This window comes from Lacerta agilis, chromosome 5, assembly GCF_009819535.1.
Source record: "Lacerta agilis isolate rLacAgi1 chromosome 5, rLacAgi1.pri, whole genome shotgun sequence".
NCBI classification, from domain to species: Eukaryota; Metazoa; Chordata; class Lepidosauria; order Squamata; family Lacertidae; genus Lacerta; species Lacerta agilis.
In genome coordinates, this window is record NC_046316.1 from 544,338 (window position 1) to 605,285 (window position 60,948).

Below are 60,948 nucleotides of genomic sequence, written 5' to 3' on the forward strand. Positions count from 1 at the left end.
TATTGAGTGTAGCACCTTAACAGCATCATCTTTTAGGATTTTTAATAGTTCAGCTGGAATATCATCACTTCCACTGGCCTTGTTGTTAGCGAGGCTTTCTAAGGCCCATTTGACTTCACTCTCCAGGATGTCTGGCTCAAGGTCAGCAACCACATTACCTGGGGTGTATGAGACCTCCATATCTTTCTGGTATAATTCCTCTGTGTATTCTTGCCACCTCTTCTTGATGTCTTCTGCTTCTGTTAGGTCCTTTCCACTTTTGTCCTTAATTGTGGTAATCTTTGTATGAAATGTTCCTTTCATATCTCCAATTTTCTTGAACAAATCTCTGGTTTTTCCCATTCTGTTATTTTCCTCTATTTCTTTGCATTGCTCGTTTAGAAAGGCCCTCTTGTCTCTCCTTGCTATTCTTTGGAAATCTGCATTCAATTTCCTGTATCTTTCATGATCTCCCTCGCATTTTGCTTGCCTTCTCTGCCCTGCTATTTGTAAGGCCTCATTGGACAGCCACTTTGCTTTCTTGCATTTCTTTTTCATTGGGATGGTTTTCGTTGCTGTCTCCTGTATAATGTTACGAGCCTCCATCCACAGTTCTTCAGGTACTCTATCCACCAAATCTAAATCCTTGAACCTGTTTTTCACTTCCACTGTGTATTCGTAAGGGATTTGATTTAGATTGAATCTTACTGGCCCAGTGGTTTTTCCTACTTTCTTCAGTTTAAGCTGGAATTTTGCTATAAGAAGCTGATGATCTGAGCCACAGTCAGCTCCAGGTCTTGTTTTTGCTGATTGTATAGAGCTTCTCCATCTTTGGCTGCAGAGAATATAATCAATCTGATTTCGATGTTGCCCATCTGGTGATGTCCATGTGTAGAGTCGTCTCTTGTGTTGTTGGAAAAGAGTGTTTGTGATGACCAGCTTGTTCTCTTGACAGAACTCTATTAGCCTTTGCCCTGCTTCATTTTGAACTCCAAGGCCAAACTTGCCAGTTGTTCCTTTTATCTCTTGACTCCCTACTTTAGCATTCCAATCACCTATAATGAGAAGAACATCCTTCTTTGGTGTCATTTCTATAAGGTGTTGTAAGTCTTCATAGAATTGATCAATTTCAGTTTCTTCAGCACTGGTAGTTGGTGCATAAACTTGGATTACTGTGATGTTAAAAGGTCTGCCTTGGATTCGTATCGAGATCATTCTATCATTTTTGAAATTGCATCCCAGTACAGCTTTCGCCACTCTTTTGTTGACTATGAGGGCCACTCCATTTCTTTTTCGGGATTCCTGCCCACAGTAGTAGATATGATAGTCATCCGAACTGAATTCGCCCATTCCTGTCCATTTTAGTTCACTGATGCCCAGTATGTCAATGTTTATTCTTGCCATCTCATTTTTTACCACATCCAGCTTTCCAAGGTTCATGGTTCTTACATTCCAGGTTCCTATGCAATACTTTTCTTTACAGCATTGGACTTTCCTTTCGCTTCCAGGCATATCCGCAACTGAGCGTCCTTTCGGCTTTGACCCAGCCGCTTCATCAGCTCTGGATCTACTTGTACTTGTCCTCCGCTCTTCCCCAGTAGCATGTTGGACACCTTCCGACCTGAGGGGCTCATCTTCCAGCGTCATATCTTTTATATGCCTGTTGTCTTTGTCCATGGAGTTTTCTTGGCAGGGATACTGGAGTGGCTTGCCAGTTCCTACTCCAGGTGGATCACGTTTGGTCCAAACTCTCCACTATGACCTGTCCATCTTGACCTGTCCGTAGCTTCCCTGAGTAATTCAAGCCCCTTTGCCACAACAAGGCAGTGATCCATGAAGGGGATTGCCATCCATAGTTGAAACAAATTAGAAAAGCACAGTTGGAAAAGATCTCTGACTGACAGCAGGCAGCACAGACCCAGAACTCAGGTGGTAGAGACCAATGGCTTGACTTCATGTGCTGATAGTATTTGAGCAGGCAATTGGGAAAAGGTCATCACACAGTGACTTGAACCTGGTTTCTGCACACCATTGCAGGAATGGGGTCGGGTCAAGTAATGTGTGATCTGGGACTGGAAGACTGGAAGAGATATAATCACAGAAGCCAAGCTAGAAATGGCTCTCATTAACATGATAGCGAATATCATGGAGTGGTGGGGGCTCCAGGACTGGCAGGGTGAGGGGTCCTTGGGACCTGGGTCAGGAGACTTCAGCATCCTCATGGAACAAGGAGATGGGCCAGAGGGGCTGGGGGAGAAGGGGCCCATGGGAGAGCAGGAAGGCCTCAAGAAAAGCAAGGAACACAGGGAAGAAGAGATCACAGAGTCCTCCAGCACAGAGGACCCTGGAGGAACATGACTCCCTGCCCCTGCTGTCTCCAAGAGCCAGGAGGAGGATTAGGAGGGTAGAACAGCTGGGGCAGCCTGTACAAAGGAGCACCTGATGGAGAGCACATGACAAGAGCACATGACTCACCACCATCGGAAGACAGTTAAGAGCCAGGGCAGCACCTGAAACCAATGGAGCTGAGACCCAGCTGGTGAGTCTCTGCCCAGCAACTAAAGACTATATAAGAAGAGAGCTATCATTCCCGACACCTAGGAACCACCAGGGGTGGAGTACTGTAGTGTAGCTAGCCAGTGCAGAGCAGCCACCAGTCCTGGTGTTGAGACTGCATGCACACGAAAGCTCATACTAAGAACAAACTTAGTTGGTCTCTAAGGTGCTACTGGAAGGATTTTTTTATTTTTTATTTTGTTTTGACTATGGCAGACCAACACAGCTACCTACCTGTAACTTGATTTAGATCTTCACTCATCCCCTCTTCCCCAGTGTGGGAAGTGGGGTGCAATTTTGTGGGTTGCCTTGGATGTCAAAATGTCTTTGGCCAGCCCTGGTGAAATATACTCGGAGTCAAATGTGGATTTCATGCTCTTTATTCAACTCATAGGAATGGAAGTTTCCTATGAGTTCCTAAACGTCTGCTTTATATACATTATTTACACAATGCCCCCCACGTGATTGGCTAATTCCAGGATTCTCCTGTAGGCCAATCAGGTTGCGGATTCACTTCCACCTGGAGCTGGATTGGGTGGCTCCTGCGGACCAATCAGACTGCTGCATTCTGGATCCTATTGTTCTAGGACCAATCAGACTGCTGCGTTTTGGATCCTATTCAACTCGGTACATAACACCTGGAAACAAGCACTCAGTCCAGAAACAGAATGGGAAGAAACATGGTGCAGAACACAAGCACACAGAGAAAGGAACTAGAACAGGTTTAAAATGCAGGTACAAGATTTAGGAGGACAAACATCACAGGCATTCTGCCTCAAGCAAACTACCCAGGAAAGACTGGGAGGTCAGTAAGCCAAGATGTTGCTGCCTGTTGCATGGACAAGGGACTTTAGGGTTCCCTGAATTAAATCAGCAGTAGCCAATATTTTATCTGAAGGTGGAGTCATGAAAAGTGGCAACAGTGGCAGAAATGGCAATTGCTTGCCAAATACAACATCCCTCACTCAAAAGGCGGGATGTAGCTACACTACTCACTTAGACTGATTTCTGTTCCCCAGGGCTCTGGGAACTGTAATTCTGGCAGTGGTGAATTCTTGGTCTCCTCACTAAACTAGAAGCCACAAGCAGGAAGGTAAGCACTTAAACTTGCCACTGTTTCTCCCCCAAGGAATGGGTCCCTTCTAAAGGAATGTTTCCCTCTTCCTCAAGGTGACTTTCCTTCTCCTTGACAGCAGGGCATCCTTGGCATGCTACGCAGGTATAATGTCTCCAAAAGACTCGTCCATCACAGCCTCTCTTTACCTTTTCCAGGTCTGCCACTTTGGCCTCAAGGGAATGAACTCATTCCCAGAGATATTTGTACATATGTCACTAGAAGGAAAACATACAGTTCTCAGTGGCTGAATGGCTAAGGAAAGTTGGATAATTTTTTATTCTAACTTATACAATTAAAAGAAGATTATTTGAAGAAAAGTTTTGTGCAGAATTGTTCTCTTTTTATTTTATATTGGAACTAAATAATCCAAACCATGTCACGTATTTATTTATTTATTTATTTATTTATTTATTTATTTATTTTTGACTCAAATTGCTTCCTATATAAAATATGCAAAAGAGAGAGGGAGACTTTTGTTAAAGAGCTCCAGCAAGCACCCCCCAGCCTCTGTAGTTATAGCATCCCCCTGCCACACCATAGGCATTTCCAGAGGCAGAATGCTTGGCTTGCCCTCCAGCCCACATGCCCTCCAGGTGCTTATGTGGTGGCTGCCAGCAAGTGAGAATGGTGTCTTAGTCCTCTCTCTTTTCAGATCTATACTATTGACAGAGAAAATCCTTTGGCAAAGCCTTGAATGGAAAGAGCTTAACTCGTCAGATGTAAGCCACTCTGCCTAAACCAACAAGCTGTCAAATAGCGAACTTTTACTTATTAGCTTCACAAAGCAGAGCAAAACAGAATGACAACTGATAGCTTTTTGCCTACCAGACCAACTCACAACATTGGAGGAGGGCCAGCAGGCCAAATTTTGCTCTCACGTGGAACTGCTACACGAGAGCAGCTAGAAACTGATCCTCACCTTCCACATCCATCTCCTGTGATTATGTGGAATGGGGAAAATGTGCTTTCTTAGTCAAGCCAGTCTCTCCTTTCAGTCCTAATGCTCTGAAAGTGCTGCTTCTATTCAGTGGAGGTCGGTCCATGGTTGGTCCATTAGGAGGAAATGGGCACTGCCCACCAGTCTCAGTCTGCCCTCCGACACACCCACCCACCCACCCTGCTTTCTTACTTGCCTCCAGTCCAGGAGGTGTCAATACTGAACTCAGTAGGGAGACGGAGGCACAAAACTGGAGTTTGTTGGCTCTGCCTGTTATTGACTCTGGGTCCACCTGCTGTTGGCCTCTGGAGCTTCCTTCACTGCCTCCCAATGTGCACCAGCCACTACCAATTCTAATGCCACCAGCAAAAACAGAGAAGGCCCCCATCATTCCAGACAGATGGGTATGCCAAACACTACAGCCAAGTTTTATGAGACTCTCTATTAATCCTATACTGCTAAGAGCAGAGAGGTCACATTTCTGATTGTCCACCATGCAGCTGCATCTCATTAAATAAATAACATATATTTTATTTTATTTTATTCCCCTGCCTGTTTTCATCCAACATAGTGCCTACTCCACTAAAACCCAAGGCTTTCTCTTCTCTTCCTCATATTTCCTGCATGTAATTGGATATTTTGATTATTGTTGTTGTTGTTGTTCAGTCGTTCAGTTGTGTCCGACTCTTCGTGACTCTTCGTAATTTTGATTATTAGATATCTTGATTAAGACAGTATCTGAGCTGAGAGGCTAGGATGTCTTTGGTGATGTTTGTCTAGAAGTCTTGGTTTAAGCATTGTGCTGTTTTTCTACAGGTTCAATCGCATGCTTTGTGTGAACTTAGCCTCCCAAAACATAAGGCTTTATTGGCTTCTTATTCCCATTTCACAGATCATAGAATCAGAATCATAGAGTTGGAAGAGACCACAAGGGCCATCCAGTCCAACCCCCTGCCAAGCAGGAAACACCATCAAAGCATTCCTGACAGATGGCTGTCAAGCCTCTGCTTCAAGACCTCCAAAGAAGGAGACTCCACCACACTCCTTGGTAGCAAATTCCACTGCCAAACAGCTCTTACTGTCAGGAAGTTCTTCCTAATGTTTAGGTGGAATCTTCTTTCTTGTAGTTTGAATCCATTGCCCTGTGTCCGCTTCTCTGGAGCAGCAGAAAACAACCTTTCACCCTCCTCTATATCAGTGTTTTTCAACCACTGTTTCGCGGCACACTAGTGTGCCGCGAGATGTTGCCTGGTGTGTCGTGGGAAAAATTTGTTTATTTGATTCCTATTCAAGAGAATTACTTTATATATAGTAAATATAGGCACAGAGTTAATTTTTTTAACATTTTCTAATGGTGGTGTGCCTCGTGATTTTTTTCATGAAACAAGTGTGCCTTTGCCCAAAAAAGGTTGAAAAACACTGCTCTATATGACATCCTTTTATATATTTGAACATGGCTATCATATCACCCCTTAACCTTCTCTTCTCCAGGCTAAACATACCCAGCTCCCTGAAGAAGTATCTGAATAAGTGTGCATGCACACGAAAGCTCATACCCAGAACAAACTCAGTTGGTCTCTAAGGTGCTACTGGAAAGAATTTTCTATTTTGTTCCAGCTCCCTAAGCCATTCCTCATAAGGCATCGTTTCCAGGCCTTTGACCATTTTGGTTGCCCTCTTCTGGACACGTTCCAGCTTGTCAGTATCCTTCTTGAACTGTGGTGCCCAGAACTGGACACAGTATTCCAGGTGAGGTCTGACCAGAGCGGAATTGTTGTTGTTGTTCAGTCGTTCAGTCGTGTCCGACTCTTCGTGACCCCATGGACCAGAGCACGCCAGGCACGCCTATCCTTCACTGCCTCCCGCAGTTTGGCATGTTAGTAGCTTCGAGAACACTGTCCAACCATCTCATCCTCTGTTGTCCCCTTGACCTTGTGCCCTCCATCTTTCCCAACATCAGGGTCTTTTCCAGGGAGTCTTCTCTTCTCATGAGGTGGCCAAAGTACTGGAGCCTCAACTTCAGGATCTGTCCTTCTAGTGAGCACTCAGGGCTGATCTCTTTGAGAATGGATAGGTTTCATCTTCTTGCAGTCCATGGGACTCTGAAGAGTCTCCTCCAGCCCCATAATTCAAAAGCATCAATTCTTCGGCGATCAGCCTTCTTTATGGTCCAGCTCTCACTTCCGTACATTACTACTGGGAAAACCATAGCTTTAACTATTCGGACCTTTGTCGGCAAGGTGATGTCTTTGCTTTTTAAGATGCTGTCTAGGTTTGTCATTGCTTTTCTCCCAAGAAGCAGGCGTCTTCTAATTTCGTGGCTGCTGTCACCATCTGCAGTGATCATGGAACCCAAGAAAGTGAAATCTCTCCCTATTACTTCCCTTGATCTAGATGCTATACTCCTATTGATGCAGCCCAGAATTGCATTGGCTTTTTTAGCTGATGCATCACACTGTTGACTCATGTCAAGTTTATGGTCTACCAAGACTCCTAGATCCTTTTCACATGTACTGCTCTCAAGCCAGGTGTCACCCATCCTGTATTTGTGCCTTTCATTTTTTTATTTTTTATTTTTGCCCAAGTGTAGTACTTTGCATTTCTCCCTGTTAAAATTCATCTTGTTTGCTCTGGCCCAGTTGTCTAATCTGTTAAGGTAATTTTGAAGTGTGATCCTGTCCTCTAGGGTATTAGCCACCCCTACCAATTTGGTGTCATCTGCAAACTTGATCAGGATGCCCTCAAGCCCATCATCCAAGTCATTGATAAAGATGTTGAATAAGACTGGGCGCAAGACAGAACCCTGTGGCACCCCACTAGTCACTTCTCTTCAGGATGAAGAGGAGCCATTGATGAGCACCCTTTGGGTTCGGTCAGTCAGCCAGTTACAAATCCACTGAATGGTAGCATTGTCTAGCCCGCATTTTACCAGCTTCTTTACAAGAATATCATGGGGCACCTTGTCAAAGGCCTTGCTGAAATCAAGATAGGCTACATCCACAGCATTCCCTTCATCCACCAGGCTTGTAATTATGTCAAAAATGAGATCAGATTGGTCTGACATGACTTATTTTTCAGAAACCCATGCTGACTTTTAGTGATCACAGTGTTCCTTTCTAAGTGCTCACAGACCGTTTGCTTAATGATCTGCTCTAGAATCTTTCCTGGTATTGATGTCAGGCTGACTGGCCGTAATTGTTTGGGTCCTCTCTTTCCCCCTTTTTGGAAATAGGGACAACATTTGCCCTCCTCCAGTCTGCTGGAGAAGGCCCTCTGCCTGGTTCCCTGTAACTTGGCTTCTCATAGCGAGGGAACCGGCAGAAGGCCCTCAGCACTGGACCTCAATGCAGGAATCTCAGCTAAAGCATCCATGACAGATGCTTAGATATATGTTGGAAGTTGCCCAAAAAATGAAAGGCACAAATACAGGATGGGAGACACCTGGCTTGAGAGCAGTACATAATAATAATAATAATAATAATAATAATAATAATAATAATAATAATAATAATAATAATAATAATTTTATTTATACCCCGCCCTTCCCAGCCAGAAAACCGGGCTCAGGGCGGCTAACATCAATTAAAATCACAGCAAGAAACATAAAAACGATCAATTTAAAATAACAGATTAAAATACAAATTTAAAAATTCAATTAAAACTGCAGGTCTCAATTTCAAAATATCCCACCAATAAAAGATGAAGCATAAATATTAAACAGAAACCAACCCAAAGGCCAGGTGGAACAGCTCCGTCTTGCAGGCCCTGCGGAAAGATGCCAAATCCCGCAGGGCCCTGGTCTCTTGTGATAGGCTGTTCCACCAAGTCGGGGCCAATATTGAGAAGGCCCTGGCCCTAGTTGAGGCCAACCTAACGTCTTTGTTGCTCGGGACCTCCAAAAGATTATTATTTGAGGACCTTAAGGTCCTACATGGGACATACCAGGAGAGGCGGTCCCTTAAATACGAGGGTCCTAAACCGCATAGGGCTTTAAAGGTCAAAACCAGCACCTTAAACCTGATCCTGTACTCCACCAGGAGCCAGTGCAGCTGGTAAAGCACTGGATGAATGTGGTCCCGCAGCAAAGACCCGGTAAGGAGCCTCGCCGCGGCATTCTGCACCCGCTGGAGTTTCTGGGTCAGTTTTAGGGGCAGCCCCGCGTAGAGCAAGTTACAATAATCAAGTCTGGAGGTGACTGTCGCATGGATCACTGTGGCCAGATCAGGGCGAGAGAGGTAGGGGGCCAACTGTTTAATACGGCGGAGATGGAAAAATGCCACCTTTGCTGTGGTTGCAACCTGTGCCTCCATAGAAAGAGAGGCATCAAAGGTTACACCCAGACTCTTGACAGAAGGCGCTGGCACTAGTTGGGCCCCCGCAAGAGATGGGAGTTGGCCTCCCAACCCCATGTCGTCCCGACCCAGCCAGAGGACCTCTGTCTTCGAAGGGTTTAACTTCAACCGGCTCCCATGCATCCATGCAGCCACAGCCTCCAAGCACCTGGCCAGTGTGTCTGGGACCGAGTCAGGGCGGCCGTCCATCAACAGATAAAGCTGGGTGTCATCAGCATATTGATGACAGCCCAGCCCGAAACTCCGGACAATCTGGGCAAGAGGGCGCATAAAGATATTAAAAAGCATCGGGGAAAGGATTGTGCCCTGCGGAACTCCACACACCAAGGAGTGTCGCGGCGACAACTCCCTCCCTAGCACCACTCTCTGTCCCCGACCTGAGATAAAGGAGCGCAGCCATTGTCGGACTGTGCCCTGAATCCCCACGTCGGCAAGGCGGTGGTCTAAAAGATCGTGGTCGACCATATCGAAGGCTGCTGACAAATCTAAAAGAATCAGCAGGCCCGAACCGCCTCGATCCAATGTGAAAAGGATCTAGGAGTCTTGGTAGACCACAAACTTGACATGGGTCAACAGTGTGATGCAGCAGCTAAAAAAGCCAATGCAAATCTGGGCTGCATCAATAGGAGTATAGCATCTAGATCAAGGGAAGTAATTGTACCACTATATTCCGCTCTGGTCAGACCTCACCTGGAATACAGTGTCCAGTTCTGGGCACCACAGTTCAAGAAGGATACTGACAAGCTGGAACGTGTCCAGAAGAGGGCAACCAAAATGGTCAAAGGACTGGAAACGATGCCTTATGAGGAACGGCTTAGGGAGCTGGGTATGTTTAGCCTGGAGAAGAGAAGGTTAAGGGGTGATATGATAGTCATGTTCAAATATATAAAAGGATGTCATATAGAGGAGGGTGAAAGGTTGTTTTCTGCTGCTCCAGAGAAGCGGATACGGGGCAATGGATTCAAACTACAAGAAAGAAGATTCCACCTAAACATTAGGAAGAACTTCCTGACAGTGAGAGCTGTTTGGCAGTGGAATTTGCTACCAAGGAGTGTGGTGGAGCCTCCTTCTTTGGAGGTCTTTAAGCGGAGGCTTGACAGACATCTGTCAGGAATGCTTGGATGGTGTTTCCTGCTTGGCAGGGGGTTGGACTGGATGGCCCTTGTGGTCTCTTCCAACTCTATGATTCTATGTAAATACATTTATCTAAGCTAGCCTGCCTTCTGAGATTGTACTGTAACTCAGGATGAAAACTGTGAGTAAATTTTTAAAGAGCACTGTGTTGTGTCTTTACTTTTAAGAGGGAAGAAGGGGAATATACCAGGAATATATATGTTATTCTAAGGCTTTAGCAAGCCTGTGCAACCGTTTCTGCTGTGCTTTAGAAAGGGAATGCAACTCTGCTAAGTTTGGAGCTTGTTAACACAAGCTGGAATAGGATATCTTAATCAATATATCCTCTTCCACATTCCTAAGCATTCCCACAGAAATCACCTCTACCACTTCTTTTAATACTCTTGGATGTAGTTCACCTGGCCCTGGAGACTTGAATGCATCCAAACTAGCCAAGTATTCCTGTACTACCTCCTTACTTATTCTGGGCTGTGTTTCCCCTGCTGAATCATCTGCTCCATATTCTTCAGGTCGGGCATTGTTTCCTTTTTTGGAGAAGACTGAGGCAAAGAAGACATTGAGGAGTTGTGCCCTTTCTCTGTCCCCTGTTCGCATTTCACCATCTTCTCCTCTAAGTGACCCCATGGTTTCCTTGTTCTTCCTTTTGCTACGGACATACCCATAAAAGCCCTTTTTGTTGCTTTTAACCACTCTCGCAAGCCTGAGTTCATTCTGTGCTTTAGCAATGCCATGTCACATAAAACCCTGACTGACTGAGTAGCTTCATAGTAGCAACAAGTGAGCATGAAGGGCATTTGCCTGCGCATGTGTCGGCTAAAAGCCCTGACATCCTTGTGCTTTCCAGCTCCACTGCAGACTTTCCCACATGGGGTAAGGCAGGATTTGGCAACCACTGGGGAATTCTAAGCACATTCAGCTGAAGAATCTCCCATCTAATTTTTCCTCTCGAGTCAGGAGGCTCTGAAGTGGAGCCAGTGCATGTGGAGATGTTGGGGTCTGGACTTGTATGTATGTCCCCACTCCCTCCCCATTTTTATTCTTCTTTTGCTTGTGCTGCCCTTTTTTGTGTGACATCCAACACTTGCTTCAGTAGAAATCCAGTTCTCCCACTCTCAAATCCATTTCGCATTATAGTACTCATTTGAAATGAGGGCCAACCAATGCATACTGATTTTAAAAAAGGGGGACTCCCACTTAAATGGCAACCTACATTTGGGGAAGGACAGCAACTCAATGATAGAGCACCTACTCTGTGTGCAAAATGTTCCAGGTTCTGTCCCCGATGCATCTCTGGGTAGGGCTGGGAGGGGCACCCTGTCTGAAACACTGGAGAATGTTGACAGTACTGCGCTGCCAGGACCAATGGGTTTTAGATTAGACTGCACAAGACCTGGGAGTGGTGGGAATTGTACAAAACCCAACAGACTGTCTTTTCAAACTGCAGGTTGATGTTTGTTCCAATTCAGTGGTAAACAGCAGGTTTCCCCAGGAAAACTGGGGGGCAAATGGAAAATCGTTCAGACCCATGCCTATAAAGTACAGACAAGTAGAAAACCTCTTGGACCAGTGCTTCCTGGGCACAGGACAAGCAGCAGTGTGGACGAGCCCTCATTAGCCTCACCTTCCCAGGACTTAAGAGGGATAGCACATTCACCATCACCTCTCAGAAGCAGTGTCCTCTTCAAAGCTGTTGGTGCTAAGAGGTGAGGTAAGGCAGGAGGACCTAGGCAGGCCTTAATAACTCCTGGAGTGGATAACAACCTCCACTTGCAGTTCCATAGTGTGGTTTGGTAGAAGGCAGATTTCTGTGTGTGGTATCATCAGCTCTAAATGTTGCATGCACCTTTGTAATGGCTTTCCCACAAGAAACACAGGAGTAGCAGTTGGGAAATGGCCAGGCTGTGCATTTCCCAACTGCTCACCATTGACAGATTATCATGCCATGCACACATTTTGACATTTTAGCTTGGGTGTCATTTTTGTGCTAAAGCTTAGCAAGTACAGTGAGATTCAGCTCTGAGTGTGTTAGAATGAGAGACCTCAACTGGCTGACCTGGCTTGTCTTTTGTCCTTCTATATAACCTGCCCAATAATATAAAAGAAAAGCAATCCAGTAAACAAGCAATTTAAGATCTCAGCTGAGACCAGTCAAGTTTGTGTGTTCTTGTTTCCAAACAATGCTCATGTAATATTTATTTCAAGGCACTTTTCTGAAGGCCATGAAAGTACAACTTAAAAATTAGCTATATATTTCTACACAATTTTCATTTCAGTGATGCCAAGATTATTTTCATTTTAAAATTTATACCTGCATTTCTTCCAAAACAGCACCTCAGAGCAGGTAATAATAATAAAAAACATTAAAATATGCTAGCAATTATTTAACTAAGTCTCTAAGTAGTACAGGAAAAAGTTTAGTGTCTTGATAGGGATATCAAATTCAAGCAAATCAGAGGTCTAGCTTCCCCCCTCCACCCACCCAGCAGATGTTCAGTGAACTCTCCCAAACATTTCCATCAAACATTTCCCAAATTTGATGAAGACAGTGGAAGTCCCAGGGCTTCATTATTTAGAAAAAGAAATGCCAGTCAGTATCCATCCCTCATTAGATTGGAACAAAATCGAAAATTCTTTCTAGTAGCACCTTAGAGACCAACTGAGTGTTGGTCTCTCAGTTGGTCTCTAAGGTGCTACTAGAAAGAATTTTCGATTTTGTTTTGACTATGGCAGACCAACACGGCTACCCACCTGTAACTGAATCATTAGATTGGATCCAACTAAGTCATACTCAGAGTAGACACATTCTACCTAATGTGATTCATTTCAATGGGTCTACTCAGGATATGACTTAGTTAGATACAACCCTTAGTTCCACATCTTGTCTCTTCTTCACTGGCATCCCTGCTTTCTCCAGTTCACAGGTTCCCCCTTGCAGATCTGAAGAAGTTGTTGTTTGAATTAGTGCAATGTGCTCAGTGTGGAGCTGCCCTTGAAGATGCTTCAAAAACTTCCACTGGTCCAAAATACGATGGCCAGATTATTGACTGGAGTTACTTTTAGAATTTACATAACCCCCACTGATATAATCGGGACCCAATGGTGAAGGATGTGCCTTTTCGGTAATGGCACCCACCCTGTGGAACACCCTCCCATCAGATGTCAAGGAGATGACCTTTAGAAGACATCTGAAGGCAGCCCTGTACAGGAAAGCCTTTTAATGTGTAATGTTTTATTATCATAGACTCATAGAATTTTAGAGTTGGAAGGGACCTCGGGGTCATCTCGTTCAACCCCTGCAATAATAATAATAATAATAATAATAATAATAATAATAATAATAATAATAATAATAATTTATTTATACCCCGCCCATCTGGCTGGGTTTCCCCAGCCACTCTGGGCGGCTTCCAACAGAATGTTAAAATACAATAATCCATTAAACATTAAAAGCTTCCCTAAACAGGGCTGCCTTCAGATGTCTCCTAAAAGTCTGCTGGTTGGTTTTCTCTTTGACATCTGGTGGGAGGGTGTTCCACAGGGCGGGTGCCACTCCCGAGAAGGCCCTCTGCCTGGTTCCCTGTAACTTGGCTTCTCATAGCGAGGGAACCGGCAGAAGGCCCTCAGCACTGGACCTCAATGCAGGAATCTCAGCTAAAGCATCCATGACAGATGCTTAGATATATGTTGGAAGTTGCCCAGAGTGGCTGGGGCAAGCCAGTCAGATAGGTGGGTTACAAATATTTACTACTACTACTACTTATTATTATTAGCCTCCTCCCCCCATGCCATGGCTTGTGCTTCAAAACCTCATGAGTGGGCTGGCTCTGCTTACAATGGTTTGATATCCTGTCCCTCCTTAAAAAAAAACATAAGTGGTTTGTGTTTACATTGATCCAATTTGGGTAATTCAAGACTCCTTATCAGGTGCTGCCAAAACACCGCATGTCTGCTTCCATACTTGTTACATGCTATTTCTAAAAGTCATGGTATCCAGTGGCATAGTCCAAAGAGAACAAGTTTTTCTATTTTAATTGATGTGGATTAGAACTAAAATGGCTTTTAATGTTTTTTTAATGCATGAACATACAATGTTGGCATTTTGTATTAATTAAGACATTCTGTCAGCTGGGTGGAGTAATGTCATTGGTCAGTTTAAGAGTACAAGCACAATCCACAGCCTGATTGGGTCCCGCCGAAAAGTTTGAATATTATTGGTTCCCGCTTAAATGTATCTTTCCTCTCTGTACCAGTGTGCCTTTAAATAGAGCTTCCCCTGCCCCCTATTCCCCAGTCTTGTCCTGCCCTGTTGGTTACCTTACAATAAAGAGCTGTTCACGAAGAAGTGTCGCTGGAGTTATTGTTCCACGAACCCAAGACACAACATATTGGCGATGAAGGTGGGATTCAGGCCGTCTGAGGGTTTTCGACCCTAGCGACCTGATTGTGGCGACAAGACTCCCTGTGACTGACAGGACAGATCAGTCCCACTAAAGATGGCAGCATCACGGTTCATGGAACCATTCCATCCCGGAGCAACGGAGGCGTGGGATGCTTACCTCGAGCATTTCGAATTCAGTGTGGCTGCAAAAGGGGTCACTGATGAGGATAAAAGGAAGGCGTTGTTCCTGAGTTGCTGCGGGGCAGAGACCTTTGAGTTGGCTCGGGCAATTCTGGCCCCCACAACACTGCGGGAGGCATCGTTCGCGAGTATCACGGAACACCTCTCAAAGCACCTTAATCCTACAGCGTCTAAGATGACATGGCGCATTGAATTCCATAAAAGACAACAACGACCTGGAGAGACGGTGGCAGTTTTTCTCACCGAATTAAGGAAGCTGGCAAGACACTGCAAGTTTGCCAACTTGGAAGAAGCCCTGCTGGATCGGTTTGTGTGCAGTCTTCGCAGCAGCAAGGGCCGCAGGCGGATTGCAGCAAAACAAGACATGGCGGATTGCAAGACATGGCGGATTGCAGCAAAACAAGACATGGATCTTGTGGGATCCATCTTGTGGGAATGTTGAGGGATGTAAAAGGACAGGGGCAGTCAAACCCAACTTCCTTATATGGAACTCTACAGTTGGGGGTGAACTCTACAGTTGGGAGCTTCCAACTGTAGTGTATATGCCGAGTCTCCATGTCGCTGGTCAGTTGTCGTGTCTATCTCTAGGACAGTTTAAAAGCAGCATTATTAAAATGCACCGTTGGCACTAGGCCAAAAGTAAAAAGAGGGACTTTCTCTCAAAAGGAGAAAGTCACCATATGTATGTTATTTAGTAACTTTTAAGCCTGCCTCTAGGATCCTTGTGTGACTAGATGATTACTTGTAAGTAAACGTTTTACACTTTACCAAAGACTGTGAAGTGTCTTATTGAAAGAGGGATAAAAAGGGGAAGACACCAGGACAATATTTTTAAGACTCTAGCGAGTCTATGCAAACTTTCTGCTGCGCATATGAAGTAAAAAGGGAATGTTAGCTCTGCTGATATTATCAAGCTTGTAAACGCAAGTTGGGATAGGATATCTAAAACAATATATCCTCTCCCACATCCCTCAACATTCCCACAAAGGGTTAGCGGGCCCAGAATTGCATATTTTTGTGTATTTTTAAAGGATTGCATCGGATTGCAATTTTGAGTTGAGTGGATTTTCCTGGTGAGCACAAGGCCTAAAGCATCCATTGTGCTGAAAAGGGGAATTAACTACCCCTCCCCTCCCTCAGTGTTTACAGTAATCCAAGGCAGTGAAGATTTGTTTAGAGATTTTTGCATTTTGAGATTTTTGAACATTTTTCAAAAATTTTGGATTTTAAGATGGCTAGTGCAAATTTTGATAGTGATACAAAACTAGGGATGATTGTGCTGAGTGAGAATAATTTTATGCACTGGAAGCAGCGCTTAATAGCATATCTAGATGCAAAGCATGTTTTGGAGGCTGTTGAAGATCCCATGCCTACTGGCACAAGTAGAGAGGATTTAGCCAAGATAGCAGCTTGGAAGCGCAAGAACAGTGAAGCTAGGCATATAATTCTATGTGCACTTCGCAATGAGCATCTATCATTAATAAATAGTAAAGATGATGCATCTCAGATCCTAAAAGACATTGAACGCATGTATGGAGAATCTTCCAGGAACTCCTACAGAAGCTTGATGTATAAATTAACCAGATTGAGAATGAATTATAAAGGAGAATTCACAGCGCACATCAGCAAATTTACTGAGATTATTCAAAAGATTGACCTCACTCCTAAGCCTTTTGATGAAGAAACAAAGGTATCATTTTTGCTAGCATCCCTAGGACCGTGTTTTGATCCATTTGTCAGTCTAATGGACCATAGAGAAGGTCTAACTTTCAAAGACTTGACCAGTCATTTAAGAGAAGAGTGTAGAGAGAGAGCAGAGTCTCCAGTAAGAAATGCCAGAAGCAAGGACAGTAATTATGCGTCCAGGCAATTTACAAAGTCCAGAGAAATGCCCAAGAAAATAATTTGCTACAATTGCAACAAGGAAGGCCATATTTCTAGGAACTGTAAAGCTCCTCCTAAAGCAAAGAATTCCCAAACCTCTCAGCCAAAATGGCAAAAGAAGGGGAAATTTGAACGCACTATGCTACTTCAAGAAAGGAATTTAGCTGTTCATAACCGTGAAAATAAACGTAATATGTGGATTTTAGATTCAGGAGCCAGTTCACATTATTCATTTAAAAGAGAAAATTTTAATGAGATAAATGAAGATGAAGAATCTGAAATAGAGATAGCAGATGGCAGAGTTATTAAAGCAAAAGGTGCAGGTTCCATGGACTTGAAATTCAATATAAACAATGAACCTGTTAAGACCAAAGTGCTTAAAGTTTTGTACGTTCCAGAACTAAGTTGCAATTTACTCAGTGTGTCCAGTTTGGACAAGAAAGGTTTCCAAATCACATTTGGAAATGGAGAGTGTAATGTGACTAAAGATGGTGAACTGTATATTCAAGCAAAATTAATTAATGGTGTTTATGAGATTGATATTTCAGAGACCCAGTCTGCAAACGTCGCGCATTCTAGCCAGAAAGATGAAGCTGATATGCAACTATGGCATAGGAGACTAGGACACAGAGACACCACCACCATTATGAACCTACAAAAAGGTGATCTTGTAAGAGGTTTACAGGTAAAAGAAAGCAAAGAGGCTCTGACAAAATGCATAAGCTGCATTACTGAGAAGGCTGTGAAACCTTCTTTTCCACGTTGTGCAGAACAAAGAAGCACTAAAGTGCTTGATATCATATATTCGGATCTATGTGGTCCAATTAATGTTCCATCACTTGGCAACAACAAGTATATTCTAATTTTTATTGATGATTTTTCAAGATATTGTGTTGCATATTTCATCAGAGAGAAAAGTGAAACAGTGGAAATGTTCAAAGAATACATTGCCATGGTCAGAAACAAGTTCCAACGCGCTCCAGCTGTGTTGATGACTGACAATGGAGGTGAGTACTGCTCACGTGAAATGCAGACTCTCATGGCCAAGGAAGGAATTGTACACGTAACTACAATCGCTTTCACGCCACAGCAGAACTCCATTGCAGAGAGAAAATTTAGATCCATTATGGAAATGACAAGGTGCATGCTAAAGGAAGCATCCTTGCCACAGAAGCTGTGGGGAAATGCAGCTGACACAGCAGTTTATTTGCAGAATAGATTGCCAACAAAAGGAGCAGAGCGCACACCATTTGAACTTTGGCATGGCAAAGTGCCTAATTTGTCACACATTCGTGTGTTTGGAAGTCTGTGCTACTATCACGTGCCCAAAGAACACAGACAGAAGCTAGACTCCAGAGCACAAGCAGGTGTCTTTGTTGGATATGCATCTGGAGGGAAAGGCTACAGAGTATTGGACTTAAAAAGTGGCAAAACCAGTGCGCACCATGCAATTTATTTTGATGAGCATGCGATGGTTAACACAAAGAATACAGTTATTGACTGTTCCAAGGAGTCAGAATGGACTCAAGAACTTATTGACTTTCCTTCTGAAACCCCAAGAAGTGCTAATCTGCGTTCTAATGTCATAGCACCCCCTACAGGGAATGCACCAGAACATGCAGAGGATCAAATTCCTACTGGCTTCAGAGATGAAGAGGATGACTTAGACATGCCACCATTGGAGGAGGATGAGGATGTTGATGCGGTTCCAGAACCAGAGATCAGACGCTCATCCAGAACCAACAGGGGTGTTCCAGCACCACGGCTGTCCTATTTTGCAGGGTCGGCATCTCCACAGGAACCTTCCACATGGGAAGAGATACAGAAAATGCCACCTAAGGAAGCTAATCTCTGGAGGAAAGCCACGCAGGACGAAATGGATGCATTGCATCAAAACAAGACTTGGACCCTCACGGAACTACCTCCGGGTAAGAAAGCCATTGGCTGTAAATGGGTTTTCAAGATTAAGAAGGGGTCAGAAGGGGAAGTTCAACGCTACAAAGCTAGACTTGTGGCACAAGGATTTTCACAGAAATATGGTGAAGATTATGATGAAACGTTTGCACCAACTGTAAGATACAGTAGTGTGAGAATGCTTTTAAGCATTGCAGCATCCAAGCAGCTGAATGTAAAGCACATCGATATTGCCACTGCGTTTTTGCATGGACAGATTTCCGAGGAAATTTATATGAGACAACCCAAAGGTTTTGTGAAACCACATGAGGAACATTTAGTGTGCAAGTTGCAGAAGGGACTGTATGGTTTGAGACAGGCTGCTAGAGCCTGGAACCAGAAATTGCACAAAATGTTAACGCAACTTGGCTACAAGCAAGGAAACGCTGACAAATGCTTGTACAGTAAGTCAGGTAATGGACAATTCTCATATATTTTGGCTTTTGTTGATGACTTGATTATCGCGACATCAAATAACAGAGAATATGTGCAGATTGTGAAACACCTCAGCAAAGAGGTGGGAGTCAAAGAACTAGGAGATGTCAAGTACTACCTAGGAATCCAGGTGGAAAGAGAGGAAGACGGATCGTTCCTTCTCAGCCAGCGACAGAAAATAAATGAACTGATTGAATGCATGCAGATGCAAGACGCAAACCCAGTTGCAACGCCCATGGCCACAGACTTTCTGAAGAATCAGCAGGATTCGAAGCTGTTGCCAGATAACAGTGAATATAGGTCGGTAATTGGTAAACTTTTGTATTTAGTTACCACATGTAGACCTGACATAGCCAATGCAGTGGGGATTCTTAGCAGGAAAGTGAGTTCTCCCACTGAGCATGATTGGGCTGGTGTGAAGAGGGTGGTGCGTTATCTGAAGGGTACAGTGAACTGTAAATTAAGGCTACCAGCTGTCAGAAATCCTAAGTTAATTGGGTACACTGATGCTGATTGGGCTGGGGATAATGCTGACTATAAATCAACAAGTGGTTATGTTTTTATGTTTGGGGATGGACCTGTTGTATGGGGCAGTTATAAACAGAACTGTGTAGCATTATCTTCCACAGAAGCTGAATATATTTCTGCATCGGAAGCGTGCCGAGAGATTGCCTGGCTCGATGAACTCATCAAGGACTTTGGTTTGGTGAGAAAGCAAGCTGTCAGTTTGCTGGAGGACAATCAGAGTTGCATAAAACTGACACAAAGTGAAAAGTTCCTTGCCAGGACAAAACATATAGGTGTGAGGTACCATTATATACGTCAGGCAGTTCAGGATGGACTTGTGGAACTGTCGTACTGCTGCACCAATGAGATGGCTGCGGACATCCTGACAAAACCCTTGCCTAGAGAGAGTTTCCAGAATCTACGAGTCAAGCTGGGACTCTGGGTGGTTGAATAAAGTTGAATTTGCCTGAGAAGGGGTATGTGGGATGTAAAAGGACAGGGGCAGTCAAACCCAACTTCCTTATATGGAACTCTACAGTTGGGGGTGAACTCTACAGTTGGGAGCTTCCAACTGTAGTGTATATGCCGAGTCTCCATGTCGCTGGTCAGTTGTCGTGTCTATCTCTAGGACAGTTTAAAAGCAGCATTATTAAAATGCACCGTTGGCACTAGGCCAAAAGTAAAAAGAGGGACTTTCTCTCAAAAGGAGAAAGTCACCATATGTATGTTATTTAGTAACTTTTAAGCCTGCCTCTAGGATCCTTGTGTGACTAGATGATTACTTGTAAGTAAACGTTTTACACTTTACCAAAGACTGTGAAGTGTCTTATTGAAAGAGGGATAAAAAGGGGAAGACACCAGGACAATATTTTTAAGACTCTAGCGAGTCTATGCAATCTTTCTGCTGCGCATATGAAGTAAAAAGGGAATGTTAGCTCTGCTGATATTATCAAGCTTGTAAACGCAAGTTGGGATAGGATATCTAAAACAATATATCCTCTCCCACATCCCTCAACATTCCCACAGATCTCACTACGGCGCTCCAAGAGGCAATTGCAACAGAAAGTGCTGAGAGAGAGGAGCAAAACCCGGGCCAGCGAGCCGAAAAGAGAGCTGGAGAGACAACCCATACTGTGGATGACCAGGAAGTCAGCCCCAACCAAAGCCCGGTGCGGAGAATAGAGATGTTGCAACAGGAGAGCACAGCAAATAAAGACCGTCGGGGGGTATGCCCTGGCTGTGGCGGATCACATGAGAGAAGAAATTGCCGGTTCCGAGAAGCAACGTGTCATGTTTGTGGAAAAACAGGACACATAGCAAGGGTCTGCAGGTCGAGTGGCACGTCGGGGTCCACGAAACCAAGGGGTCAGAGGACGTCCACAGCGACTCACCAACTCGACGACTGCAATTACCTCACACAAATCGAGGGCAAAACTGTGCCATTTCCAGCCCAAGGAAAACCAGCTGTGCGGGTCCTAATTGAAGGAAAGCCGTGTAACATGGAGGTGGATTCCGGATCCGGATTCTCCATAGTTTCGGATGACACGGCCAGATCGTTATTCCCTAGAGGTAAGCTTCCTCTGTTGGAGCCTTTCCCGGCTACCCTACAATCCTATTCCGCCGGCCGCATAGACATTATGGGTATGTGCGCAGTTAACGTACAGTTCCGTGAGAGGAAGGCCGTGTTAAAGCTAGTGATCGCAAAAGGGAAGTGCACTAGCCTGCTGGGCACAGACTGGTTCCCGGCCTTAGGTTTGGGAATCTCAGGGCTCCACACGGTCCAGATAGCTCCCGAGACATTTGCCACCCTGTACAAGGAATTTGGGGAACTATTCAATGGAGAGTTAGGATGTTATAAAGGGGCTCCAATTGACCTAGAACTGGATCCGGGGGTTGCACCAATCCGCCTCAAACCCAGGCGGGTGCCATTTGCACTACAGCCTAAAATAGAGGCTGAATTGGAGAAGTTAATACAACAAGGGGTGCTTTCACCAGTGGATTCTGCAAGATGGGAAACACCCATTGTCACGCCCCTGAAGGCCAATGGAGAAATACGAATTTGTGCGGATTACAAATGTACGATTAATAAGGCCATCAGGGGCAACTCTTATCCGATTCCAGTAGTGTCCCAACTATTAGCGAAGCTGGCTGGGGGCAAGCTGTTTGCAAAGATTAACTTGGTACAGGCATACCAGCAGCTTCCGGTGACTCCGTCGTCCGCAGAAATCCAGACAATTGTGACTCACAAGGGCGCCTTTAAGGTGAATAGGCTACAATTTGCGGTTTGCGTGGCGCCTGGCATATTTCAAAGTCTAATGGAGCGCCTGTTAAGAGGCCTGCCAGGAGTTCTTCCGTATTTTGATGATGTGTTAATTGCGGGAAAGGATGCTCAAGAGCTACTGGGATGCATCCAGACAGTTCTATGCAAATTCAGGGATGCAGGGTTAAAACTAAAAAAGGAGAAATGCAGTTTCGGTGTGGCAGCTGTGAACTTCTTAGGATACAGAATTGATGCTGCTGGTATCCACCCCATGGAGGACAAGATTAAGGCTATCGCCGCAGCACCGACACCTAGTAACAAGGCTGAGCTGCAGTCCTTCTTGGGCCTCATCAATTTCTATCACGCCTTCATGCCACACAAGGCATTGATAGCTGAACCATTGCATCGGCTGCTACAAAAGAAGTGCGCGTGGCGTTGGGGACAACTGCAACAGAGAGCTTTTGATATGCTGCGGGGAATGCTGTCGAAGGGCAGTACACTTGCCCACTACGATGCTGCTAAACTGTTAGAGATTTCAGAGTTGCCTACGTGCAGAAATGCAGCTGTCTATCTCCAAGCAATTAAGCAATTAACTAGTTGGCAGAAAGCCCAGATCTGCTGTCTCTCAGACCCTTAGCAACGACCTGTGATTGGTCAATGAGTTCCTGATAAGGTGAGCTCTGTGTAAGAGTTGTGTGGTTAGCGTGGGGTTAGTGTTGGTGTGAGAAAGTGGTCAGTATAGAGAGAGAGAGACAGAGAGGAAAAGATTTTATGTTTTGTTTCTTTTATTTTGTAAAGTCTGTAAATAGTAACTTATGGATACTAGTTGCTTCAATAAATACTGTATATAGTTATCCAGTGAGTTGCTGAGTTCCTGCGTTGTGCTGTCCAGTCAATTACACAACAGCCAGAAGCTTCCAGAAATGTCTGCGTCTAACTCTGCGGTGTCCAGGAATACGTTATACTCCTGACACTAAATCTTAAGATAAACCATTGGTGCTGGCGTGGGGGCTGTCCTGAGTCACAGGGAGGCGGACGGGTCGGAGCGTCCAATCTCTTGAGCCCCACAGAGCGGAACTACGCCCAGATTGATAAGGAGGCACTGGCTATAGTCACAGGAATCAAGAAGTTCCATGTGACTATAGCCAGTGTACGGCCACCCTTTCATAATTCAAACGGACCACAAGCCTTTGTTGGGTCTTTTCAACCCACATAAACAAACGCCTCAAATTTTGTCCCCACGCATGCTCCGATGGTCCATCTTTTTGAATGGCTTCCAATACGAACTGTGTCATGTGAAGGGTAAGCTGTTGTGCCATGTGGATGCACTAAGTCGGGGGTAGGGAACCTGCGGCTCTGGAGCCGCATGCGGCTCTTTCGCGGCCCTGCCGCGGCTCCGGGGTGGCTGCCTGGGGCGCGGAGGTGGCGCGGAGTGGTGGGGGCACTGCGCCTGAGAACTCCTCGGCCGGAGGGAAGACGCGCCAGCCCTGCCCGCGATGGAGGGGCGGTTTGCAGGGGGCAGAGAGAGAGGGAGGGAGGGGGCAGCCGGGGGGAGGCGCGGGGGCGGGGCCTGGTGCGACGGCGGCAGCGCAGTTGGCGGAGCGGAGCGGGGCCGTCCCCGCCGTGGCCCGCCACTGTGAGCGCGCAACAGGCGCTCCTCCTTCGGCTCCGGGGCGGCTGCCTGGGGCGCGGAGGTGGCGTGGAGTGGTGGGGGCACTGCGCTGCGCTCCTGGCCCGCCTGGGCTGCGCCCGCCGCGCCGTCCTCCTGACCCGCCGCGCCTGCCCGCTTCCCTCCTTGGAGTGTCGGGCCCGGCGGGCAGCTGGGGTGTCCTTGTGGGGCTTGGCTCCATTGCGCCTTCCCCGCCCCCGGAGAGGCGGGCGGGCGGGGGACCTTCCCGGCGTTGGTCGCCGGATGGTGCTGCTGCCGCCTCCGCCTGGCTTTGCTGCTCCGCCTCGCCGTCCGACGCCTCTTTGGCAGCGGGATCCGGGGGGCGCCCGGGGGCCCGGCCGGGACTCAGAGCCTTCCTGCGCTGCCGTGCAACAGGAAGGCCGGGCGGCGGCGGCGAAAACGTCCGGGCTGCTTCTGAAACCTCCGCCAACCGGTGCTTCTCCAGCGCTCGCTGCGGGCTGTGTACATGCTCAACGATGGCCCCAAGGGCGGCTCGGGGGCCCGGAGCCCCGAGGCCGGCGCGCTGCAGAGCCTGGCGCGATTCCCCCCCAAAAAAACCTGTTTTTTGCTTTTTGGCTTCTTGCCTTGCTCTCCCACCCCCCTCTCTTTTTTTTCCTCCCCTCCTTTTTTAATCCAAGGGGAGAAATCCCATTTTTAAAACAAACAAACAAACGAAAAATAAACAAACACCCCCCACAGCTGCTGCAGCCACTCTATTTGAATTTTTATTATTACCCTTTTCTCCCTCTATCCCCCCTTTTTCTTTTCTCTTCCCCTTTTGTTTTTGTTTTCAAAAAAAGGAAAAAGAAGAAAAAGATTTTCCCCCTTTATTTTTATTTTTTAAACTACTACATATTTTTAATAGATATTCTCCCCACCCCACCCCACCCCCAATTTATATTTTTCCACCCCACTTTTCCATTCCCACCCCCTTTTTCTTTCTTTATTAATTCGCTTGCCAACCTATCTTAGAGGGGGAAGCCCTCTCTCCCACCCACCCCACCCCCAATTTATATTTTCCACCCCACTTTTCCATTCCCACCCCCCTTTTTCTTTCTTTCTTAGTTCGCTTGCCAACCTATCTTAGAGGGGGAAGCCCTCTCTCCCACCCACCACACCCCCCCAAAACAACTTTGAGCTGAACCCCAAAAAACGGGGGTAGATCACTGCTGAAAGTAGATCACAGTTTCTTGGGAGTTGGCCACCCCTGGTATAAGACATGTAACTAGAATAAAAAAATTTTAAAAAACAAGCAAATAATTGTAATAACTACTGTAATAAAGCACTGCTATAATTATATATAATTTCCCTAAAATTTTGGTTTCATTCGCCTTTCCGTGCTGAAATGTCACAACCTGAAGGACCATGGCTTGCCCCCCCCCCCCAGTTTTGATCCTGGGTACGCCCCTGAGTCAATGCAAAAAAGTAAGAACTTATTCTTGTTGTTTTTACTAATTATACTTTGCATTGGCTCCTATACGTTATTTATTATTATTGCATTAAGGTAAGAAACAATATATGCAGCGTTATATTTGTCTTAAATGTCGCAATGGTTTTGCGGCTCCCAGGTTTTTTTTTTTTCCTTTGGAAACGGGTCCAAGTGGCTCTTTGTGTCTTAAAGGTTGCAGACCCCTGCACTAAGTCGTCTACCACTACCTGGAGCAGCTGACGACGACCCAGCCCTGGCCGAGCACATCATGATGATGGAGACGCTTCCCGGACCACCGGTGACAGGGTGATTATTCCAGGCTCCCTACAGAATGAGGTGTTAGACACACTACACATGGGTCATCCTGGCATGGTTCGGATGAAATCCTTAGCCAGGTGCTATGTGTGGTGGCCAGGCATGGACAAGGGCATTGAACAATGGGTGCGCACCTGTCAGGCGTGCCAGGAGGTGCACCCAGAAATGCCCAGGGCACCAGTGCATTGGTGGGAGCGGGCCAAGAACCCTTGGAGCTGGCTTCATGTAGATTTTGCAGGGTCGTATCAGGGAAAGGTGTTCTTGATAGTAGTAGACGCCTACTCAAAGTGGCTTGAGGTTTCGATTGTTCCTAACATGTCCTCAGCTGCTGTAATCAGGGCCCTTCGCATTTTGTTTGCGATGCATGGGTTACCCGAGACCATTGTGTCAGACAACGGGTCCCAAGATTTGTGTCCCAAGATTTCAGGGCATTCCTGGCCGATAATTTCATTAAAGGGGTAACGTCAGCTCCCTTTCACCCATCCTCGAACGGACAAGCTGAATGGATGGTACGCACGGCCAAGGGTTCAATAGCATGCCTTCTGGAAGGAGATTGGTCTGCTCGCATTGCAAGGATGTTGTTCCTGCAGCACACGACACCGTGTGTATCTACAGGCAAGTCCCCTGCAGAGTTATTAATGGGGAGGAGGTTAGCCACAATTCTAGACTTCGTTCACCCTGACAAGGTGCCTGGCCGCTATGCAAGAGAGCCACCGGCGGTCAAGGGCGATAGAACCCGATACCTGACATCAGAGGATATGGTTTGTGTCCGGAGCTACGCAAGGGGACCAGCATGGGTGCCGGGGGTGGTCACCCGACCCAGTGGGCCAGTGTCATATTTTGTGACGTTAGAGGATGGCAGAGTAATGCACCGCCACATTGACCAGCTAAGGCGCCGGGTTCCGAGCAGGGTGAGCACGAGTGGGGAGGAGTCGTGCACAACTCTGCCGGCGTTCAGTGAATCGCAGCAGTCAGGCCAGGAAGGCTCCGGGCTACAGGAGGTGGAGGGCTCAGAGAGTTGGGAAGCTGTGGTATTGAATTGCAGTGCGGACACTTTGTGAAGAGCAACAACCTGCTAATTATTTAGTTTAGTTTTATTTAATTTTGATTTTTATTAATTTGTTACATTTATATACCATATATTCCTCCAAAGTACTCAAGGTGGGATATGCAGTTCTCCTTCTTCTCATTTCATCCTCACAGCAACCCTGTGAAGTGTGCTAGGCTGAGAGACAGGGACTGGCCCAGGCTTCAAACCCTGGGGATTCAAACCCTGGCCTCCAGTGTGGTGTAGTGGTTAAGAGTGGTGGACTCGTAATCTGGGGAACCGGGTTCGGGTCTCCGCTCCTCCACATGCAGCTGCTGGGTGACCTTGGGCTAGTCACACTTCTCTGAAGTCTCTCAGCCCCACTCACCTCACAGAGTGTTTGTTGTGGGGGAGGAAGGAAGGGAAAGGAGAATGTTAGCCGCTTGGAGACTCCTTTGGGGAGTGATAAAGCGGGATATCAAATCCAAAATCTTCTCTCTTCTTCTTCTTCCAAGGTCTTCGTCCAAACATGGCACCACACTAGCTTTCTGATACATGGTTATATTTTGTTTTCATCTCATTTTTAGAAAATTTTGAATATTGTTATTATCTATGGATAAATAAATGGTTTTGTTAACTGATTCCTGAAAATGGCTTGATAGCTAAGAGGCTGCCAGTGCAGCGTTCTGGCTAGAGTGTTTCCCTCTGCAGAATAGAGAGCTGCCTACTCAGGAAAGGGCATATTCTAAAGACCAGTCAGGCTGATCTTATTCATAGCTGCCCCTCTGCACTCCCCTGAGCTATCCATGCTTCTAAAAGGCCACTGCCTGGTGCTGCAGCCATTAGGTCTCATTACAGCATGGGGCCGGTGGGCGTATACTGAGTCTGACTAGGTAACATCCTCTGGTCTGGGATAATGACTCCCCAGGTGTGCTGCTCAAGAGGTACTTCCTCCCTTTCTGTCATCTTGTGAGCCTGAGTGGGGGCAGGCCTCCCCCTGAGTTCACCCACTGAGCACAGAAAGATCTGAAACAGAGAAGGCTGGGCATATAAACCTCCAGGTGTTTAGTCTAGCACAGGAGATGGAACTCTGCCTGATGAGAGTTCTGATTCCTATGGAAGCCTGAGTGCATAAAGGTTTATGTGTCTAGGCTTCTCCAGCTCAAATGTCCACATTGGATCCCCCCCCCCAGTTGGGTGATCAATTTGGGTGATCAACACATGAAGCGGGTCAGATTTCCAAACACAGGCATGATATAGACAAATTCATCAGGGAGCTGGGGTCGAGTGCACACTAGCTGGAAAACTTGAATTTGTTGCTATATGTTATCTAAAACGGTCCACAGAGTCTGGGAAAAACAAAGAGATATTTTTCTTTGACCCTATCTCATACTGAAGTGTAGATTCAAGGTTCTCTTTCTCTCACACTGCCTAGCCCTCTCTTACAAGCTAGATCTCTCTCACTGAACCAGAAACATTTCTAGAAAATTAATGAGTAGTTGGAATGCACTAATAAATATTGCACATTGGGAGTGAAACACCATATGCAATGCAGCTTGCAATGCTAAAAGGCAAGAATAGAAAAAGGAACCTGCATTCTGTTCATTCCAGTACTCAGGAATAGGCAGGTCTCACCTAAAGGCAGCCCTCTGGCACAGAAGCAACCTGTAAGATGATTTAATATCTTTTGAGAGATCCATGTGTTCCTTTAATATCCTTTTGAGAGATCCATGTTTTGGTTGCTATTATTTAGTCAGGAATTTGTTTTGAGACTGAGAGCTTTCCACGCTCGATCACTACTTGGCAATCATTTTTTCATTTTCCATTTGGCATTTGAAAAACACGACAATTTACATGTGAAGCTCCAGCCTCCCTCCCACTTCCCCACAAAGCAGGCACTCACTGTATGGCCTGAATGACAACTGCTTGCACTGTCAATTTCAAGAGATAAATAGAGCTTGTTCGTTTATATTTCGCCCAACCTCCTTTCAGCCTATCAACATGAATAATGTGCATGACGACCAATGGGAAGTGACCCCAAGGCTAAGTCAGGAAAATATTTAAATTCATGTTTCCTTTGCAGTCCAAGCAATGGAGGACTGAAACCTGGATGTATGTTTGGATGTATGTCAGTTCAGTAATAGATGAACAGAATTGAAGGCTCAAGAACGAATTCAGACTTAATGTAGTAAGTGGGCATGGGGTGCCACTACAAGCTCATGATACTCTTTCCAGAGAATTTCTATGCATGATGAGTTTTGAGTTTCAGCACAGAATTTTGAGTCAGTTTCCACATTGCCTGGCATAACTCTCAGTCTGCAAGAGCACTTCTATACCATCGTTTAACCTTAGGCTGTTGAAATAGCAGATTGTGACTTATGGATACATTATTATTATTATTATTATTATTATTATTATTATTATTACTACTACTACTACTACTACTACTACTACTATAACCAGAACCTGAAACACAGAACCTTCCAGAGACTCTTTTCTCAAATGCTTCATGTTAGCGACTTGTAGGTTCATTACCTTTATCTATGTCAGTTGGCTTTGCTAACTTATAAACTAACCCTGATTATTAAATCAAAATATTGACAATGAAACAAACAAACAAAAAATGTTATCATTATCTCCACATTAGGGATGCAGGTGGCACTGTGGTCTAAACCACAAAGCCTAGGGCTTGCCAATCAGAAGATCAGCAGTTCGAAACCCCACGACGGGGTGAGCTCCCGTTGCTTGGTCCCTGCTCCTGCCAACCTTGCAGTTCAAAAGCACGTCAAAGTGCAAGTAGATAAATAGGTACCGCTCTGGCGGGAAAGTAAACGGGATTTCCATGCACTGCTCTGGTTCACCAGAAGCAGCTTAGTTATGCTGGCCACATGACCCAGAAGCTGTACACCGGCTCCCTCGGCCAGTAAAGTGAGATGAGCACCCCAACCCCAGAGTCGTCCGTGCCTGGACCCTGGTCAAGGGTCCCTTTAACTTTTATCTCCATATTATGGATGAGGCATTGAAGCTGACAGAGAATGGCTAGCCTAATTGTACAGAGGTCAAGGATAACATGAAACATACATACAATAGAACGAAGACAGACTTGTTTGGCATTCAGTAACCTTTCATGCCAGCAGGCATGGATAAATAATAGGGCTATGCATGCTCCTCTCCATTCAATCTAGGGCCCAATTTGGTGATTCAGATTCAGGCCCTAGATACGAATCAATATTTGATTGTTTGTGCTCACCAGCTTTGCAAAATATTATTTCCTCTTACAGCTTTAAGTACAAATATTTACTTTTCAGTGTCCTAGAAACCCTCATGTATAGCAACCTATTTTTGCACTTAAGTAGTTTGAGTCCTTTGTCAAAGTTGAGGCTTTATGGGCCAAACTGTGCTCACTACAGGTATGTGCCCTAGCTAGGTTATGCAGACTTCCTGGGGTCTGTAGACCACCAATTGGAAACCACTGTTCTAAAGGAATGCATTTAAGTCAGTTGTGGAATGCCTTCAGTCTAGAATTCACCAAATTCTCTGCAGTACCTCTTGCTAAGAAGGCAGAAAGGGATGGATTTCCAACTGCTCCTTGTGAGGGATCTCCCATAACCACATCAGCTATGAAACCTGCCTAAGTCATCTAGGACAAGAGTTAAGTTTAAAACCAATATTTTGCTATTTATTGCTTTGATGATAACTGTGTATATGCTAAATGATAAGTCAACCTGTGTACAGTATGGTGATCTGGGGGAAATTCTATTTGGCTTTCTTCAGCCCTGTCCTGCCAGATATAAGAACATAAGCCCTGCAGGATTTGACCAGGGACCTATCCTGTTCTTACAGTGGCCAACCAGATGCCTATGGCAATCCCAGAAACAGGGCCTGACAGCAACAGCAATGCTCTCCCCACCAGTGATTCCCAACAACTTACATTCAGAAGTAGATGACTTACAAGCGATGGCTAGACATCCCAGGTAAAACACAGCGATCATGACTGACAAATTACAAAAACAAAGTATGATAACCTGTGTGTGTGTGTGTGTGATCAGACATGGAAACCTTGCAGCGTTTTAATTTAGTAACTCATGTATATTTCTAAATAATTACTACAGATTAGATTAAGTACTATTAAGAGTACCCAACAGAAGGTAGCAGCTCCATTAACTTGCAGTGTCTTTTGGGTTGAACTTAGTCTCCATGGTAAAACTGGAATAATTAGACTGCCATGAAACTAAGCTTACCAGTGCCCCCTTGGTGCAAGGTTTAAGCAGAGTATTAGCAACTCTTCAAAAGCCTATGAGGATGCCATGGATCAATTTACAGTTAGGAGGTGGTTTGTTCCTAAGCATGAGATAATACAATTAATTTAAATTACTTCCAGCAATGAACCCTGATGTCTGCAATGCCACACACACATACCTAGGAGTAAGCCACATTTAACTCAACAGGATTTACATATGAGTAAAGTATAGGATTGAATTTAGCCCAATGAACTATTTCAGCTTTGTAAAATTATATTCTAGATGTACGTTGTACTGCAATATACCGGTACTTGAAACAAAATAAAAAATAAAAAAAATCCTTCCAGTAGCACCTTAACTGCAATATACCTGTAACTACCTGTAACTGCAATATACTTGCTTTATCTAGATTTATGTGGATAAATGCCATCTTCCAAAGGTCAGGACAGCCAAGCAAATCTTTCATGTGCATAAAGGTAAAGGTAAAGGGACCCCTGACTATTAGGTCCAGTCGTGGATGACTCTGGGGTTGCGGCGCTCATCTCGCTTTACTGGCCAAGGGAGCCGGCATACAGCTTCCAGATCATGTGGCCAGCATGACTAAGCCTCTTCTGGGGAACCAGAGACACGGATGGTGCTGTGGGTTAAACCACAGAGCCTAGGGCTTGCCGACCAGAAGGTCGGCGGTTCGAATCCCCGCGACGGGGTGAGCTCCTGTTCAGGGCCGTCTTAGGGAGATCGGCCGCCGTGGCGCGGCGATCCCTCTGGCGCCCCCGGCATGCCACCTCTCCGCCACCTCCCTCCCGCGCCTCTTGCTCGGTCCCAGTTCCTGCCCACCTAGCAGTTCTAAAGCACATCAAAGTGCAAGTAGATAAATAGGGACCACTCTGGCGGGAAGGTAAACAGCGTTTCTGTGTGCTGCTCTGGTTCGCCAGAAGCGGCTTAGTCATGAGCAATAAATAGATTGTTTATTTATTTATTTAAGAAGAGGGACCCCCCCCCAAAAAAAGACAATTTCACATCTATATTTATATTGTAAACCACCCTATGATCCTCAGATGAAGGACACTATAGAAACAACAACAACAAAAATAAAAATAAAAATGATGATGATGTTTGAAAGATCTAGGCAATTCTTTGCCAACATGTAATCCGTAGTAGCTGTTTGTGTTTATGTCTTAGGCTCTTGACATGGCAACGAATATTCTATCCCAGTGTAATATTTGGCTTTTAACTTCGGCAGTTAGAGACCCAACCTTCTAGATCAGCAAAAGCAACATGGGTTAAGACATGAACAAGGCTTGTCCATGCCAGAAGGAATACAAGTGCCCCCTTTCACAGCCTTAATGAAATCATTAATTATGTCAGCAACTCAAGCGATAGATCTCCAAACACTTCACACGGCTCAAGCAGCAGAGCAGTCCCAGAAACCTTGGAACTTCCAGAGAAGGGTCTTCTTACACGGATGTGTCCTAACCACAAATAAATGTACAGTTCCATAGCTTTCAGGTTCAACTAATTTTTGCTTTGCGTTCTCATAAAAGAAATCAACTGGTGTTTTAACCAAGAAAGTTGACTGCCTAAATGCATCCTGTAATGGTGCCATGATGCAATCGAGGCTAACTTCTTGGATCTGAAAATGTACCACACATCACATTAAGGCTAGTCCTTCAATAGTCTGCTTTCATTTTAGTTGAAATTTACTCTGAGCTCCTTTCCAATATTTAAATGTAATTCTTAGCACCTTCCAGCACCATTTTTCTTGACATAAACATTCACACATGTTTACCTTCTTGGAGCCTTTGCTAAAAAAAGAGAGATGGGCCTCTCTATGTATAGGCCAGTATCTGAACTTAAGGGAGGGTGGGGGGGTTCATGAATTCAAGGAAGGAACGTTTCCAGCTAGTGTGGAGGAAAACTGCCAACGATATTTTTCAATTATAATTTTAAAAAATGGAGAGAAGTTAAATATACAAAGCTCTACTAACCTGTGCTCATTCTTGCTCATAAATTTAGCTCAGAAATATGAGTTGTGTAACTTTGAGTGTCAGGTTAATCCCGATGTGCCTAACAGACTATTCTTTTTACATTGTACCATTTGCCACCCAGTGCAAGGCACAGCCAGAGTATCTCTCATTACACAAAAGGATAAAAATGGTGTGGCAACAAGGTGGACCAGATTTTTTTTATATAATTGTCATTATTATATTAAAGTATCTGGAAAACACATAAATTGCATGTTCAACCTTACATTTCAGCAGCTGCAGCAGTTTTGGGTGACACAACTGCTACAGAACATCAAGGACGACATCAGGCTTATTTTATGATACGTTATTTGGTTAGTAAGTCTGCACCCTGCACTACATTTCATATGACTACAGTTGTGTAAGAGGCCTCCAGGTCACAAGCTCTATCCTAGTCAATATATTAAGTTCTCCATGGACTTCCAAACAAAAGCTGGGGAATAGAATCAAATGCAAATAGAATCATAGAATCCTAGAGTTGGAAGAGACCCCAAGGGCCATCCAGTCCAACCCCCTGCCAAGCAGGAAACACCATCAAAGCATTCCTGACAGATGGCCGTCAAGCCTCCACTTAAAGACCTCCAAAGAAGGAGACTCCACCACACTCCTTGGCAGCAAATTCCACTGTCAAACAGCTCTTACTGTCAGGAAGTTCTTCCTAATGTTCAGGTGGAATCTTCTTTCTTGCTCCGTGTCCACTTCTCTGGAGCAGCAGAAAACAACCTGTAAGATATCTGTACATTGCTGTACATTTCCATTGCTCCGTGTCCACTTCTCTGGAGCAGCAGAAAACAACCTGTAAGATATCTGTACAATATCTGTGTACAGTTGCCTTATCTGGGTTCCAGTGCTGTGGATGAATAATGGAAAGTGATTGTTTTCCCAAGGAAAAGCAGAATATTAGTGTAAAAACTAAACGAATACCATAGCCTAATTCTTGATTAAGTAATGACTCAGCAGATTGGTTCATGCAAAACTGATCTCCCTTTTCAACTGGGAAACTCCATTAAGATAAGGGAATCAGGGCTAGGATTAAGGAGCTAGTAAGGTGAGCCAACCCTCAACTTCTCAATTTCATGCAACACCAAAATTAATGCAGAAGGTAAGCATGAATCACTTTTCTCCAGAGTTGCTAATAGAACTAGATCTCAAACACCCACACCCACACACACCCATTTTCATGCTGCCTCACTGGTACTTATAATCAATTCATTTTGGGTTGTGGGTTGGGGTGGTGGTGGTTACCCTTCCACAGAAGCTACATAAAGTGAATAATTCATATCTGAGTTTATTCTTTCATCCAGCTCCCAAGAGACCTTATATGAAGCAACATTTGCAGTCGCTGAGCACTGGGGATCCATATGGGTTTAGCTCAGACCCACATTCTTTGAGTACCACCCTTTGTTTGTATTTGGTCAGTGTAATCAGCTGGGAAGGGTGCAATGATACACTGGGAGTCTCTCAGCACTGAATGTGCTATATCTTGCCAGCACTGAGCAAACCCATAGTGATATCACTGATCTAGGATCACCCATCTGGCTCTAATAAAATTCTGTTACCTCCCCATGACTTTCCTCATTTCACTTCCTGCTCCTACCATGGAAAATATTGCCAATGGGAACCACAAGAAATTCTTCCTCTCTAGCCCTTCCTTCAAGTCCTAGGCTCATAAAAAGCAGTCTGCTTGGATTCTAGTTCACGCACCTATGTTTACAGACTGCAATTTTCAGGATGCAAAAACATATGCACCTAAGAGGCTTAAGAAGTTGGGCATCCAACCCTTGACGTAAATCCTGTATATCAGCTCCATCATTCCTTGGAAATACATTTTAGATCAGAGTTGCAACCTGATCCAATCTGCAGAGTGTGAACAATACCTATGCTTAGTAGCTTACAAGACTATTTTTAATGACAGCTTAAGTAGCATGGTAATGCTGATCCTACCATTACCTAAAGAAAGCTATCAACATACACATCCTGTACATATACTCAGTCCCAGTGCTATTTTTTTATTTTTATTTTTTTTTAGAAAAAGAGGTGCCGGAGCTCACCCTTGTTATCTTAAAATGGCAATGGCACCCACCTGAAAGATGCCAGAGCTGAGCTCCGGCTGAAAAAAAAGCCTTGCTCAGCCCTTTACACAATGTTTAAGCCTTAACATTAAACACTGCTATTCTTCCTCTATACCTGTTTGGTCTTTTCCTTCTGAACAGGTTATACCATGGGTAGGCAAACTAAGGCCCAGCGGCCAGATCCGGCCCAATCGCCTTCTCAATCCGGCCTGTGCACATTCCGGGAATCAGCATGTTTTTACATGAGTAGAATGTGTGCTTTTATTTAAAATGCATCTCTGGGTTAATTGTGGGGCATAGGAATTCGTTCATTATTATTTTTTTCAAAATATAGTCCAGCCTCCCACAAGGTCTGAGGGACAGTGGACCAGCCCCCTGCTGAAAAAATTGCTGACCCCTGGGTTATACCTCTCAAATTCTACATTCCAGTCATGAATCTCATCCCATCAAGTTTCAGTAATGTCTATTAGGTCATATTTGCCATCCTGTATTAAGAGCTCAAATTTGTCTTGCTCTCATACTCCGTGCATTAGTATAGAGAGCACTGGAACCATGAGTCATTCCCTCCAGCTACTTCCTTCTGGTTGTTTCCTGTCAGGAGCTGGAGTCAAGTATAGGTCAGCAAATAAAACAAAGTGTCAGTGAAGTTAGTTCCTTATTCAAAGCAACCAAAGCAGTGCAGGTCTAGTAATCCCAGCAAGTCTTCCCAGGAGGTCTTGCCCCATGAGGTAGTTTCAGGGACTGAAGGTCCCCGGCTTCCCACAGCTGCCAAAGTCTCCTCCTCTACAGGATTTTTCCCAAATATCAGTGTTTCCCAACCTTGGGCCTCCAGCTGTTTTTGGACTACAATTCCCATCATCCCTGACCACTGGTCTTGCTAGCTAGGGATCATGGGAGTTGTAGTCCAAAAACAGCAGGAGGCCCAAGGTTGGGAAACACTGGTCTAGATAACCAGTCTTGCTCTGCTCTTTTCATTTCTCTGTGTGTTCTAGGAGACCAGGGGGTGGGGGTGGGGTGAGAAGGGGAGTTGGTTGCAGCAGAATGAGGAGATGCCCTAGCAGCCTGCCTCATCACCACATCTTGGACCCCCTCCTCTCCAGCCTCTTCTTCTCCCTCTGGTCACTCAGCATCGTCCCACCACCAATCCCTTGGCTCTGGGCCTTCTTCCCTTGAGGACAGCCTGCTGGGGGCCTGGGGGCCCTGCCCTGCCTTTCTCCACCTGGCTTGGGGCAGGGCCTGACAGGCTTCACAAGGACTGTGGCTGCTACCTGGCAGAAAAGGCTCCTCTTTCTAATTGTTTTTAAATTATATTTTATGTGGCGTTTTAAATGGTGGGTTTTTTGTGCTTTTTATTTCTCTGTTGGGGGGGTGGCTGTTGGGTTGGGAATTGGTTTAATTATAGTATAGTTGTAAATATTTTATTATTATTATTAGGGATTGTTTGTTTGTTTGTATAGTTGGTATAGTTTTGTATAGTTTGTATAGTTCTGTTTTTAAGGCGAGAGGGTCAGGGCAGCCTGGGACAGAATGGCTGGGGCAGGTTCCACAGGGGGGGAGGGATGCACTGGGACAACCGATCTCAGTGATCGGAGTTAAGCTAAGACCAGAGCATGTCATTACCGAGGAGGCCGGTTTAGTCATTGTTTGAAGAGTATCCCTGCCTCCGGGTCTGGTCTTGACTGGAATCAACAAGGGAGACACATGTGCCCTGAAGGTGCTGCTGTGCAATGCCAGGTCAATGATTCACAAGACCGCTGTCATCCACGACTTGACCTGGCATGTGTAACAGAGACTTTGTTGGATGAAGCAGATGGGCCTGTCCTTGCCGCTGCTTATCCACCAGGTTTGCATGTCGAGGTTACCGTCCCAGCTCCCCCCAGTAATTCAGTCAGGACACGTTATTTTTGGTTTGGGTTTTTGGCATAATTTTGGCCACAACTTTATTTAAATACAGCCAATGTGAGTGGTTGCTTAGGCATTGGAATGCGACTACTGTCCCCCCAGCCATGGGACAGCTGACATTCGCTTTTGAGGGCGAAGTCAGAAAAGGGTAAACACCTAAGGAAGAAGCGGAGTCGGGCAACGACCCAGGCCTCTCCCCCAAATGCTCCCTAGGACTCCGCTTGGCCCAAGCCTCCCACCACTTGAGGTGGGTATGGACAAAAGCAGAAAGAGTCCCTGGATTCTTTTAACAGAATACCCTTATTTGCAGGGGTAGGCCCATCCAATTGCCTACCCCTGCCCCACGCATTCAGAGGCAGGCACAGCCTAACCATACCTCTGAAGCGATACTAGGGGCAGGCACAGCCTATCCTGGCCCCTAGTGCAAGCAAATTTATGACCAATGCCTAACCGCCAACCTTACAAGTTGTGACGATTTGCTACGCAGTAGGCAAAACCAGTGACAAAAGCCAATCAGCCACCGGATAAATTCCTACCAGGCTCCCGCTCCAAAGCAGACAACCCCGTGACAGGCATAGCAAGGTCAAGCAGCAAAGCGCCGTTCCCAAATTAGGGAGGGCGGGCGGGAGATCCGTTGCACACCGCAAAAGTGAAACCAAAGTTTCACAAACTTAGGTTTTAAAGGCAAGAACTGTCAATCAAACAACTAGCAACATGCTAAACTCCCCAGCAACTTGCCTTAACCAATCCTAGCTGTGGCCAGCACAAAAACCCCCTCCCATCAACTTGGAGCTGCTCCTTTAACCCTTCTGCAACCCGTGCTCTCTTCAATGGGAGAACACGCTTTCTCTTACGCACAGCAACCCAGGCCTTATGGGCGGGGGGGGGGGGGGTTGCAGTGATTTTTAGGAAACCATTAATTTGCACCAGGCGTCCTATTGGGAAGACCCAGTTTCCTGAGTGCATGTTCTGGAAGTTGGGCAGTAGGGGCAGTACAGGATTCCTTTTGGTGTACCAACCTCCCCGCTGCACCAAGGACTCCCTGCCCAAGCTGCTTCAGGTCATGGCGGATGTTCTCCTGGAGAGACCTAGTTTGGTTGTCCTAGGGGATTTTAATATTCATGCCCACACAACCTTACAAGGGGCTGCTTGGCACTTCGTGGAAAGCATGGCCTCCATGGGGCTGTCCTTGAATGAATTTGGCCCAACTCATAGCCGTGGACATGCCTTAGACCTGGTGTTCCCCCCTATGGATGTGGGGGATCTGACACTAAGTAAAAGTGAAACAAAAGAAGTGCCGTGGTCGGTTCACTTCCTGGTGCAACTGGACTTCTCCGCAACCCTCTGCAGGGAGGTGGGACTAGTGGTGTTAAATTCTTGAGAATAATCTTTTGGAGAATATTCTCGATTAATGAGAATATTAGAGAATTTTCATTTAAAATAGGAGAATATTCATTTTAATGCATTGAAAATGATATAATAAGGTGATGGCACCAGTAACTGTCATGTTAAGGTATGGTATGAGGAAACGCAGTAGTTAAATCATATTTTATTCTTTCATTAGAACATGTACATGTTATAGGACAAGTCAAAAAATACAATTGGCATGTTGAGGTTTGATACAAGTAAATTCAGTAATAGGCTATCTTGTGCTTCTAATAGCTCTAACACTTAGCTATTAATTAACTTCTAATAGCTCTAACACTTAATAACTGTTTTGGTGACTAAAACACAGCTTGATAAACAAAACTATATGCATACATATAAAAAGGAAGCCATTAACATTAAATATATTATCATTATATGATAATATATTTCAGTATGTCAGTATCTGGTAAATGGCACCTTGTACCATTGAAAGACACCACAAAAACCAGTTACTGGCACTAAATAAAAATATAGAAATGTCAACTGTTTAAATCAAGGCCACCTCACATGCTGTTACACATAATTGTATAGGCCTAGGTACTTTGAGAGTATAAAGCTTTAAAGTTACTTTCTGTTAAAAAAAATCACACTGTATTGCCAAGGGTATAGAATTGCTAAGAATAAGGTCACACCAAAAGAAAAAAGGCTATTACATATAGTTGAAATACATACGAATTCAAATGTTCATCAAATTAAATGAATAGCATTTTAAAACTTTTTTAAAAAATGTTTTCTGTAGCTCACATTTCAGAACTGCCAATGGTGAATGACACAATGCCCAATAATGTAACTGGATCAAAAAAATCATTATTCATTACTTACACTGGCAATATCACGGCTTGACTTATTATTTACTAGATGTTTTAATGTGGGTTGTAAAACTGGTTCTTACATTAGAATTTACAGTTTGCGGAGAATTTTCTAGCAGAGAATATTCTCGAGAATATTATCACCTTGCATCACTAGGTGGGAACAATTCGGATGGTCCGCCCTGCCACTTAATGAATCCAAATGGTTTCCAGAGAGGGGTTGGGGATGTTTTATCCCACGACATCTTTCTGGACCATCTAGAGGAGTTGGGAGCTGGGGACACTGTTATACAGTGGTTCCGCTCCTTCCTCCTGGGCCATGTCCAGAAAGTGGTGTTGGGGGATGAGTGTTCAGACCCCTGGGTTCTCACTTGTGGGGTGCCTCAGGGTTCTGTCCTCTCCCCCATGCTTTTTAACATCTATATGGAGCCTCTGGGAGAGATCATCAGGGGGTTTGGGTTGGGTGTTCATCACTATGCAGATGATACCCAGCTCTACCTCTCTTTTAAATCAGAACCAGTGAATGCGGTGAAGGTCCTGTGTGAGTGTCTGGAGACAGTTGGAGGATGGATGGCGGCTAACAGATTGAGGTTGAATCCTGACAAGACAGAAGTACTGTTTTGGGGGGACAGGGGGCGGGCAGGTGTGGAGGACTCCCTGGTCCTGAATGGGGTAACTGTGCCCCTGAAGGATCAGGTGCGCAGCCTGAGAGTCATTTTGGACTCACAGCTGTCCATGGAGACACAGGTCAGTTCTGTATCCAGGGCAGCTGTCTACCAGCTCCATCTGGTATGGAGGCTGAGACCCTACCTGCCCGCAGACTGTCTCGCCAGAGTGGTACATGCTCTGGTTATCTCTCACTTGGACTACTGCAATGCGCTCTATGTGGGGCTACCTTTGAAGGTGACTCGGAAACTACAACTAATCCAGAATGCAGAATCCTAGACTGGTGACTGGGAGTGGCCACCAAGACCAAATAACACTAGTCCTGAAAGACCTACATTGGCTCCCAGTATGTTTCTGAGCACAATTCAAAGTGTTGGTGCTGACCTTTAAAGCCCTAAACGGCCTTGGCCCAGTATACCTGAAGGAGCATCTCCAACCCCATTGTTCAGCCCAGGCACTGAGGTCCAGTGCCAAGGGCCTTCTGGCGGTTCCCTCCCTGCGAGATGTGAGGTTACAGGGAACCAGGCCTTCTCAGCGGTGGTCCTGTGTATCAAGGAAGCTATTATTCCCAGTACCAGGTATTCCCCTATCTGCTGTAATATTGTCTCCCTCCCCACTTAGGATTTAGTTTAAAGCTCCTTTCAGGTTTCCAAAATCTAGAGATTATTTTATTGAAGCTCAAACAGAAATCCAAACAACATTAACACAGTTTACCAGAAAGCATCAGATCAGATCAGACCTTAGGTAACAGTGAGTACTATTATAATCCACAATATTACATCAACAAATAAAAATTTGAGAAGATATTGAAAGACAGAAAGTAAAAACAGCAAAGCTGAATGATAGAAAATGGAAGGAGAAAGAAGAAAAAAGGAGCCAACATACAGTATTTCTGAAGCAGAGCCCATCAGTTACTTTGGTAAATGTTGTGTGTTCCAGAACACACTGATCTACAGTTCAGGTTGCATCTAAAGGATGCATAGGTTTTTACATAGAGCATTTTACTGGAACACACTTCATCAATTATTGCTTAACTTTGTAACTTTCTCCCTATACCAAATTTGCACTAGTCTATCACCACACTGTTTTCACTGGCTCTTTCCCAAGGTTTTAAAGGCAGGGGCAGAGGAAGGAGGAGGTGTAGGAAGGAAAAAGAGAGAGCTCATGTCTGAATTTGCCAGTATGTGGCTGAATCCCGTCTGAAATTAGTGACAGTCTGGCTGTGCCCTCAGGGACACGTTGCAGAATACACCTGCAAAAAAAAAAAAACCATGCAGGAAAGACTCTTATTGGGTTAGCTGGTGTAGTGGCAACTATTGACAAGATGGAACATGTGCAGAGGAGAGTGACTAAGAGGATAAAAGGGTCTGGAAACCAAGCCTCATGAAGAATGGTTGAGGGAGTTGGGTATGTTTAGCCAGGATAAGAGGAGACTGAAGAGGAGGTATGATAGCCATCTTCAAAAATTTAAAGGGATGTCACATGGAAGACAGAGCAAGCTTGTTTCCTCCTGGTCTGGATTCAAGTTAGAAGAAAGGAGATTCTGACTGAATATCAGGAAGAACTTTCTGACGGTAAGAACTGTTTGACAGTTCTGGATGGTCATCTATCATGGATGATCTAGTTGAGATTCCTGTATTGCAGGGGGTTGGACTAGATAACCCACCAGGTCCCTTCCAACTCTACAATTCTGTGAGTCTATGAGTCTAAATTTGCAGTGGGAAATCCTTCACTCCTCAGATTCTCCAGATTGAGTCAAAAAGTTGATCTATTTTTCTCATACAATTCCTGAATGAGAAGACTGAGCTACTAACTAAGAGGGTCATGGGTCCTTAGAACTAGCATACACAATACAAACACAGTAACAAAACAAACAAGCAAAAACGTACAAATCTGGAAATTGGTTCCCTTAGTATAAAAGATGATAATACAATTTAACCAAATCGACCCCTCTCACAATACATTTATTGCATATTAAACTATATCTACTATATAAAATATAATTACAATGTTCAAACTTTTCTACATAACAATAACAAGGAATTAATACATCAAAAACTGAAGACTAACAAATATTTGAGCCAAAGACAAACCTGATGTCATGAATGGAAAGTACTCATTATATCACTACCAGGGGCGCCAACCTGAATAAAATGTTGTGGGAGGGGGCAGGTAAGCCCTGCCCCACATAATTGATCACATGACACAGTGCACACACACCATTTGAATGGGAATGCCCATTCTAGGTATTGACAACATTCATTTATGTGCTCTACTAAACCTTTTCCTTTCCAAATCATTTTCTTCATTATTGGGGTAATGCAAAAAAGCAGAAAAAAAAATATTAAAATGTTAGGCTTGACAAAATGCCTGCCTTCATAGTCTGCCAATTTACCTGTTCAAACTGCTAGCCACTGGGGTGGGGAATGAATCAGCTGAACAGATTTCTCTGTTCCAGAGAAGCAATTGTGAACCACACCACACATTTTATTTAATCTGCACCCAATAAATGTTCAATATTTAGATGTGAGAACAAGATGTATATGCAGGAGTTTTTAAAATTGCCACATACAGTTTACAGCAATATATATGGTTTTAGCTAATCTGGATTATGGATACTCTGATACTAAATCTGTACTTGTCCAAACCTGACCTAGATGACAGAGTCCCAAGGTATTTCAGAGGTTCCTCTTGCTCCTGTTGGCTTTTTCCTAACACTGGAATGTCAAAGCACAAGCCACTTCACTTCCCACCCAGTTAACCAGAATCTTATGCAAGCCAGTTGCAAGTGTGTTCCTTTCTGCTGGAGATGAGGTGACAAAAACATAAGGAAGGTATTTGTGGTTTTAGTGAATCTGGATTAGGGACACCCTGATATTAAATCTGTGCTTCTACAAACCTGGGCAGCAATTTGAGACACCTTTATTAGGACCACCTTTATTAGGGACGTGGGTGGTGCTGTGGGTTAAACCACTGAGCCTAGGGCTTGCTGATCAGAAGGTCGGCGGTTCGAATCCCTGTGACAGGGTGAGCTCCCGTTGCTCAGTCCCTGCTCCTGCCCACCTAGCAGTTCGAAAGCACCCCAAAAAGTGCAAGTAGATAAATAGGTACCACTCCGGTGGGAAGCTAAACGGCGTTTCCGTGCGCTGCTCTGGTTCGCCAATAAAGCGAGATGAGCGCTGCAACCCCAGAGTCGGACACGACTGGACCTAATGGTCAAGGGTCCCTTTACCCTTTACCTTTACCCAATTAAAAAAGTAAATGGACCCCTGTACATTAGGTCCAGTCGTGTCCGACTCTGGGGTTGTGGTGCTCATCTCGCGTTACTGGCCAACCAAAATGTCACAAAATAGTGAGCAAGCTTTTGAGTTCTCCAGAACTCTTAATCAGGCTAGATATGAAGCAAAGTGGAGTAGGGTTGAAGCTGGCATGTACATTGGTGTGTATTGGTCACAGATAGCATGTAGGAAGAAGTTGCAGACTTAGATGGATTAGGCTGTCCTGGGCATTATGCAGTTTCCAAGTGACACCAAGAGATGACTGGAGAAAGAAATTCTGATCCCTACATATAAAATTCTGCCATAGACTACAACTAGAGACCAGACTGACCAATAGTGGCAAAGCTGGATAAATACAAGTCAAGTGGGTGGCTATAATGGAAATTATTAGACAAAGCAGATCAGCTGCTGATCAGGAGCATAGCCTGGAGCATAGTATTTAAAAGTGGGGGTGATCTGTGGCCTTACAAATTTTGCTGGTCTGTCTATCTATATCTACCTACCTACCTACCTACCTACCTATCATCTATCTATCTATTTGCTTTATATAGCACCCTTCATCATAAGATCTCAGGGCCATCTACATCTCCCACCATTAGCCATGGTTCCCACATGATCTAAAACAAGATAATATAATGCTGTAGTCTTCACATCCATTCTCGCAAATAGGTTGCTCCAGATACAGTGGTAACTTGGTTTGCAAACTCTGGTTTGCATACATTTTGGATTACAAACACGTCAAACCCGGAAATGCTTGTTTGCAAACTTTTTTGGGGATTACAACCCTTTTTTTATTACAAACATATATTTTTGGGGGGAGGCCCCATTGGCGAATGTGTGCCTTGGGTTACAAACTGTTTTGGTTTACAAACGGACCTCTGGAACAGATTATGGTTGTAAACCAAGGTACCACTGTATATAACTGAGGATACCAAAGTGCCTTGAGGGGTGCAGGGGATCTGTGGAACAAATGTCTACACCCCTAAACCCGAGAGGCTTTTGTGTATAAACAGCTTTATCATTGCACCACCAGAAAAGATAGAAGGAAGGAAGGAAGGAAGGAAGGAAGGAAGGAAGGAAGGAAGGAAGGAAGGAAGGAAGGAAGGAGGGAGGGAGGGAGGGAAGGGGGTTGCCACTTGCTATGACCAGGAGAGAAACTTTGTGGGCTGCAACCACCATGGACAGCTCACTGAATTGAACCAGCCAGTCCAATGCATCAAGTGCCTTGGAGTCACAACCTGATTCTGTGTTTTATCCCTCTGGAGCTCTGCCACACTCCACAGTCTACACACCCGAAGCAAATGCCAGCAGCATTCACCATGGAGCTATATATAGAAGGAACAGGCTTTATGAATTAAATAACTGAATCCTTGCCCTCCTCAACATGGAAAGTCAAGACTGGAAAGTGAGACTACTAGATTCTCATAACCAGGCAGCAGGTTTGGCACAATACACTTCACGCTCTTTGTGTGTTTTAACCTAAATTCTTATAGGCACCCAGCCAAAAAATGTATGTTACATGAAAACTGCTGCAGCAATTCATAAGAGGAAGAAGCTGTATCAAGTGAAGCCATCCAGTTGAACCCACCAGTTCATAGTTTAGTAGAACCAGGAAGAGTCTGGGCAGGGAGAAAAAGAGGGAGGTGCACTGCTCCTGGTTACAGGAACACAGGAAACAAGAGCCTGATCAGACGGGAGACTCCTACGCGGGAGAATCCACTTCCTAGCAGGCTGGATGGATCATCAAGAGATTTGACAATAGGTGGTGAGGTGAGGTGAGTTACACAGTGGGGGTGGGGCAGAATTGTACAGGAAATTTGTAAGACACTTTGCCTGCTGAATGGGAGTCACTGATGCACAAACACCAGTTGAAATGTTACTGGCCTGGGTTCAAAGTCCAGAAAGACACCTTTCTGGAGAACCCTCATAGATCTGTAAAGGCCACAGCTCCCAGCCCGTTCATTTGGCAGTAGAAGTTCCACTGAAACCAGTGAGACTTCATATCCTGAGTAAACACGTAGAGGATCAGGAAGAAGAGCTGCTTTGCTTTTCCAGAAGTCAAATGCCCCCAGTCCAGTTGAAGGAGGAAGAAGAGGGCAGGAGCACTGACACTTATGCATACTAGGGTGAGGGTGGGGAGCAGCAACAGAGAAACAAAAAACACCCTAAGTGGGGTGGGGAGGGGAAACACCTTGGATCCTTTGTCACTTTGCTAAGACAAAGTGACCCCTAGCCCAAGTCACGTGACCCCAAGGTCCATGCACGGAAGGCTGGGGCTGCGTTACATTACTGGTTAATTCAAGTGCAAACCAAAGTACAGTAGGAGCTCTTCCACCCCGCGGATATTAAGAGAGCCCCCCACCCCCTTCCAGCAGTGACTCAGAGTTAGACAAACAGAAGCGCTTGGCTGGTGGCTCCTCGAAATCCTTCAGGCGCTTTTCCTAGCTAGGAGGTCTGCGGACACGCACGCCGCCGCCACCACCATTCTTCATCCACACCATACGAGTATATAACCGTTTTACCCCAGGGGGGGGGGAAAGCTCCAGGGCTTATTTCTCATATTCATCAGTCCAAGACGCACAAACAACGCGTTCGGAAGCAAAGGGTTTAAAAGCGCAGGAGTGCGATCAGATAAGAAGCGCATTCTTAAGGTCTGGCAGTCTGGCATTTCGCTCCAGCAACCCCTTCTTGCGGAAGAGACGCCGGCAGCAGGGGCCAAAACCCAGGGCTTTATTCTGAAGAGCTATACTTTATACTCCAGAGCATTTTTGAAACAGCTGTGATTGAAGGGGAAAGAGCCGGCGGGGTAGCAGGAATTCCAGAGGGATGCAATGGCAGGGAGGTGACGGTGCGGAAAGGAGCCCGGAATGGGATGCCTCACGGCTCCGGCATTCGTGTAGGTGTCCCGCGGGCCAATGGTGACGAGAGGAGACGAGGAGCAGGAACTCCCTCTCCCCTCCATTTGCTGGAGGGCGCGATGGGGCGGTCGCCGTCCAACCAGATGGGGCTCCGGGGCCCCGTCCAGCCAGCCCTCCCGAGAGCCGCGTCATGCCCAGGCCCATTCAAGGCAGGCTGGCGCGGTGTTGCATCACATGCTCCCTCGAGGGCAGAAAGAGAAAAAGGGGGTTCTCCCGTCCCCACCCCGTTTCCATATATATATATGAGAATCCTTCTCTGTTCCTCCAGTGACACAAAGAGCCAGAGAAAAGGAAGCACCTGCTCCTATTATCTTATTTTAATTTTATTTGCATTCTGTTCGTTTCTCCCATGCAAAATAAAAACTCCTAGGTTTGGCTTACTAGAGCTGGAAGGGGAGAGAGAGATTCCCTCTCCTGTGACTGGCTTGCTTTCTAGGGTGGAAAGGAAGGAGGGGAGAGAGACAAAATAAATTCTGGAAGCGACCGCTGAGAAAACCAACTTTGTCTTGGCCAGGCTGATCTCTAAGAAGGCGAAGAGGAGAAGTGCTCAAGGAAAAGGTGAAGTAATGAATTCTGGGGGAACTTCAGTTTTCCAAGTCTTTTTACACCAACTGTTTGTTTTTCCTAAGTCTGCAATGAATGGGTCGGCAGCCCCACAGAAGATCTCTGGTGGTTTTCAGAGAGCAGCATTTCCTGGGATAGGGAACAATGCAGAGAAAAGAAATCCGAGGACCGGTTGATTTGTGCATTTGCCTCTGTTTGAATTGGCTGAGCAAGAGGCAGTTTGGAGCAAGGTAGCCCTGCCGCCTCTTGCAAAATCCCAAACAAATCCTGGGCTTCCCCTGATTCAATCTAGTTGGGGGAAATTGGGGTATTTCAAATATCTCATTGTTACACTGGAGGCAGGCTTGTGATGTAGTCCTAGAATCACAGAATGGTAAAATTTGGGAGGAAATCTTTGGCTCAGTGTAGGGCTCGAACCCAGGACCCTCAAGAGCCTCAGGATCTACTGACTGAGCTGTCGGGAAACAAGTTCCCAGGACTGGGTGTGTGTTGGATGGTGGGGATGAAGGCTCCTACTGGGAGAATGTGTCCATTAAACTTCCCCTAAGCAGGAGGAGGGTCCATTCTTCCCAGTTCCATTGAACTAAATGGCGTGGCTGCCATTCATTCCAATGGGGCTGGTGAAGGAGCAGAAGCAGCGCCCCGGAGGACCCGTTGCCGGCCGACGGAAGGGGACTGGGCAGGAGACGCCGGCCTGAGGCGGCGCCAAAAGGGCACCAGGGAAGAAGGGGTCAGGGAAGGTCGACCCTGAAAGACCGGCAGCATGTCGGGCCCTGCCTGCCGCCTGACTTGCCGCTCGCTCCCCTCGCCAGCCTCGCAGAGAGAGCACCAAGAAGCTGCTCGGCACGGCGCCCGGGGGCATCCCAGGAATCCCGCCCGGCTCTGCCCAAGGCGGCTCTCCGTCCGGCCGCTTCCAGGCAGGGCCGGCTCACCCACCAGGCAAGCGGAAGCGATCGCCTGGGGCGGCAGGATCCGCCGGGACCTCAGATCCCGAGGGGTCTCTGGATCCCCGGCCTTTGCTCCCGAGGAGCAACTTCACTCAGCCCTTCTTTCGGGGGGAGGTGGAGAAATGCCCTTTGGTGTTTCGCCGCCCTCAGGCACCCACGAAAGCCTCTCGTCCGCTCTGGGGTCGGACGGAGCCCACCGGCCGCGGCGGGGGGGGGGAGGGGCGCCCCCGGACTTTGCCTGATGGGAACCCGCGACCCGCTGGGCTGAGGAGAAAGGCGCAGCCTCGCTTTTCTTCGCATCTCCCTGACCTGCGAAGAGCCACGAGGGCTGGGCCTTGGTCCCCGCGGGGCTGGGCGGGAGATCCCCGCGGAGGCGAAGGAGGCCGGAGGGGTGCCCGCCCGGCCGCCGGGCTCCAGCTGCTGCCAGCTGCTCTTTGGGACTCCGGCGAGCGCGAAAGCCAACTCCGAAGCCCTTTCTCACGCGGGAAGGCGGTCCGGCGGCTTGGCCTGCTGCCGCCCCTCCTCCTCCTTCTCAAGCGCGCGGCTGCCGAAGGAGTCCCCGCGGGGGGTGGACGATGCCCCTTCGGCCTCCCCTCCTCGCCCCGAGGCGGCCCCTGGAGCCCATCCGAGCCGCGAGAAGCCGCTTCGACACCTGCGGCGGCGGAATGAGGCCGGGGAGACCTCGGAGGATAGAAGGACTCGGCACCACTCTAGGCTCGCTCTGGCTCGTGTGAAATGATCCCCGCGCAAGTAGAGAACCCTCGCTGCACGCAGAAATGTAGCGCATCAGGGACCAAAACTTTAACGCCACCTCCCCGCCTCCTGCCCTGATGGCTTTTCTGCTTGCGGGGAAGTTGGTTTGAAATGCGATCCGCTCCTCGCGACACGGAAAGGCACGGTCCATTCTGCTGCCTTCGAAGAGAAGCGGCACCGTCTCCCACTTTCGCATCCCACGAGCTCCGGGGACCCAGAGGATCTTGCTGGCGGGCGTGGGAGGCGGGCGCTCTTCCGCCAAGGGTGGGGCTCGCCGCCCGCCGGCAGTGCTGGGGTCTCAGCCCGTGTTCCTCGGGCGCCATCTCTTTGCAAAATGCCTCCTCCTCCTCCTCCTCCTCCAGCAGGTTTCCCAGAGGCTGCTGCTCTCCCCGCTGCCTCCCTCCTCCCTTTCGTATCGCTTTGCGTGTGTGCGCGCACCAGGACTCAGTGTGCGTGTGAGCGCGCGTGCGTGTGTATGTTAGTAAGTAGCCTACTGTAAGCAGAGAAGACAACTTGCCGGAAGCTCCTGACCTGAGCCTTGATTTCTAGGTACTATGCCGACGAAGGATGCGTGGCAGAGAGGAAAGGAAAGCGGCTGTAGTTCTTGAAGGACGGGCTGGGGGAGACACGCATCCCCCCTTCCCAGTTCAGGGCTGTCCTGGGACACAGAATCGACGCCCAGCGGTTCTCTTGCCCACCTAAGCATTCTGCTTGCTTAGCTCAGAAGATTGCTCTGGATTTTGTGTGTGTGTGGCGGGGGGATGGGGTGGGAGGGACGAAGGGGGGGGATCCACGCGTGGGACCTCCGTCTCCGCTTCAAAGTGTTCGCTGTGCGTCTCGCATACCCACGCGCTTATGAGCAAAAACTTACCGTGTCTTCCTTCGCAGGTTCCAAAGACTCACAGCAAAGCGACGATGTTCCCCAGGCTCTTTCAACAGTGGAGTTTCCTGGTTTTTCTACTGAGTTACTGCGTACCCTCCTCTGAGAGATCGCTGGAAGGGAACAGCCGCAGACTGTAAGTTCAAGTTTGATCTTCCTCTCCTCTCTCATTACAATTGAAGTGGCTGGAGATCTGATCTCCTCTAACAGTGGCATTTCAGCTTTTCATCGGGAAAAGTGTCTGAAACGTCTTAAATCAGTTGCTTATGAAGTCATTGGTCAAGGATACAGATTTTATTCAACCTTTAAAGAATAATAGCAATAAGGACAAGTTTAATTTTAGAAAAATAACAGAAAAGGAACTATCTCTTTCACTGCTTCCAGTTTTTTATAAAAGTTATGCTGGTTCTTTATATGCATAGGAAGATATTATTCAAAGTGTGATTATGAAGACTGTTTGGGGACAGCATAATATTTGGAAGAGTTGAGAACAGTGATGGGGGTGGGGAGAATCTCACTCAGTGATTCTTGGCAATGCAGAAGAGGAACAATTGCTGTCCTTAAAGGACTTGGGGTGGGGTGGGGGTGGGGAGCAGAGCCTCACTTGTGTACAATTACAAATATACACACAGTGTTCATATTACAGGAATGCTACAATAGCAGACACACTACAGACTTCAGATGTGGAAAATGGGGCTGTAGGCATGTTGGCCTAGGTCCCAGCTACACTGCGGGAGAATATACATGACACTTATATCACAGACATTGCCTTCACCCAACTTGGTACCATGCCAGTTAACATTAACTCTCTGGTCCAGAGTTAAATATCTGATTTAGCGAGAGAAGTTTTGAGATAAGAGAATCTGAGAAAGAACCCAAAACATATACGTATGCTTCCCCCCACTGCCCCCGTTTATTAATATGAATCATATTAAACCACCCATGTCATTAATCCCACACTGTGGTTATGAACTGATGTTCAATAGATTTCTAGTTACTTAAGATCCTGATCCTGAAATCTCTTTATGCTGGCTTAATTATTTGGAAGGGGGGTGTCCAATAAGTTCAGAAGCCACGTATAAACCAACAGTTTTAGTAAACCATGTATTCCATAAACTTAGAAGTAACAGTGCTGCTTATTAGCTTTACGCTATTTTATTGGTTTTATTTGTTTTTTTAGGCTCTATTTTTATATTAGTGATTCGTGTTTCTGGGGTGGCATCCAAATACCACGAATAAAAGTCAGTAGATGGTTTATATATCTAAGTGATCAGATGCAGATCATTGATTGTTGGGATTATTAATAACACAGTAAATCCATTCAAATTTGGTTGGAAAATGCATGCATGAACTTTGTCCCAAAAGGCAATCTTTAAGCCTCCTTGAGCAATGTGTAGAGAACACTGTCCTCAAGATAAAGCTAGAGGACATTCTCTTCCCCCTGTTAACACTAGTTGCGTCTTTTATTTGGAAATGCTGTGTGGTATTTTACTCAGATTAGGCATATTAAAATTAATGGACCTAACTTTGACATGCTCATGAATTTCAGCTGATCTGCTATCAGTAAAACTAAGTTGAACACCACCCCATGCTTCTCACTGCAGCCAATAAGAAAATCCATGTTTGGGTTTGTGTTGAGCCTTTCCCTTGGAACCAGTCCTATATATCTTTCTATTAATCAGGGCTCCCTTTCTTCTGAGGCAATGCTCCCCACCACAAATCTCTGATTGTTCCCTGTACACTAAATATTACCAAGGCAAAATTCACAGTCACACACCCTTTGGTGCTAACCCAGACTGAGTCACTGTGTGTGAAGTGATATTCCTGAACAAAGCTCACAAACAACAACAGCCTGCCATATTACAAAGAACAGCTGTTTTGAGTTGATTGGTAACTTAGCTTGGTAGGCTATATACTGAATGCAGCAAGCTGCCAAAAACAGATTTGGTCCCAAAGACCATAGCCTCTGCCTGTCTATAGTGCTAACTCCAAGCCAATCTCCAACTGTGGAATGAAAGAGTAAATTGTGGAAGAGGGGCTTCACAGGAGTCTGTAAACATGAGAATGCCACCAAACCCACAAAGTACCTTACAGATCAGTAAACATTCTAGTGATAGAAAGTTTCTTGGCATGTATTTTCCTAAAGACTCCAGGAGGAGAAGGCAAACTGCAGTTACGAGAAGTGGGCTTTTTGGAGGCAGTGAAAGAGAAATTGGGCCAGGACAACTGTTTGAAGTTACGGTGATCAAGACATCAGGAGTGGACACTTTTCTAATGATGACTGGTTAACCATTTTTCCTTTGGGGATTAGCAGTTTAACCCAGCCAGTGTGTTTATGATGCGGAATTCATAGCAGTCAGTACTGTGTACATGAGATTGAATGATAGCTCTGTGAATGTGGCATACAATGTATACAGTAATTTGTGTGGGTACTTCTGGGCAGCGAGAAACCATAAGCTCTCAACTCTTCTCTCGAAATTGCTTACCACATGTTAGCATTGCATTAACTGCATCTGGTTTGGGGTCAGAATTCTTTCATTTAACATGGCTTGCAGGCTGGAAGGGACCTCTAGTGGGTTATCCTAATAATTTCAAAATTTTCAGTCTTTCTGTTTTTAGGAACTCAAGAAGTAACCCACCCCAGTGATTAGGCACATATGAAAAGTTTAATCGTTTAATCTTTTTCCAGTCCATGGGAGAAATAATTACATTTTTATAGCCTGTGTTATGGTATTATTATTATTATTATTATTATTATTATTATTATTATTATTATTTAAAAGACATTTACTAGGGCCTTCCCAAGATGTTCTGGTTTTCAGCCGTATTGGGGTGGGATATTTAAAGAGTGTGGGATGACCTTTCTCCCCACCACTTCCCCTTTTTGGCCGCAGATTACTATTCCTTAGAAGCATTTACAGTTGCAGCCTACACACTGTTTCAACACACTGAATGTTTATTTTAAAACAATTAACTGGGTCCGTAAACTATGTAAATGCACATGAATGTCAATCTAATATAAATGCAGAGAGGCAATCTGTGCATTTTTTTTATATTTTACTTTAACTAAACTAGACAAGAAAGGGGGGTGGAGAGATGAGAGTTGGAGAGACCAAGGTGGGGCAAGGTGAACTCTTCACATTTATTTGGAAGGGTCAGCCAGGCTTTTGGCTTCTGAATTTTAAATAAAGTACCTAATTTTTTTGGATTGTTAAGAAGGGAGAAGGTTTCTCATGAAAGCATCCTGAGAAATTCTGAAAGCACTGCAAGATATGTCGCTTTGGACAGACTGGCAAATATGATAAAAATAGTAGCTAAGAACTAACTGGACCTTCATAGGTCCCTTTAACACTGCAATGTTAAGGGTACATGTTTTAGTGCAGTGCAGCATACTGCTTGAGGTACATGCCTTCTCTTCAACCTTTTTGCCTTCCCATGAATCTACATGTTTTGTTTGTTTATAGGTTCATGAGTGCGCCTCTAATGTTAGTAGCTTGCAGTGTTTGAAGTGACTTTTAAGTGAAGGGACTTCCACACTATAAGCTATTGCAGTTTTTGAGCTGGAATCACACAGAGTTTTATCAGCCCTGTATAAACCATTTTCGTTAGTATGAGATGTGTTACACTTTAAAATGTTAAAACTGACTGTATCCATGGGATCCCCAAGCACTTGGCAATGTGCACATACCAAGTCAAGTCTGATTGCCAGCATTCTTACTTGGAGGGTATGAAGGCACTGCTTTTCCACTGAGAGTCTCCTCTAGCTCTCTTGCTGCCAGGGACTTCCTAGTTTGCAGCTCAGCCTCTTAGCCACTCTAAAGATCAGGGCAGATCAAAGACCACAGACAAGACCTTCTCATAACCCTTGACACAACACTTTTAAATGAAGTCACTCCACACATGCAAGTCATCAAGTGCTGAGGAATCAAGCTATGAGAAATTAATAAATGAAAATCCATCCAAGTGGTGATGGGGTGGTAATAACATAGATTTCATGTTGGTATTTAAGACCTCTTGGCCTCTGCATGTTACACAGAAAATTGCCGGTCTCTACATTCAAAATAGTCACTATGGAGATCAATGCATCAGGCAGCAAGTTGATATATGGTTCTCATTGCTGCCATATTTCTCGATAAAATAGATCAACATGCCTACCTCATTAAGAAACAGAGTAGTGACATCCATTCACTTGACCAACAGGAGTCCCCTTGTTTATAATCTGATATAATACGTTTGTGCAATAACCATGTGAATGCCTCAGCGCATTCCACTACTAGCAGACTGGAAGGACAGCTACTTGTGGCACCTTTGGGATCTACAGTCCCACTTCCCTTTTTCCCCATGCAGTTCACAATGCATCCACCTTACCCTGAGGCAGAAACACACATTTTCCCATAGTTAATTACTTCCCAGGCAACGCTTAGATCACTTGTTGGATCACAATATGGTTTCTGTGGACCACATTTTCTTAACTCCCTTGTTATTCCAGTCTGCACTGCTTGCAAAATGCCTGGTTAAACCATTGCTTAACTAGCCTAGGATTGAGGAAGCTCAGAAAATGTGATATAGACTGCTCCTGTTGTATTATAAAGTAGTTTAGGAAAGTATTATGTACATAGAAACAAATTAAGAGTGCCTTAACAGGATGGGTGCTGCCGAGGAAAAGTGGTTAATAGAGAATGTAAGACTGGGGCATGGAGTAAATCTGACATCTAGGCTAGCTTGGAACATGTATGCCAGGAAACTGTATTCTACATGAGAGATGGCCAGCTGATGAACAGCAGACCAAATATTCCCTTCAAATCACTCATCATCCAAAGTGCTTTTATTCAGTCCCTAGTAGTGTACTAGATTATAATCAAGAGGTGGTAAGTGCTTTGCCAATGGCTTAACTTCAAAGGAAAATAAAAAGGCATTTTTTTTCAAGTGGAAAGAAAGAGCTAACCCATGTGGCAACTGCCTCCAGATTTTCACATAATGCCCTGTCTATGGCTGGGTGCATGTGCACCATGCATAAAATCGTCCTTGCTGCTCCATAAATTTATTATTGGGCCTGACCAATGATGAGGTTGATTCATTTGGCAGCATACACTTCTGAGTCACAGACTGCCACCTGAAGAGTAGAATGCTCTTCACCAAGTACTTGTTCCATCTACGTACAAAAAACCTCCCCATGCTTTAGAAGGGGAAGGGGCTTGCCATGGTCTGCACTCAGCAGTGGATTAGTACATTTGCACGCCACAAGTCAACAAAGCATCTCCACTGAGAGAACAAATACGTCAGCATCTAAGGCAAGGCCCTATAATTAATCTATTCATAAAAGGTGTAGAACATTGATGCTTTACAACCTAGATTTCTTTTAAACGAAAGGAAGTGCCTATCTCAGAAATGCATGCATGATCCATTTGTGTAAGAATTTGCATTTCTAAGGAGGACCCACTTTGATATTACAGCAGTGGAGTTGCTGCTGCAATGTGTCTCTTCCCTGAGCTACTCTGGTGACATCAGAAGGATGAGGTCACTTGGGAAAACAGAGCTTCACAACATCCCAGCATTGTTCTTCTTGAAAATTAGAATAATTCTGGCATGGAAATGAGTCATGCTAAGTCTTGCCGCCCCCACATGATCTCAGACTTCTCATGCTACCAGAGTGGGACAGGCAGGAAGGAGACATTTTCCACTGGTCCATCTCATAAACTTTGCTTCAGAAGGCACCTTGACATAAGACTGCTTTGGGGATAATCTGTTTGGAAATATTTGCCCATATTAAGTCAAAGAACGCATAAGCTGAATTTTTATTCCCCTACAATACATTATGTCCTTGTCTTTTGCAACTACATGTGGTTGGTTGTCTTTGATAGCTAAGACTGCTCAATAGGTTGAGTGTTAGATAATTAGCAAATTATTTTAATTTTAGATCTTCTATTTCTGTAAGGAAAAGTGAACCAAAAGTAGCTCATATCCAAGGAAATGCTTTAGACTGAATTAGCAACATTTCATTCTTCTTTTATTGAAGTGTGGATTTGCTTTTTTTCAAGCAGCAAAAGGACAGTATCAGAATACCAGCTGTTGCATGACAAAGGAAAGTCTTTGCAAGATATTCGAAGACGAAACTTCCTGCAAAATTTAATTGAAGGGGTCAACACAGCCGAGATCCGGGCTATGTCAGAGGTATCACCAAACCCTAAACCTGCCACCATCACAAAGAATTACGCTGTCCGGTTTGGCAGTGAAGATGAAGGCAAGTGCCTGACTCAAGAGACCAACAAAGCCCAGACGTACAAAGAGCAGCCTCTGAAGGCTCCAGGAAAGAAAAAGAAAGGAAAGCCCGGGAAACGTAAAGAGCAAGAGAAGAAAAAAAGGAGGATTCGTTCAGCCTGGCTCAGCTCAAGAGGGTCTGGAAGTGGAATGACACAGATCCCCCTCTTGGACATCTTTGGAACTACACATATCAATACAAGGTAATACTCTTCAGCCTTAATGCAGAAGGCAATACGGTAATTTAAATGTCCAGGGTCTACCCAAGACAATAGGATGCCTAAAGTGGAAAACTCAAATGGTAATGAACATGGGCAGGATGCATTGCAAAGTTCTCCTATGCAAACTGGAGGTGTGCAAGGGAGTCTGGTTCTCGGATTGAAGGAGAAATAAATGATGTTGAAAATGTGCTGACTCCAGCAGTTACAACTTTCCTCATAGTCTGACCGTCTCCAATCCCCATTTTTCCTACATCACTTAAGAGGGTGAAAAATATTAAGCTACTTCCTCTCCTACAAGAGCAGTAGCTCCCCACTTCTTTAAAGTAATTTGGTTGCTTTAAGCTACCAAGATAAATAATGCCTTCCTTTTGGAGATAGGGAGAGGGGCAGCAAAACAGTGTTTGCCTGAGTCAGTTCCTCAGCAGCAAAGTTACCTGGACAAAACTCCAAGCTCTTAGATCCCTCTTTAAGGAATTAGTAACTATGTAACTACTATATTTACTAGTCCTTGGAGGCGGGCAAATTAATGGCAGAGTATTTGTGCTAGGAGAAAATCAAGCCCTTTACAACTTGTGCACATTTTAAAAATGCAACACGGTTTTTCTAAAATGAGAGGCGTTTCAAATTTTAGGATTATGAGATGACAGTCTACCTTATGTCTTTCACAGATATAAAAAGTAAGCTATGTTCCCCCCTTGTCTTTAACAATTTACACTTTACAATTTAAAAAAGAAAAAACCCCACTGTTTGTATCCTTGGGGAGAACATGGAAAGTTTCTCTTAGTAATATCTGCTAACACCGGCCAGCCTTTCTGCTATAATATTTTCCCTGCCATTAGGACTTGTTAGTTCAGTTCCAATTTTGCTGCCAGCTTGTCAAACAATTACGCTGCTGCTGAAAAATGTGGAGCATTGCCCCGGGGGTAGAGAAACATGTTTCTCTCATGTATGACAAGCTTATTTAAAAAGAGTAAGTTTAAGAGCTGCAACTTTGCACAGATTCCATATCATCATTTTCTGAAAGAATTGTGAAAGCTCTCATTCTTTCACTCACCTTTAACTCAAAGAAAATATAGGGATTTTTCTTTCACCCAAAGATTTCAGGATTAGACATTGCAATAGGGAAATTCTAAGCATGCTTACTCTGAAATTCAGAAGAGTTAACTAGATTTGCTCTCTAACAGGTGTGCTTCTTAAGGATTGAATCTTATTTTCTTACATTTGTACCCTACCTTTCTTCCAAGGGTCTCAAAGCAAAGAGCATGGACAGATCCCTTTTTAGCTAGTATATAGACTATTGACTTATTTGTAATATTAGACAGTTAGTTTGCAGCTACAGGCAAATTTAACCACTAATTATATACACCTGACACAAGCATTACTTTGTTGTTCAGTCGTTCAGTCGTGTCCGACTCTTCGTGACCCCATGGACCAGAGCACGCCAGGCACGCCTATCCTTCACTGCCTCTCGCAGTTTGGCCAAACTCATGTTAGTAGCTTCGAGAACACTGTCCAACCATCTCATCCTCTGTCGTCCCCTTCTCCTTGTGCCCTCCATCTTTCCCAACATCAGGGTCTTTTCCAGGGAGTCTTCTCTTCTCATGAGGTGGCCAAAGTACTGGAGCCTCAACTTCAGGATCTGTCCTTCTAGTGAGCACTCAGGGCTGATTTCTTTGAGAATGGATAGGTTTGATCTTCTTGCAGTCCATGGGACTCTCAAGAGTCTCCTCCAGCACCATAATTCAAAAGCATCAATTCTTCGGCGATCAGCCTTCTTTATGGTCCAGCTCTCACTTCCGTACATTACTACTGGGAAAACCATAGCTTTAACTATACGGACCTTTGTCAGCAAGGTGATGTCTTTGCTTTTTAAGATGCTGTCTAGGTTTGTCATTGCTTTTCTCCCAAGAAGCAGGCGTCTTCTAATTTCGTGACTGCTGTCACCATCTGCAGTGATCGTGGAACCCAAAAAAGTGAAATCTCTCACTGCCTCCATTTCTTCCCCTTCTATTTGCCAGGAGGTGATGGGACCAGTGGCCATGATCTTAGTTTTTTTTATGTTGAGCTTCAGACCATATTTTGCGCTCTCCTCTTTCACCCTCATTAAAAGGTTCTTTAATTCCTCCTCACTTTCTGCCATCAAGGTAGTGTCATCAGCATATCTGAGGTTGTTGATATTTTTTCCGGCAATCTTAATTCCGGTTTGGGATTCATCCAGTCCAGCCTTTCGCATGATGAATTCTGCATATAAGTTAAATAAGCAGGGAGACAATATACAGCCTTGTCGTACTCCTTTCCCAATTTTGAACCAATCAGTTGTTCCATATCCAGTTCTAACTGTAGCTTCTTGTCCCACATAGAGATTTCTCAGGAGACAAATGAGGTGATCCGGCACTCCCATTTCTTTAAGAACTTGCCATAGTTTGTTGTGGTCGACACAGTCAAATGCTTTTGTGTAGTCAATGAAGCAGAAGTAGATGTTTTTCTGGAACTCTCTAGCTTTCTCCATAATCCAGCGCATGTTTGCAATTTGGTCTCTGGTTCCTCTGTCCCTTCGAAATCCAGCTTGCACTTCTGGGAGTTCTCGGTCCACATACTGCATTACTAGTCTCCTGTAAATATGTGGAAACGTAATAAACAGAGGAGGTAGTATTTGGGTTCCTGTGTGGGCAACGCCTACAGATACACAAGGTGTCACTTTTGTATGATTTGAACTGCACATTTTTGTGTGTGTCTTTTTTGTGGCAGTCCTTTTTTTTTTTTTTTTTTTTTTGCTGCCCATGGTAACCATTTTGTCCTGCCACCTACAGAACTTCAACCAGTATGAGTTCTGGCACCGCATTTCCCCCCTAAAGAAAATCTGTCTGTCTGTTTCAGTGGTAAAACAGCCTTCCATTGGTGCCATGTGACTTCCCCTTCTTCTTCTTCTTCTTCTTCTTCTTCTTCTTCTTCTTCTTCTCTCCCCTGCAGCTCCTTTGGGCTACATTTCAGGGGAGGGTGCAAGGGATGAAGAAGAAGGGGACACTCATGCTCAAAGCGTTTCTAGATTGGGGCTTGTCACAAAACATTTTTGTTTTCAATATAATAGTTTACAAGTATTATAGGGCCTGTAAGGACTTGGAACACTTGAGATATTTAAAACGTATCTTCTAGAAAAGGAAGTGATTAAGCACAAGAGCAAAATCCCTTCTCTGCCAAATAGAATGTAGAATTTCAGCTTCTGAGCTTCCAAAGCAGCTTTACCTGATGCAGTGCTAATAAGGTGGCAAAAAATTTATGTCCCCACACTGTTAATCAAGTGACAATCAACCTTAAAGGCTGCTAGAACATTTCCAGGAAATGTGATTTCAGTTATCTTTTCATGATACACCTCTGCTTTCCTCCTCAAACTGCAGGTTTTAAAATGCTTTCAATTACTTTCCTCATACGCAGTATAAGAGAAATCAAGGCGTGAACTTGTCTCAATATAGTGCAGCCAGCATTCAAAGTGGTTGTTTAATTTGATCTAGGTAGTAAAAAAACCCAAACCTGGACATGATTGTTATTTATATACTGAAGAAAGGAGAAAGGCCTTAAGAGGTGCACTAAACCGTCTAATGCAGCATCTAATGTACGGGCCATGGCACTCCAAGCTGAAATTCTCTTCATTCTCCAAAAAAAGAGAGAGAGTCAAATATATTGAAAGCTTGCATCTGATAACTTGCAATCTGCTCATCACTTCCATTTCCCATGGATTTGTGTGTCTTGTGTCAGGGATCTTAGGGGAATAAAGAAAGCTGCTTGAGGGCTGATGTGTGAAAATCCTCCAGCTTGGCTCTATGACACACAAAACCAGGCTGCCACAGCTTTGCCTAAAGGCTGTTTGCTCATCTTTATTAAATGGTCACCTATAACCTACCCCTATTCCTTCATTTGGCTGTTTTGGTTTCTCAAGTTGTAAGCCAGTCACTCACCTTGGGAACACAGCTACAGATGCTGTGCACAGATATCCCCAGAAATGGGAACAGACTTTTCTGAAACATATCTCAGGAAAAAGTCAAAGGCAGACTGGGCAGAATAAATCTTTGCCCAATGGCCACCCTCAGCAGGAAATGTAAAATAAGTAACAAAGATGGAACAGATGTAGGCTCAAACATAGGAAGCAAAGCTCAACAGGCCTGAATGGAACTTGGCTGCCTAGCCTGCATTTGGAAGGTGGATTTTTCACAATACCTAGTTTTAGATTTGTTTTAGTAGCACTATATTAAATTGTGATACAAATGTGATGCATTGCTAATGATTGTGCATTGGGGGAGGGGGTCTGAGGGAGACCCAGCTGCAAAGGATCAGCTCCTTGGAATTGTTCTCCAATACTTCACATTGCTAGTTTCGTAGTACTGAAAGCCATGCACAGTACAGACTGAACAACAAAAAATCCAGAGTTGTTCATCATCTCTTCCAACAGGCACACCCTGTTGTGAGACTATAAATGTTGTGTCCAATTATTTTGTATGGGAAAATATTAATTCCCCCCATTTCTCTTGCCTTTCTTTGCAGGAGGCGTTGACATCGTCAGCTGAGATTTTTTGGAAAACACACTGCAGTATTCTGTAATAGTCAACATATGGAAAGTGTTAGAAATATTTATTATCTGTAAATATTGTAAATGTATCAGAATAAAACGTTGGCCACAGATGCTCTCCAAAACTGCACATTTGAACATTGTGAATATTGGGAGATTCTTTTTGTGCAAAGACAATTATTGTTGTCCATTTACCATAATTTATTTTGTTGAATGATGTATTTATTTCCATGAACGTTTATCTTGGTGCTGCTGACTTTCTATAATTTTTGTAACATAATGCACTTTAGATACACATTATGTCTTTTGTTGATATGACATAAATAAATGGTTCCTTTTTTATTGGTTTTAATACGTTGCCCAAGTACAATTGTTTAAAAAACAAACAAATCTTCCACGCATGTATAAAAGGCGGTATTTTTACAATTTGTTTTTTTAAAAGGCCAATAAAATATAATGTAGTTAAAACCATATCATGACTCAGAGGGAGACGTGTTTCCTCTTAAGATCTCAAGGACAAGGAACAATCATTTCCCCCTTTGCAGCATCTGAAAATAGTCTTCAAACCTAATATGTTTATATTGGTTTTGGTTCCATTTTCACATTAGTTTTTAGTTAGAAATCACTAATGGTGTACCTACCATCAAGAAGGCTGATCGCCGAAGAATGGATGCTTTTGAATTATGGTGCTGGAGGAGACTCTTGAGAGTCCCATGGACTGCAAGAAGATCAAACCTATCCATTCTCAAAGAAATCAGCCCTGAGTGCTCACTAGAAGGACAGATCCTGAAGTTGAGGCTCCAGTACTTTGGCCACCTCATGAGAAGAGAAGACTCCCTAGAAAAGACCCTGATGTTGGGAAAGATGGAGGGCACAAGGAGAAGGGGACGACAGAGGATGAGATGGTTGGACAGTGTTCTCGAAGCTACTAACATGAGTTTGGCCAAACTGCGAGAGGCAGTGAAGGATAGGCGTGCCTGGCGTGCTCTGGTCCATGGGGTCACAAAGAGTCGGACACGACTGAACGACTGAACAACAACAACAACAACAATGGTGTATCTGACACTAAGGCAGTGGAGAAGCTGAACTGGTATCTAATACTTATGGAAAAGAATTCCACACAGGAGGATGTGCTTCAGTCTTGCAGGGCTTACATGGAAACGCAAATCGATCTCCAAAAGTGTTTCCCAAGGCAGAGCACAAGGGATGGAGACAGACGGAGGTCAGGCCAAAGGATGGGGGGGAGGGACTTGTAGCTCCTCAGCCTTCATCCAGCAACAAAACCCTGGCAGA

At 45.0% G+C, this 60,948-nt stretch overlaps 1 protein-coding gene and 1 pseudogene across 4 annotated transcripts; both read left to right on the plus strand.

The window, feature by feature from the left end:
• Positions 1 to 20,207: 20,207 nt before the first annotated feature.
• Positions 20,208 to 47,651, plus strand: LOC117046222 (annotated as a pseudogene).
• PTHLH (parathyroid hormone like hormone) lies at positions 45,733 to 60,007 on the plus strand. 4 transcript variants are annotated; one of them, XM_033148225.1, is made up of 4 exons: positions 45,733 to 46,029; positions 48,624 to 48,751; positions 54,654 to 55,076; positions 59,631 to 60,007. In XM_033148225.1, the coding sequence occupies exons 2-4, from the start codon at positions 48,651 to 48,653 to the stop codon at positions 59,638 to 59,640; spliced, it is 534 nt and encodes a 177-aa protein (XP_033004116.1). In that variant the 5' UTR covers positions 45,733 to 46,029; positions 48,624 to 48,650; the 3' UTR covers positions 59,641 to 60,007. The 4 variants fall into 4 exon arrangements, with proteins under 4 accessions (XP_033004116.1, XP_033004117.1, XP_033004114.1 ...); XM_033148226.1 differs by lacking the exon at positions 45,733 to 46,029 and adding an exon at positions 47,963 to 48,284; XM_033148223.1 differs by lacking the exon at positions 45,733 to 46,029 and having other exon boundaries at positions 48,527 to 48,751.
• Positions 60,008 to 60,948: the final 941 nt, after the last annotated feature.

Coding starts and splice junctions, on each gene's coding strand:
- PTHLH (XM_033148223.1), top strand. CDS start 48,591: ATGAGCAAAAACTTACCGTGTCTTCCTTCGCAGGTTCCAAAGACTCAC. Junction 48,752..54,653: donor GAAGGGAACAGCCGCAGACT/GTAAGTTCAAGT, acceptor CTTTTTTTCAAG/CAGCAAAAGGACAGTATCAG.